General features: G+C 29.8%; 1 protein-coding gene across 3 annotated transcripts; it reads left to right on the forward strand.

The window, feature by feature from the left end:
- The first annotated feature begins 8,262 nt into the window (after window positions 1–8,262).
- Window positions 8,263–33,774, forward strand: LOC134718903 (uncharacterized). Of its 3 annotated transcripts, XM_063581754.1 has the most exons (3): window positions 8,263–8,458; window positions 29,337–29,671; window positions 33,295–33,774. In XM_063581754.1, exons 2-3 carry the CDS (start codon window positions 29,344–29,346, stop codon window positions 33,312–33,314), a joined length of 348 nt encoding a protein of 115 aa, XP_063437824.1. In that variant the 5' UTR covers window positions 8,263–8,458; window positions 29,337–29,343; the 3' UTR covers window positions 33,315–33,774. The 3 variants fall into 3 exon arrangements, with proteins under 3 accessions (XP_063437824.1, XP_063437822.1, XP_063437823.1); XM_063581752.1 differs by lacking the exon at window positions 33,295–33,774 and having other exon boundaries at window positions 29,337–30,459; XM_063581753.1 differs by lacking the exon at window positions 33,295–33,774 and having other exon boundaries at window positions 29,343–30,459.
- The last annotated feature ends 38,315 nt before the right edge of the window (window positions 33,775–72,089 follow it).

Consider the following 72,089-nt stretch of genomic DNA (forward strand, 5'->3'; position numbering starts at 1 on the left):
TTTGGAATTAAAAATTAAATGTCTCTTTGCGGATCAAATAGAACATCACCAATTCAATTGGTGGAATAGCCGGGATAACTACATGGCAAAATTAAGAGATGATAATCAATTTATGAAAATTGAAATCATACAAAAGGCAGTTTTGTATTTGGATTAATTACCGTAAATAAGAGTGACACCAGACTGTTTGGATGATAACAACCCAACACAGGAAATAGAGAAATGAACAAAATTAGTGTTTTTCAAACTACTATATACATGGCAAAATTAAGAGATATAACCAGTGTAATTTTTCTGATAACTGGTTGGTTCAAATTTTTTGTTTAAGGGTGGAAGCCAATACTTTTTCAAAATTTTAAGAAAATCAAACGAGCCAAATTAATTTTACTGAAAGTTTTGGGTAACACATTAAATGACTTACTAATAACATAAAAAACACAAACAGAATTTAAAAAAAATGTTTTTTTGGGTTTTTTTTTTTAATTAGTGCACGTCTTTTAACCTCATTCCTAGATTTTACTGCATATTTTTGTAATTTCATTTGTTTATATTTACATTTTTCAGCTATAGAGAGTAAAGAGGAGGAGTGAAAACCAGGCGAGAGGAGAAAATATGAAAATAAACACCAGGAAAAAATGTAAAATAAATGCACTTCAAAAATCAAAAAGCAGTATCGTGAAAAATTTACCGAAATTTGCCACTAAATCAATTACAAAAAGAACAAATATATGAGCCAGGGGACACCCCGTCCTTATAAGAAGGAATGGGAGTACAGTTATCTAACTGTGGCTATGGATATATGATGAAACGTTTCTATGAAGACCTCCCAATCACATCTGCACCACCATACAGCTATAGGAGGAGGCTGCCTACAATGCATGAGGTTACACCAGAACCGGAAGTTATTCTGCTGACACAAGAGAAGGATACTTTCAACTTTGAAGTCGGTAGCGGCAGAAATTTGGCAAGAGAGCAAAAGGAAATGTTTGAGCAAATGCAGATAAATTTTACACCAGCAGATGTGAATGTGTAAATAGTAATTATCCACATTTTACGTTATCAATATAAATAGAATAAGAAATTTGAAGGGAAAGACGGCCCTTGTTTTGATTTCATTTCTTCCTTTTTTTTGGGGGGGGGAGGGGTTATCTTCAATATTTTTAAAATCTTATTAGTGTACGACTGAAATGCAGGCTAGGGCTTTAAAAAAAACGCAAGCTGATCCGGTAAACCCTTGATAAACTGAGAGGGAATTTCATGGTCCTGTATTACCTCAGGGTCATCGGTGGTGCTCCACTGATGGAGAGGCAGATCCGGAAGACGAGAGAGCTTCGTTTCGGATCTACCGGCAGTCGAAACCTAGAGCCAGAAGCCAAAGCCAGCACGCTGATTCTAGCCGATTACAATCCGGAAAGTACAAAAATATTAATGAAAAAAAAGAAATATTGTCACTTTTAATCATTATTGACATGATGCTAACTCTAGACTTATACAGCTCTTTTTTTTTGTACATTCTCGGGGACAAAAAGAATCATTTAAACAATATTGTATAATTTACTAGCAGGATTTAAATTTCTTTTTTTTGGCAAGTTACTACAAATTGTAAACCTATATTTTTACGTATATTTTTAAAAATCATTTCTGTGAGAAAAAAAACAAACAAATATATAGTTATTTCATGAATATTAATAGATTAAAAAAGTTGTATCATAATTAATATAAATATATATGTAATTGTCCCCCAAAATATATTTTATATGCTTTGTTTTTCTATTTCAGACTTATATTTGTGTTACCTGTAAAAATGAATTTAAGTCTAGATCAGGTCAACGCATAAGAGATTTGTTCACATAGAAAACTAAATAGGGTGTGGAGTATGCACACAAAGACATACACGTTAAGAGATTCCCTGCGACGACGGTTCATCAGGTATATGGTACAAAATCTTTAAGTAGTATCAAACATGAGTCGATTTACATTATTGTAATTTGTGTCATACACATGTACCAGTGAAATGCAATTACATCATTTAATTGTTCCATACAAATGCAGAATAAGATTTCTAATTTTATTATCGACAATGTTAATGAGCGATATCGTTCTGAGTGCATCTGATATATCTGCACCTATCTTTATCAACTGTTAATTCAAGTTCAATCATTTATTAAATTTCAATAATGGTTTAAATTTTATTCAGTTGTTCAACTATGGATTTTACATTATTGTACAGAAACGAAAATACGCGATATACTATGTCATAAGTTAAAAAAAGTAGGGATCTGTGGACAATTTCATTGTTTTTGTTATAGGAAGACAGTCAGATGACAGACCGGAGAGTAGGAAAATTTCCATGTGATACATGCAAAAGAGTGCACCACAGAAATGAAGACTTGCAAATACATCATTCCAGAAACCATCCGGTATTATTATGTACCTAACATCACTTGATGACATACAGTTCAATACAGTTGACAACAAAAACCCGATACTTTAGGCAACACAGAATATGGCACTACATTTAAACATTTCAAAATCGTATGTACCGGCGTGTTGTTGAACATTTGTTTTCGCACTTGTTTACTAGAAATATTAATTGATTACCGATACAATAAATTTTAAGATAATATCTTATATTTCATTGGCAATTAAATACAGGCTGGACCACCATCACTAACTTCAGGTGCAGTTAAAGTATCAGATTTCCAAGACATGCTAGTCATTGACAACAAGCTAGACCCAATTTAAATGGAGCCAATCCGTTTTGAGGAAGATTTTTGCTCGATTTATAATAGTGTTGAACAAATTAAAGTCCAAATGATCAAGATGTATGACAAAATCACACTATGCATTCTTTTTTATTTTTTGTCAAAGAACACATCTCTCCTCCCCTTATAAAAGAAAGGATATATTTAATAGTAGCAACAGGAGAGAAATTACTAGTAATTCCGGTTCTTCATTTTACAGGTTTCATTTAAAGACAGAGGAAATAGGTAGAGGTAGATGAGTATGAAATATTGAACAGATATGTGATAGGACACTTTTTTTCTAGTGTTTTTGTTTATTTTAGTATATAGTATATAGAAAGCTCATCCATAGAAGAATGCGTAATTAGCTAAGACAGCACATTTAAGCATGCACAGTTCTATTTTTACATTAAAAAAAGCTTTAAAATTAATTATGGTATGTTAAAAATGTGCCTTTTTGTGCTTCTTCGTTGCATTTGTTGTTTTTGTAGTGATATTAAGATGATGACAAAATAATGACTGCTGTACCCCTAGTTGACATTTTTACTCTTTGAGTATGTTTATTCTGTTCATGCATCGTTGACAATGTAATGGAATTTGATGCGACTGTCATACAAGTGAGAGGTTTAGCTAGCTATAAAACCAGGTTCAATCCATAAATTTCTTCATTAGAAAATGCCTGAACCAAGTCAGAAATATGACAGTTGTTATCCATTTGTTTGATGTGTTTGGACTTTTGATTTTCCTTTTTGAATATTCCTCGGAGTTCAGTATTTTAGAGTTTATACTTTTTAATATATAAAAGGGTAAAACCAGATGCTCCGCAGGGCGTAGCTTTATACGACCGCAGAGGTTGAACCCTGAACAGTTGGGGCAAGTATGGACACAACATTCAAGCTGGATTCCGCTCTAAATTTGGATTGTGATTAAATAGTTGACACAGCATAGGTTTCTGACACAGAATGAATGTATTCAAATGAACTTAAAATTTTTGTTTTCTCTTAGAGCAATTCACTATGCTGTTGAATATTAATCCTCTCAAAAAAAATGTTTGAAGAAATTTTCTTTTTATTTATGAAATTTCAAATGAGAAAAATTGAACCCAATTTTTTAATCACATTCCCCTTTCCCCTATATAAAACTTATTTCAATTAAAATATTCTAATGGAGTTTGCAACAATTACTACTCATTTAAATACATCATAAAATATTAAGATGTAAAAAAACTGCTTGTTATCACTGAATGGTAAAGATTATTTAAATTTATCAGTTGGTAGTAAAAAGTGAATATACATTGTATATTGTATATAACAAAGATTTAAGTTGATTCTGGACAAAGAAAGATAACTCCAATTAAAAAAAATTCTTGCAGATATTTCTTGCTTACTTTACTGGACAAAGAAAGATAACTCTTAATTAAAAAAAAAATTGCTATTTCACAATATTGTGAAATTAGATATTTCTTGCCATTGCACAATACTGTGCAATTGAAAAGACTTGCTATTGCACAATACTTAATATAATAATTTTAGATCCTGATTTGGACCAACTTGAAAACTGGGCCCATAATCAAAAATATAAGTACATGTTTAGATTCAGCATATCAAAGAGGCCAAAGAATTTGATTTTTGTTAAAATCAAACTTAGTTTAATTTTGGACCCTTTGCACTTTAATTTAGACCAATTTTAAAACTGGACCAAAAAATAAGAATCTACATACACAGTTAGATTTGGCATATCAAAGAACCCCAATTATTCAATTTTTGATGAAATCAAACAATGTTTAAGTTTGGACCTTGATTTGGGCCAACTTGTAAACTGGGCCAATAATAAAAAATCTAAGAACATTTTAAGATTCAGCATATCAAAGAACCCCAAGGTTTCAATTTTTGTTAAAATCAAACCAAGTTTAATTTTGGACCCTTTGGACCTTAATGTAGACCAATTTGAAAACGGGACCAAAAATTAAGAATCTACATACACAGTAAGATTCGGCATATTAAAGAACCCCAATTATTTAATTTTGATGAAATCAAACAAAGTTTCATTTTGGACCCTTTGGGCCCCTTTTTCCTAAACTGTTGGGACCAAAACTCCCAAAATCAATACCAACCTTCCTTTTATAGTCATAAACCTTGTGTTTAAATTTCATAGATTTCTATTTACTTAAACTAACGATATGGTGCGAAAACCAAGAAAAATGCTTATTTGGGTCCCTTTTTGGCCCCTTATTCCTAAACTGTTGGGACCGAAACTCCCAAAATCAATACCAACCTTCCTTTTGTGGTCATAAACATTGTGTTTAAATTTCATTGATTTCTATTTACTTTAACTAAAGTTATTGTGCGAAAACCAAGAATAATGCTTATTTGGGCCCTTTTTTGGCCCCTAATTCCTAAACTGTTGAAACCAAAACTCCCAAAATCAATCCCAACCTTTCTTTTGTGGTCATAAACCTTGTGTCAAAATTTCATAGATTTCTATTAACTTAAACTAAAGTTATAGTGCGAAAACCAAGAAAATGCTTATTTGGGCCCTTTTTGGCCCCTAATTCCTAAACTGTTGGGACCGAAACTCCCAAAATCAATACCAACCTTCCTTTTGTGGTCATAAACATTGTGTTTAAATTTCATAGATTTCTATTCACTTTTACTAAAGTTAGAGTGCGAAAACTAAAAGTATTCGGACGACGACGACGACGACGACGCCAACGTGATAGCAATATACGACGAAATTTTTTTCAAAATTTGCGGTCGTATAATAAAAACTTACTTTACATTTTCAAGTTGGTACATGATTAAACTATTTTAACATATACAGTGTTATTTCAATCAGCGAGGCCAACTGTTATACTTCAATCTTTGTGCATGTTTGAAAATTCCTTCTGCTGATAAGAAAGTGCAAAGTGACGCATCACTCATTATTTATGACTTAACGAGAAAATACATATCGCTCTTTTATAAATGTAGTTATTGCACCGATTAAGAAATTGTTGTGAAGACAACAAAGGATAATGAATAGTACTTAATTAGATTCATGGTTCGATTGAACTCTGACGACCACGTGCGCTGCCTGTAAGAAATTAACCCTTATATTGAAGTCCACGTGACACAGGGAGATTGAAAATTAAATAGTTTTGTTGTTGTTATTATTGAACATAGGAGTTAAATAGATATAGGAAGATGTGGTGTGAGTGTTAATAAGACCACTCTCCAACCAAATAACAATCTTAAAATAAGTAAACCGTTATAAGTCAATAAACAGCCTTCAACACGGAGCCAAGCCTTGGCTCACACCAAACAACAAGCTAGAAAGGGCCCCAAAATTACTAGTGTAAAACCATTCAAACGGGAAAATCAACAGTTAAAAAAACGAGAAACACGTATATATTACATAAACACTCTACAACTACTGTACATCAGATTCCTGGCTTAGAACAGGTGCAAACATTTACAGCGGGATTAAACGTTTTAATGGATTCAAACCCTCTCCCTTTTTCTAAAACAATATCATAACATCAATACATAGAAAACCAGATGCTCTGCAGGGCGTAGCTTTATACGACCGCAGAGGTTGAACCCTGAACGGTTGGGGCAAGTATGGACACAACATTCAAGCTGGATTCACCTCTAAATTTGGATTGTGATTAAATAGTTGACACAGCATAGGTTTCTGACACAGAATGAATGTGTTCTAATGAACTTAAAATTTTTGTTTTCTCTTAGAGCAATTCACTATGCTGTTGAATATTAATCCTCTCAAAAAAATGTTTGAAGAAATTTTCATTTTATTTACGAAATTTCATTTCAAATGAGAAAATTGAACCCAATTTTTTTAATCACATCCCCCTTTCCCTTATTCCAAATTAATCTCACTTAAATTTCTAATGGAGTTTGCAACAATAACTACTCATTTAAATACATCATAAGATATTAAGATGTAAAAAAAATGCTTGTTATCACTGAATGGTAAAGATTACTTTAATTTATCAGTTGGTAGTAAAAAGTGAATATACATTGTATATAACAAAGATTTGAGTTGATTCTGGACAAAGAAAGATAACTCCAATTAAAAAAAAATATTGCTATTTCACAATATTGTGCAATTAGATATTTCTTGCTTACTATTCTGGACAAAGAAAGATAACTCTAATCAAAAAAAATATTGCTATTTCACAATATTGTGCAATTAGATATTTCTTGCCATTGTGCAATACTGTGCAAATGAACAGACTTGCTATTGCACAATACTTAATATAATATTTTAGATCCTGATTTGGACCAACTTGAAAACTGGGCCAATAATCAAAAATCTAAGTACATGTTTGGATTCAGCATATCAAAGAACCCCAAGATTTCAATTTTACTACGTTTAATTTTGGACCCTTTGGACTTTAATGTAGACCAATTTGAAAACAGGACCAAAAATGAAGAATCTACATACACAGTTAGATTTGGCATATCAAAGAACCCAATTTATTCATTTTTTAATGAAATCAAACAAAGTTTAATTTTGGACCCCGATTTGGACCAACTTGAAAACTGGGCCAATAATCAAGAATTTAAATACATTTTTAGATTCAGCATATCAAAGAACCCAACCGATTAATTTTTTGACAAAATCAAACTAATTTTAATTTTGGACCCTTTGGACCTTAATGTAGACCAATTTGAAAATGGGACCAAAAATTAAGAATCTACATACACAGTTAGATTCCGCATATCAAAGAACCCCAAATATTCAATTCTTGATGAAATCAAACAAAGTTTAATTTTGGACCCTTTGGGCCCCTTTTTCCTAAACTGTTAGGACCAAAACTCCCAAAATCAATACATTGTACCAACCTTCCTTTTATGGTCATAAACCTTGTGTTTAAATTTCATAGATTTCTATTTACTTATACTAACGTTATGGTGCGAAAACCAAGAAAAATGCTTATTTAAGTCCCTTTTTGGCCCCTAATTCCTAAACTGTTGGGACCTTAACTCCCAAAATCAATACCAATCTTCCTTTTTGTGGTCATAAACATTGTGTTTAAATTTCATTGATTTCTATTAACTTAAACTAAAGTTATTGTGCGAAAACCAAGAATAATGCTTATTTGGGCCCTTTTTTGGCCCCTTATTCCTAAACTGTTGAAACCAAAACTCCCAAAATCAATCCCAACCTTTCTTTTGTGGACATAAACCTTGTGTCAAAATTTCATAGATTTCTATTAACTTAAACTAAAGTTATAGTGCGAAAACCAAGAAAATGCTTATTTGGGCCCTTTCTGGCCCCTTATTCCTAAAATGTTGGGACCAAAACTCCCAAAATCAATACCAACCTTCCTTTTGTGGTCACCTTGTGTTAAAATTTCATAGATTTCTATTCACTTTTACTAAAGTTAGAGTGCGAAAACTAAAAGTATTTGGACGACGACGACGACGACGCCAACGTGATAGCAATATACGACGAAAATTTTTTCAAAATTTGCGGTCGTATAAAAACACGATAACATATCAATAGACCTCTTTCGAGTTCATCCGTCACCGAAAAAAACTCGTCAATTATACGCGCCTTTATCACCGTCATTTGTGCGTTTAGGGGCGTCGTCACTTCCTTCCAATGTTGAGCGAGTGGTTGGAAAACTATAATTCTATATTGTACGAATTATTCGGCAAATTGAATTCTCAAAATTGACAATCAACACTGCTGTCATTAGGGAATTGTCAGTAAGTACCTACAGAGCAACCATCATTTCTAGTTTATCCTGCACAAAGACGATCACCAAGACGCTTGATGAACGTAAATAGTGCAGGGATACAGGCGAGCCCCTCTATCTGGTAAATGACGTCATAAAGGCGTGCATAATTGACGAGTTTTTGCCGGTGACGGATGAACTCGAAAGTGGTCTATTGACAGATTCAACTCGGTCAAAAACATAAATTATTAAAAATTGTAAATAAAGCCCATCTTTACACAGGTAATTTGAAAATAGCTTTGTCGTTGTTATTCTTTCTTTCTTTTCTTCGTATGAGCTTCCTATTATAAGGAACACCCCTTAACGGTTAATATTAAAATATCAAAGTATTTAAAAAGGGGGAAGAAACAAGGATAAAATATATTACATCAGGGTAAAATCCAGAGGTGGTGCACTATACATAGACAGTGATTTGCAGAATTATTATTGAACAATGGAATATAAGCCCACGTGACACAGGTAGATTGAAAATGATTTTGACGTTGTAGGTGTAACAGTAATGTCGGGTGGCTTTGCGTCACCAAATCTTGCGGTATGATAATGCCATTAGACTAACGACAGACAACCCCAATGGTGACTGGGGTTTAGAAATATGGTCACTTGGTCTTCTCCCGACCGGCAGCAAAACGCTTGCCGAAATGGGGCGTCCGTTTGGCTGTGCGGGATGTATCAAGTTCGCAATCACGTCCTTTCATAATAAATACTTATTTGGTGTCAGCTGTTCAACTTTTTTGTCTACTTCGTCTGTTTTGGGAAAATAACATTTTCCGGAAAAGGATATTTTCGGAAGACTGAAACATATTTAAGCTATACTCCAAAACCCCCATATTTACACCTGTTTGCAGCTTTGTTCTTAATAATGAAAAGACACTCCACAAGTTCTTTAACATGTTTGTAAATTTCCATCAATTTTAATGGGCTCTGATCAGTCTAGTCTTCTTCGTTCTCTGTGTTTTTATTAATCTGTCTGTATTTGCTGAAAGTCCCAGGTGTGAGTTTTTTATAGGCCATAGCCTCTACTATGTCCTTCCGAAGCTTTACGAAGCTTTTTAAAAAACTTTGAATTTTTCGAAAAACTAAGGATTTTCTTACCCCAGAAGTAGATTACCTTAGCCGTATTTGGCACAACTTTTTGGAATTTTAGGTCCCCTATGCTCTTCAACTTTGTATTTATTTGGCTTTTTTAACTATTTTGATATGAGCGTCACTGATGAGTCTTATGTAGACGAAACGCGCGTCTGGCGTATAAAATTATAATCCTGGTACTTTTGATAACTATTTACTCCAAACCTGTCTTCTTCGTTCCCCGAGCTGCAGCTACTTCGACGGTCTCCTTCTCCTTCTATCAATTATCGTTGTTGTTGTTTGTCCTGAAATTAACCCAAACATTAAAACTATTGTAACATGTGTAATGATAACTTAGTCACCTGCTATGTTTTGCATGATTATTTTTAATGTTTCTACCCTCAGGGATTTTACATGTTTTATACATCATGAAAACATAGTACACAGACATCATCTTTTGGACAAACAGTGCATTTCTATTTCAAGTTGCTCATTTTTAAGTTGCATGAATTTGATTATTTATAAAATCTTGGATCTTAGAAAAAAAACACCAAACTAACATTATTTTCCGTTTAAAAAAAAAACCTTTTACTTATTAAAGTCCGAAGTATTGAGAAATAACTTGGGAATGTAAACAGTATGTATACACACAGTCATAGGGTCATTTTAATTCTGATGGTCACCAAAAGTGAAGGGAGGGGTAGTACAGAATTGAAGTAACGTTTAAACTCGAGAAGTTTGAACCATTTTGATACTGAATATATGCAGAATAGTCCCGTGTTGACCTTAGAATAAAATAGTACTGCATAGTTTTTGACATTAAGGGAGTTCCTACGGGAAATTTCAAGGGTTATACCTCTAATTATAGAAATCTCAACAACAATGCTTTTTATACGACCGCAAATTTTGAAAAAAAATTCGTCGTATATTGCTATCACGTTGGCGTCGTCGTCGTCGTCGTCGTCGTCGTCGTCGTCGTCGTCCGAATACTTTTAGTTTTCGCACTCTAACTTTAGTAAAAGTGAATAGAAATCTATGAAATTTTAACACGAGGTTTATGACCATAAAAGGAAGGCTGGTATTGATGTTGGGAGTTTTGGTCCCAACATTTTAGGAATTAGGGGCCAAAAAGGGCCCAAATAAGCATTTTCTTGGTTTTCGCACTATAACTTTAGTTTAAGTTAATAGAAATCTATGAAATTTTGACACAAGGTTTATGACCACAAAAGAAAGGTTGGGATTGATTTTGGGAGTTTTGGTTTCAACAGTTTAGGAATTAGGGGCCAAAAAAAGGGCCCAAATAAGCATTATTCTTGGTTTTCGCACAATAACTTTAGTTAAAGTAAATAGAAATCAATGAAATTTAAACACAATGTTTATGACCACAAAAGGAAGGTTGGTATTGATTTTGGGAGTTTCGGTCCCAACAGTTTAGGAATTAGGGGCCAAAAAGGGACCCAAATAAGCATTTTTCTTGGTTTTCCCACCATAGCGTTAGTATAAGTAAATAGAAATCTATGAAATTTAAACACAAGGTTTATGACTATAAAAGGAAGGTTGGTATTGATTTTGGGAGTTTTGGTCCCAACAGTTAAGGAAAAAGGGGCCCAAAGGGTCCAAAATTAAACTTTGTTTGATTTCTTCAAAATTGAATAATTGGGGTTCTTTAATATGCCGTATCTAACTGTGTATGTAGATTCTTAATTTTTGGTCCCGTTTTCAAATTGGTCTACATTAAGGTCCAAAGGGTCCAAAATTAAATTTAGTTTGATTTTAACAAAAATTGAAACCTTGGGGTTCTTTGATATGCCGAATCTAAAAATGTACTTAGATTTTTGATTATTGGCCCAGTTTTAAGTTGGCCCAAATCGAGGTCCAAAATTAAACATTGTTTGATTTCATCAAAAATTGAATAATTGGGGTTCTTTGATATGCCAAATCTAACTGTGTATGTAGATTCTTAATTTTTGGTCCAGTTTTAAAATTGGTCTAAATTAAAGTGCAAAGGGTCCAAAATTAAACTAAGTTTGATTTTAACAAAAATTAAATTCTTGGGCCTCTTTGATATGCTGAATCTAAACATGTACTTAGATTTTTGATTATGCGCCCAGTTTTCAAGTTGGTCCAAATCAGGATCTAAAATTATTATATTAAGTATTGTGCAATAGCAAGTCTTTTCAATTGCACAGTATTGTGCAATGGCAAGAAATATCTAATTTCACAATATTGTGAAATAGCAAATTTTTTTTAATTGGAGTTATCTTTCTTTGTCCAGAATCAACTTAAATCTTTGTTATTTACAATATACAATGTATATTCACTTTTTACTACCAGCTGATAAATTTAAATAATCTTTACAATTCAATGATAACAAGCAGTTTTTTTACATCTTAATATTTTATGATGTATTTAAATGAGTAGTAATTGTTGCAAACTCCATTAGAATATTTTAATTGAAATTAGTTTTGGAATAAGGGAAAGGGGGATGTGATTAAAAAATTGGGTATAATTTATCTCATTTGAAATTTCTTCCAACATTTTTTTGAGAGGATTAATATTCAACAGCATAGTGAATTGCTCTAAGAGAAAACAAAAATTTTAAGTTCATTTGAATACATTCATTCTGTGTCAGAAACCTATGCTGTGTCAACTATTTAATCACAATCCAAATTTAGAGCGGAATCCAGCTTGAATGTAGTGTCCATACTTGCCCCAACCGTTCAGGGTTCAACCTCTGCGGTCGTATAAAGCTACGCCCTGCGAAGCATCTGGTTACCATATTAAGTACTGAATACAGATCAGGTTGAACATGGGTTGCATGATGACTTTGACTGTTCTAGAATTATGCCTCATTATAAAAATCTATGCAATCAGGTACATTACATGTATCCCATTCTCCATTTATCATGTTTACTAAGTATTATCTTTCACAAGCATATGCATGCAGACAAGAACCAATAATTATCAATCTACACCCATACATGACAGGAGTAATAAGTGGTGCATCGCATGCATTCAAATAATATGATAATATACCTCATCAGCATCTTCAGCAAGACCACTTTTTATGACATCTCTTATCTAAGCTAAAAAGGACAAATACCTTAGTCTTTTTTCCAGCTTTAACTTTCTTAAAGCATATTGCAAAGTAATCATGTGTTTCTCCTTCTGGTAAAATTTCCACACAATAACTTATCTCTTTTGCAATTTAAGAAACAATTCCTTCATGGCATGCTCTATGCTCATTTTAACATGGGTAGGCATTATATTTGTCGGTATTTTACACTGAACGGTAGCGAGGTGAAAAATGTGGTCAAAAATAATGCCTACCCATGTTAAATTGAGCATGGAGCATGACACGAAGGAATTATTTCGATTCTAATAGGACAAATACAGTATTTGTATAGGTCGAAGCGTATGAAAATACCGTAAAAATGTTAAGCTGTTCCCGTTTCCTCGTCGACGAGTCTGTACATAACACTTCATATCAGTTTAAAAAATACGAGCAGGATAAATATATGTTGTTCGATATAACATATATTGTAAAAGTTTATGTAAGCTACTTGAATGTATATATTTTATAGGATAACGGTGGAAATAACTTAATACAAACAGTAAATCTGTTCGCATGTGTCAAACATATTTTGTGCTCATTAGAACAAGGCTTTGTTTACAATGCGTAATACGGACGTCATACTAGAATTGGGATTTTGTTTGATTGATGTCTTCAAATTTGTCTCTCTCTTGAGGGAAACATGAATTTGGTAGCTCATATTAGGAATATGTATGTCGTCATTTAAGTACTGTGTCTTTTGAGGGAACACTCTTTTTTCTGATGCTCTTTCTATTAAATTAACTAAGACATAATCCAAAATATGTGTATCTATAGCAAAATGTTCATCTTTATGTTCCCAAAGGTAGTTTTTCTCCCTAATAATCAATCTAAATGCATATATTGCTGGATCTATGTCAAGACCCCTTAAAGATGTATCTGCTGGCAAATTACCTTACAGTGAATACCGGTTGACTTTTAAAGTCTGTAGTACAGATAACTCGGTTCTGTTGGTAGGACAATAATGTATTTAATTAACCTTCTTTTTCTTTTCTTTGTCAATCAAGAAATATCAATGGGATGTTTTCATAAAGTAATTCCATGTCGCCCTGATTGGACAACAACCATGGCCACCTTGTGTAGTTCTTGTTTCTGATTTGCTAAAATAAAAATTTTATCCTCTAGAATTGCTTGAACAAATCTGGAACCCACACCCAACAAGCTCTGAATAGCCCGGATATAAATATATAATCAATCAAGCTGCATATACGTTGAGATTGTAAATTTTATTTTTTTCCCACTTTTAAAAAAAATGTTTAAAATACAATATTGTTGTAAGTGGAAGTTGGAGATGTTCACTTCTTTAATTTTGATGCTATTTTCACATTCCTCTAATTTTGAATTTGAAAATTTAACTGTCTCGAGACTATTCAAATAATGGGGATTGTTTTATTCTAAGCAGGGGAAAAAATTATATTTTTGTTAATTTTTTTTTGGGGGAAAATTTACCTACCCACTGTTAATTTAGAATAGTCAAGATTCTAAATTAAGCTGCAGTTTTTAGAAAAAATGTATTCTACCATACACTTCATACATGTTAATTGTTTAATATTGCATGTATCATTTATTATAATCAATAACATATTGTCATCTGTTTGGGCTCCTGTGTTGGCAATAACATTGTTTTGTTTACTTTATAATAGCAAAATAGATACAGTTCACACATAGCATTATTTTTCAGCTATCCAAATACATTGTAGCATGAAATGTATCCACAACTTTGATCATGTTTTTGTGCTTTTACATGGGACACACACTTTTTTACTAGATAAAGTGCATGGGACAAGCATATTTTTATTCTGCCAGTAACCATGGGATCAAGAGAATTATTTCAGACAATTTTCTTTTTGCACCGGTCCCATGCATCAAGAAATTTTGACCGGTCCCTAACATTAAACAGTTTTCTAATTCAGAATTGACACTACTTCAATCTCCTCTATACCAGATAATCAATCTGCACTTTCATAATCTGTAATAAAAATATAAAACATATTTTAGTTTTATTTATTAATAAAAATTGGGATTTAAATTTTTTTTTTAATAACAATTTACAGATAAATTTCCAATTCTGTTTTGGTCTGGTGATTTTTGAATGATCGAGTTTTGGTTCTTGGACTTAGGATATTAAAACACGTTTTCCTAAGCCGTCTTCGGCACATTTTTTATCATGTTTGAAGATTATGATTTTATATTTGGTATAAACCTAAACTTAGAAAAACAATTACCTTCTAAACTATTGGTGGCGCCTGTACTTAACTTATTAGTAATAGTAGTACTTATTCTATCACCAATAGTTTCAACACATAGTCTGCTAAAGTCTTGATTAGTAAGGTGCTGAAAAGTGTCATCATCTATCCTCTCATCTTTAAACTTTTGAAAGATTTGCAAATTAAGTTCTGCAAGAGCACTTTGTATAGCAGACGACATGTTGACAGTATGAAAATAACCCGAAAAATTCCACGGCTTCGTATGTTTTCGGAAGTCTACCACCACCACAGAATAAAAAAAAGTACTGAATATAATTGATATACCACCTAGTATAATATTTTTTGAACCAAACAAAAAACATTTTGACCACTGACCATAAAGTTGTTTGCACTAAACAATATTTATTTTACAGAACATAATGATCAGTCTACAAAACATAATATTCATTTCAGTGGTTAAGATTACTGTATATTAAAAAAGCTTTCGGCAAATCATAAAAATAAAAACATTTATAGTATTGATTGATGAACAGATAGTTAATTTGTGTCTAGAGGCGAGACCGATGCAAGACAAGAAAATGATAAATGTGTCCTGATCCTCCTTTTTACTAGACCGACATACCGATTCGAATTTTGCACGTGCAAGAACACAAGGAAACAGTTCGTCTTACAAACACATTAATCTAGGCAAACAAATCTAGTCTATAGCATTATGCCCTTTATATAAACAGAAAAAAGTCCTATAAAATCTAACTTCAGGAAAACTCAATATCAGCATTTTTAATTTCCTATGGAAATTAACATTGGAAGGTAAGACAACTCTTGCCCAAAAAGAGACCTTTTTTGTCAGTTTTTGGTTGTTTTCCTTGAAATTTATGTGTAGTATGATACTTTGATGGGGTTATAAGTTTGTTTTTGACTAAATCATATAAGCTTCTGCTCATGAAATGTACAAAACCGAAGTCTTATTGGTATTTTTTTTTCGTGCATTTTCATGAAAGAAATTGCAAATTTGAAGCTTTGTAATTATTTTTAAAAAATATTGTGAAACTTTGGTATTGTTTATATCTGTATATGATATTTTTTCAGAAACTTACTTTTCTAAAGAAACTCTAAACCACAAAAAGAAGAATACATGCCGAGTTATTTTTATTAAATTTGAGATTCTTTACCTTGACTTGTTGAAGAATTCAATAAATGGTCAACTAATGAATTACGAAATCTAGATTATAGCTTGATAACATATATGAAAACACCTTTAGAGTTGTTTAATATACTTTAAAGACCGCTAAAAAATCAAGATTTAATACATTCTGATGAATAGAAGCGGTAAAGTTATAATTTAGTATCAATTGTTAATGATATTTCTGCCTTTTTTGCAAGAGTTATCTCCCTTTTCAATGCAAATCTCCATAGTCAACCTCAAGTTAGATTTAATGGGACTTTTTTGTGTATATTTGGGGTATAATGCTTGGTAATTTTGATAACTATTCACACCACTGGGTCGATGCCACTGCTGTGGACGTTTCGTCCCCGAGGGCATCACCAGCCCAGTAGTCAGCACTTCGGTGTTGACATGAATATCAATTATATGGTCATATTATAAATTTTTTCGTTTATAAAACTTTGAATATTTTGAAAACCTAAGGATTTTTTTACCCCAGGAGTAGATTACCTTAGCCGTATTTGGCACAACTTTTAGGAATGTTTGGTCCTCAATGCTCTTCAACTTTGTATTTGTTTGGCCTTTTAACTATTTGGATCTGAGCGTCACTGATGAGTCTTATGTAGACGAAACGCGCGTCTGGCGTATATAATTATAATCCTGGTACTTTTGATAACTATGCTAAAGATTAAAACATGAAAAATCTTCTGTTGCAATTACTTTCAGGTTAGGGTCAAATTTATGCTAGATTGAGTTGACTATACCCACCTAATAGCCTAAAGGTCGCATGCGATTGTAAAACAGAAGACGTGTTTGTATCATCAATACTGTCTGTCTAAATTTGTTTCAATCAGCAGTAGCAGGATCAATGTCTAGTGATTGACACTTATTGATTAGAAGAGATGCAAACTTTGCAATGTCTTTCGGGAGCTCTTTTTTCTTGTTGAATTGTCTCTCTGATAAAATTGCAATTGGTCTTGCAAGTTTATCGACTCTAATGCTCCATTCCATTTTCGCAAGAAAAAGAAAGTATGATGCCTCTTTTTCATTGTTTCATCTCTTTCCTCAATTGAAACGGCAAGTTAAGATGAAACCATTCTCATTTTATCAAAACCCGACTTTCCTTCGCCGTTCCTGAATTTCTTCAACCCTTTGAATTGACAACAGTTAACTGTTTATGTTAATGTTTAAAGCTGGGTTGGCAAGTATTACTCGGGCAGGAAAACCGTAAGCAAGGGCAATTATAATATACATGTACATCTTTCAGCGAAATAACTTTCAGACGTAGAAGTTTATTAAAGGTGACATACAGCCACAATTTAAAGCCTTGTGATAAACTGTAAACAGCAATAATGTAGTAAGACCTACAAACAAGTCAACATGACCAAAATGGTTAATTGACCCCCTAAGGAGTTATTGTCCTTTATAGTCAATTTTTAACAATTTTCATAAAATTTGTAAATTTTTACTAAATTTTCCACGGAAATTACTGGGCATAGTTTATTATCTACATAAATATTTGTAAGCAGCAAGAATATTCAGTAAAGTAAGATGTAAAAACACATCACCATAACCAAAACACAATTGTGTCATGAATCCATCTGCATCCTTTGTTTAATATTCACATACACCAAGGTGAGCGACACAGGCTCTTTAGAGCCTCTAGTTTTGTTACCCTGTCAAGATCAAACATCCACTGAAATAGATCAGAGAAAAGCTATATTTTTTTCCATTTGTGTAAGGTGACATTTAAAATAAGTCAGACATTTGGGAAATTTACTTGTTTACACGCTATGATTGCACCAACAAATGCTGTTTTCCACTGAAATTATAGGTACAAAACATTGATTCAGGATAAATAATGTTTACCATACAACGGTTTTTGAATATAGTATGATTTTTGAAAAGTCAAATTGAAGTAACATTTATGCAGCAAATGCTCTTTTACAACAAACACGAATTCATCCCTGTTACTATTTTCTAATTGTTTTTGGGGTCGATTACGGGTGAAAACACTTTTCTCTAATTTTTGTGCTTTTTTCACATTTCCTGACCGGTGTGAGAAAAATAGTTCTCCTCACTAGTGAAAAATCTGTTCTCGGCAAATGATAAGTCGAAATTTGATTATGACGTCAAAATGTTATGTTTTCTTCTCAATTTTCCTATTGTGACGTCATGAAAAAAGACAACCTTGCCTGATGACGTCGCATATAAAGAGCACAATTTTCTGAAAATCTTTGAAAAAGAACGATAAAAAGCATTAGAGAAACAGATTCCGACACTATAACTCGTGTATTACAATATTTCTCCACTCTCGACAGTTAAATTTTATTATTTAAAGGGCTCGGCAAGCCTCGCGCTTTTAATAATAAAATTTAACTGTCTCGAGTGGAGAAATATCGTAATACACTTGTTGTAGTGTAAGAATCTATATATAACTTTCAATAGGTGAAATTAACGTTGTGCCTCCTATTTTAATTTCATCATCTCTGGTGACAGAAAGCTTTTTTATCACTAATTCACGTGCAGGTCAAATTAAAAAAAAATGTAAAAAGTTTGCAAGATTTAAACATGCCATGATATTTTTTTAGTGATTAAGAATTGATTAATATTGACTGCTTTGTTTTACAATATAGCGAAAACATCAGAAAGTGTAAATAATTTTCAATTATTATTTCAGGAAATAACCAACTCAAAAGCTTTATGTTTTACATAATGTGTGTGATGTTGTGCTTTGATTTTACTTAAAAATTAATGTCTTTTTATTTTTTCTGTCTTTTGCCTTTTCTCGTCTGAAAGTTAAATATGAAGTTTAGTTGTTTTGCAATGGTCTTATATGTTATCAACCAGTAAGTGTGCAAAACCCTTTAATCAAGGTATAATTTGCATTATTCATTAACATATAACCTGTTCCATAAGCGGAAAACAAATTTGTTATGGGATTTCCTTGATACTGATTGTGTTGCAAACGAACTTTCTTTTGAAAGTTCATCATTGTTTTTAGTTGCTCAACATTTTTTACCAGACCAATTTTTATTCCGTTTGAATTAAACCAATGATTTATTCTGTTAAGTAATGACAGTATTCTAATAAAAGAAATGCAAACTACATTGCTAACTGTTCAATTTAATTTTTTCTTCGTCGATAACCACCATACTAAAAAAATAAACAAAATCAAGGTTTCTGCAAAAGTGAAGTGTTTCCTTGAATCTACTCAATTAAACAAACGGTAAGAAATCAATGCCGTTAAGAATAAAATCTAACACGTCTACATCATCGTTTTGGCAAACAAATTAGACAAAATGAACTCGGGATGAAGCCAATAAAACCGTAGGAATAAACCATGCATAAATGCGAGTCAAACTAATTTAATTTCGACCAAACAAAGCATGGTTCCTTACTCTATCCAACTGTTTGCAGTATCTGAAAAAAGAAATAACATTTATTTCAGTTTATACAGTTTTTTTAGGACTGATAAACGAGGTAAACACATCATCGGTTTATCATATCAAAGGATATAATAATAGAGGTATAAACCGACGAAACTAGATACTAATAATATATTAAAATATTGACAAGGTACAAAATGACCTAATCCATGGTGCCTGATCATAGTGACAGTCTTTCATTGTCCTGAGCAATATACGGGTAATACTAATATATTAAAATATTTACAATTTACGAAATTGCCTAATCCATGGTGCCTTATCATTGTGACAGTCTTTCATTGTCCTGAGTAATATATAGGTGTTAGGTAGCGGCAGTTGTGAAAGGTATGCTAAACGAGTGGTAGTAGATAATGATTAACAAGCTAGTGGTTAGTCAGAACCGATATACGAAGTAATCGGTAAAGCAACGGAATACATTACCTAGAATACCGATATCCATTCACTATTGCCCCCAAGGGTGACTGGGGTATAGAAATATGGTAACCTGGTCTTCTCCCGACCGGCAGTAAAACGCTTGCCGAAGTGGGGCGTCCGTTTGGCTGTGCTGGATGTACCAAGTTCGCAGTCACGTCCGGTCAGAAGGAGGACGTTAAATCCGATCCCTCGTGTAAAGAGAGTGCCACGCTCTTTGTACGTTAAGAACCCTTGCAACAACTCTTTTGAGGGGTCCGTAGGTGGCCTGTTGCGTAGCAAAATTTCAGTCCCTATCCAAACTACCCTCTTTTTCCAGGGGCAGTCCAACTTTCCCCGACCATCATCCTAGATGGCCTCTATTGTAGTAACCTACCAATTGTATTTATTGTGAACTTGTTCTCGTCCTGAATATGCATGAGATATTTGCCACTGGACGTTTAGCAACCTACAATCAATCAATCCTTCGATTCACCATTTGGTATAAAATTAAAGAGGTGTTGTAAATCATGCAACAAGTGATAGGCATTCGATATAAATATTTCAGTATTAAAGTAAGAAGGACTAGTTGTGTTAATTGGGTATTTTGATATGGGATGTGGTTAATACCTTCATTCCAGTATACCGTAATCCATTACACAGTATTCTGTTTGTCCATTTCCCATTGCCTAGTTTATCAATTAGCCATTGCCTTGTATACCGTTATTATTTACATACTATACCAGAACCTATTGCCCATTATCCAGTATACATTTATCGACCACTTTACCTTTGCCAATGTCCCAGTATATCATTACCCATAACCAAGTCCCTCCGGTGGATCGCTATCCATGCCGTGGTCGGAGGGCTTGCGTGTCTCAGTGACCCCAAGAGCTATGCCAGCTGGAGCTCCGTCTCCTGAAAGGGTTACCCATGCTGGACAGGTCGAAGGGTAAAGACTAAAGTGATCCTAACATCGTTAGAAGCCCGATGTTTTGAATAAAATAGGCTCTCCAACCTGTTTGCCGTGGGTTGCTACCCGTGTCGGTGGTTGACGAGATCCTTGTGGATGAGGACTATAGCCAGACTCCTTACGGTCAGAAAATACCCGGACGGACGAGACTATAGTTCAATAAGCTGCTTTGGCTTCGAAATCATCTAAACGTGAGGTCGGATGGACCCGGTTCGATCAATCGGCTGGTCATGTCGAGCCCTTCAGTTAATCCTCAACAATAAGCTTTCTTGTAACAATTTTCATAATACACACAAGTATTTTAAATTAAGCTATTTATATTTCGGATAACTGAAGAAGGCGATGGCTCATGGGTCAATCAAGTGGTACGCTTTCTTTTTCGCTTGATGGATACGCTCTGCTGGAGTATACTATTCTTGGAACATCTGGTGCCTTCCGCAGTGGATCTTGGGTGTTAATTTTGAGGACCAGCTACATTATATTTGAAGCTCGTTTTCAGCATTAGCATTTGATCCCGGTTCGCCGGTTCGCCACGGAAACACAGCATCGCCCATGTAGGCATTCCGAGGTGGGTGGATGACAAGAATGGTGAATCTTTCTCCTCTCATATGGCACAACAAAACAAACCCTCTAAATCAGCTTTAATACATACAAAAAGAAAATGTGATGATTCAGAGCCCTGTCGGGAAGATGACAGTTGGCCCAGATTTATTGTAATAAAAGAAACAACCAATTTCAAAAATATCGCCCTTTGTGATTCACAAACAAATTCAAAGCGTTGCTGGTACTGTTAAAATTCCTCGCTAGAAGCTCTCTTGCAGCTCATGAATAACATCTGGGAATCTGGTGATTTACCATCAATCTGGAAGCTTGCAACCGTCGTGCCTATTCCAAAACCAAGTAAAGATCATACGGATCCTATTAATTATCGACCAATTGCTCTTACCAGTCGTGTCTGTAAAACACTCGAACGGATGGTCAATGATCGCCTAGTTTGGTTCCTGGAATCCAATGGGCTATTAGCCAATATCCAGTGTGGATTCCGACAGGGTCGCAGTACTCTTGATCATCTTGTTCGATTCGAATCATTTGTCCGTAATGGTTTTGCGAAAAATGAACATGTGGTGTCGGTCTTTTTCGACCTCGAGAAAGCCTATGATACTGCATGGAAATATAGTATTTTAAAAGATCTATTTGATATGGGGTTGAAAGGCAATATGCCTAATTTTATTTCTAATTTTCTCTCTAACAGACAATTTAATGTTAGAGTTAATTCGACCATGTCTGGTCTGTATGATCAAGAGATGGGTGTCCCTCAGGGCAGTATTTTATCTGTTACATTATTTAGTCTTAAAATCAACAGCATTGTTGAAGTTTTAAAAAGTAATATTGAAGGTTCATTGTACGTAGATGATTTTTTAATATGTTACAGAGGCAAAAATATGAATAACATTGAAAAACAATTACAATTATGGGCCTCGGAAAATGGTTTTAAATTTTCCACTTCAAAAACAGTCGGGATGCATTTTTGTAACAAAAGAAAATTGCATCTTGATCCAGAACTAACGTTGTACGGCAACCCAATTAAAATGGTTGATGAAACCAAATTTCTTGGTTTACTTTTCGAAAAAAAGTTAACCTTTCTACCCCATATCAAAATGTTAAAAGCGAGATGTTTAAAAGCTTTAGATATTTTAAAAGTTGTAGGCAGCACTGACTGGGGTGCTGATCGCAACATATTACTCAATTTATATAGATCTCTTGTTAGATCTAAACTAGATTATGGCTATAGTGTATGGCTCTGCAAGGAAGTCCTACATACAGATTCTCGATGCTGTGCATCACCAAGGTTTGCGTCTCTGTCTTGGCGCATTTAAAACCTCACCAGTTGAGAGTCTGTATGTTGAGGCTGATGAGTACTCACTCTCTGACAGACGTTTGAAGCTTGGACTTCAATATGCTGTCAAACTAAAACCCCATTCAGATAATCCTGCCAACAGCTGTGTTTTAATCCGATTTATGAAGATATTTTTGCAAAACATGAAAATAAAATTCCTCCGTTAAGTATACGTTTAAAACCACATTTGGCTTCTTTTGATTTAAAATCTGTTAATCAAGTTAAAACTTGCAAATGCCCTCCATGGGAACTTCCCAAACCAAAATGATATTTGATCTCCGTGAACACAAAAAAAATAAAACAAATCCTCTTTTAATTCAGCAACACTATGCTGAAATTAAAGCCGATTATCTAGATTTTTCAACTGTCTATACTGATGGATCAAAAGATGGTGATAGAGTTGCATCTGCTGCTGTCTTCAGGGACAGAGCTGCAACCCTCCGTTTGCCATCTGATGCATCCATCTTTACTGCTGAAGCAGAAGCAATAATTTTGGCTTTGAAATTTATTGCTTCTTCAGATAAATCCAAATTTATTATATGTTCGGATTCACTTTCATGCTTACAAGCTATACGAAATACTAAAATTAATCAAAGCGCGAAAGCGCTGTAAAGGCAGTTAATTACAGGTTGTGTGTATTTCTAGTCCAGTTATACCATTATCTTCCATAGAACAGAGGTGGTTTGTAGAATTTAAGATTCAGAGTTCTTTTGTACCTAGTTCACCTATATCTATAGTCTATGTTTACAGTATATTTTATGTGCCTCCCATGAAATGCATTTTTAGCCATGGCCTTGTCAGTTTGCTTTAAATTTATGAGTTTGACTGTCCCTTTGGTGTCTTTCGTCCCTCTTCTTTAGACATATAAGAACTTTTCCTTTTCAATATAAATCGACTATTCTTAATTATTGATTGTATACACATATTCTATGACTCTCATAGATAATAGTTCACAAAGATTGACTAGTCTCTGTACTGTGTTTATAGCAAGAACATCAAGTAACATAATGGTAAATGTACATAGTAACATGTCAACTTTTTTGATGACCATACCTGGCAACTGTCAGTATTTGCAGAGTATTTCCCCCATCGAGCTCAAGGCTCCCAAATGGAAATTTTGTAAGAGCAATTTTGTCGACTATTTTAAAGAAAACAATTAATTCAACAATGGCTATGAGCTTGTTAATGCACGAAGAAGCCAAAAACCACATTAGAATATATTTGAAAGGAATCCATGACAAATCGTCCCACTTTAAAAACAAGAGTGCACACACTGAAATGTCTCGCCTTCTTTACTAATCATTGATATTATGTTGATAATCCTAATAATAAAGCTTTATTACAACTGTCACATAATCTTAACATAAACCAAGAAAACTAAACATTGACAATTGAACCATGAAAATGAGGTCAAGGTTAGATAAACCATGCCAGGTAGGCAAGTACAGCTAACAATTCTTCCATACAACAAATAAAATTGACTTATTGCTTATAGTTTAAGAAAAACAGACCAAAACACAAAAGCTTAACACTGAGCAATGAATTGTAAAAAATGAGATCAAGGTCAAATAAAACCTGCGCGACTGACATGTAGATCATGAAATATTTCCATACACCAAATATAGTTGACCTATTGCATATAGTATTAGAAAAAAAGGCCAAAACTCAAAAACTTAACTTTGACCACTGAACCATGAAAATGAGGTCAAGGTCATATGAAACCTGCCAGGTAGACCTGTACACCTTACAACCAATCTATACACAAAATATAGAAGACCTATTGCAAACAGTATAAGAAAAACAGACCAAAACACAAAACTTAACTATAACCACTAAACCATGAAAATGAGGTCAAGGTCAGATGACACCTGCCAGTTGGACATGTACACCTTACAGTGCTTCCATACACCGAATTTACTAGACCTATTGCTTATAGTATCTCAGATATGGACTTGACCACCAAAACTTAACCTTGTTCGCTGATCCATGAAATGAGGTCGAGGTCAAGTGAAAACTGTCTGACGGGTAAGAGGACCTTGCAAGCTACGTACATACCAAATATAGTTATCCTATTACTTATAATAAGAGAGAATTTAACATTACAAAAAATTTAACTTTTTTTTTCAAGTAGTCACTGAACCATGAAAATGAGGTCAAGGACATTGGACATGTGACTGACGGAAACTTCATAACATGAGGCAACCATATACAAAGTATGAAGCATCCAGGTCTCCCACCTTCTAAAATATAAAGCTTTTAAGAACTGAGCTAACATCGCTGCCGCCCCCGGATCACTATCCCTATGTCGAGCTTTCTGCGACAAAAGTTGCAGGCTCGACAAAAAAACTGCCCCAACCTGGATTACCAAATCGCCCCCCACTTGTGAACCGTGTTAAATCCCGTTAATATTACCCCTGCCAACTGGTCCCACCTAATGGAAATCGGTGAAATCTAGATAAATATATTAATAACCAGGATGAATTTAGTAATGCCAACTCACCCCACTTATGGAAAAAGATGTCATCCCATGGAATATAAGTTCAATTCCATATATTGCATTATGATACATTTAACAGGTTACTTTTCAATTGTTATGCAAATAACTTAGAGCTTCAAAACTTAGTTATTCTTTAACAATCAGGGTTTTTTTAGAATTATAATTTCAGTATATATCAATAATAGTAAGTAAATTAATTTTCGGTTTGTTTGTATTCTGTGTACATTAGTTTTCATTAAAGTGGTGCGAGTTTTTATTTTTAATTATATATATATTATTAATCTAAATATTACCGTTTTTTTATAAGTAGGGCAAGTTGGCAGGAGTAATATTAAACATGATTTAACCAATTTCACATGTGGGGCGATTTGATAAATCAGTTTGTGGCGTTTTTTTAAAAAGTGGGGCGATTAGCCAGTGGGGCGACTTGTCCTGCTTCCATTTGAAGGCCCCCTTGGAGGTTTTGTATGACTATATGAACCATCTTTCATGTAAAACCCCCATGTGCATTTTGAAAAGTTGGCAGATATGTTTCTAACTCCAGGCAAAATCTACTGGTATGAATGAAAAAGAAGTTTTCAATTAAGGCTCTGTGGCCATAACAGCTGTCTCATTAGCATTTTAACCACTTCCAATATTTGCAATTAAAACAATAGAAGAAAATTATTCAACGCAAAAACAAAACTTACTTGTAAGTAAATATGAAATTCTCTTTACGGTATGAGTTTTTCTCATTGTTTGAGATTGTACAGTAGTACATGTACCTGTAACTGCTTATACCAATTTCTTATTCACTTTTGCTTGATTAACTCACTAAATATCATATACATTGTACCACATCTCCTTATGTTTATAAGCATTCCAATAACATGAACAATTGTAATTCAATTCTATATACCAAAGCAAAATGATCTGCACCACTTTCATTCACTAGTATGCATCTTTTGGCAAAATACAAGTTCTTAAATGACACAATATATATTTATTGATAAAAAAAATAAAATTTAGTATACAACTCTATAAACAGGTATAAAAAAACACAGCTGTGTCATAACTTGTGAAATCTGTGCTGAAAACACAAACGTTGATGGTATTTGATTAATTCCATATGTGAAGCTCCATATTAGCTCGTCAGTTGGTGGTGGACAGTTATAGTTCCTTTCTGCAGGCTAGGATGAATGGCTTTTCAGGAAAACCAATTTCACAAATCAAAACTTTCCTCTAGATTTCTCCTACAATATTCATCCAGTTTAGTTCTTTTGTTTTAATTGGACACCGTCCTGATTTTTAATTTTGCAAACCATTCAGTCTCTTGCTTGCAAATGGTGCATGAAATTAGGATGGGTATGGCAGTAGACAAGTGTCTTTAAAGTGGGTTTGTGCCCTGAAAAAAAGTTTTATAACTTAATTTTTTTTAAACTTGTGCAACACACATACCTAAATAACTATAACATAGAAGAGAGCAGCATTCGTGTCAATGTTTTGTTCCTGTTTACATTGTCATTGATATATTTTTCAGAAAGCCTGAGCTCATGAATTCCTGTCATTACATCCTAAATTAACATAATTACTGCTAGCTAGCTAGAATAATTATCAGTATGCAATACGTACACTATCACTGTACAGCCCAAGTCTTCAGTATATATAATTGTTGCATTCATTCACTCCTGTGTTCAGTCGTTCAAAAATATTTAAACATCAACAAATGAACTTTAATAAGGACAAGAAAACACTAGAAAAGATACGTACATACAACCCGTGTTTAAGTGTATTTGAGAGAAATATATCGGGTTAAACGATTTATAAAGGAGAAATATATCTGGTTAAACGATGTATAAAGGAGGAAAAATTGTAGATATTGCATTACGATGCTTTCTACCTAATAGCACGTGGATATGTTTACATATTTAGACTTGACCCAGTATGACCCGTACCTTGTAGGTCACCGCCGTCGACTAGACTACAGTCGTGTATAAGACAACAAAAAGCTTAAGCCTGTACTTTTTGTGTGAAGTAAATGTGTTTGTTCTGTACATTTAAATTGTTTTACCTGATAGCAAGGACGTAAATCTATCCGTTTCCTTCTCAATTCACTTTGTCAAATTCTTCGAGCTTCTTCGAAACATACGTATTACTGCGCCGGAAGTGAGAAAAATATGAGAAATCCTCGTAAAATAATGCTATTTTCAATTTTGTGGAATCCATTTTGTTATATTTATTATACAAAGATAAAAAAAAGTTACGATTAATTATGAATTTGATATCATTATACGGAACGTTTGTGGACTATTTTTTCCATAGCTGTAAAACGGTCATTTTGGCGGGAAATCATGTACACATACACACGTAGATTGGCTGGTACCCGATCGTAATGTTACACATCACATACACAAAAAGCTAATACCCGGAACGTAGTACCGGGAACCAGGATAATACGTAGACAACATACATAACTAATACCGAAATTGAAAACGCTTTACAGTTCCTCGTTCATAAACCGAATTCCGCTTTGAATTATAGAAGATGCAATATTAATCATGTTCAGTCGACTTTTCATTGTTATATCAACGTCTGAACTAATTAAAGAATCTTTAGATGTCAGATAACACTCGAAATTGACCCGACCTCTTTCCGCACGGAATACACATAATGATAGTTTGTAGTCAGGTTGACTGCTTATAATGCAAAATACACACTCATAACAAGTTCTATAAAACAAACAAAACACACTGATCGTTTCTTTAGTCCCCAATGTAAATGAAAGAAATAAAAACCATATCATACCATAAAAAGAAGAGGAGAAATTCGAACATTTCCGGATCTATTTCTGGCCAAAAGACCCCCTGCAAAGATTGCGTATGAAAAGATGAACCTCATGACTTAAAAGTCAGGCCTTAAAGCACTGCCTTTAAAAACCCAACATTCCTGAAAATTTTATATGTAATGAGGAATTTAAAAATTCTTCTGAAAGAAATAATATTTCTATGGGTTCCGAGTCATGTTGGAATCCTTGGAAACACAGCTGTAGACCTTGAGGCAAAGAATGCCCTAGGTGATCCTCTATCTAACTGTGATATACCATAAACTGATTTTAAATCTAATATTAGAGAATATGTTTTTAATATATTGAAAAATAAATGGAGTAAAAAGATGATATTAAATTGCATGAAATTAAACCTAATTTAGGCAAACCTTTTAATAATATTATGTGCAGAAAAGATCAGTGTGTTATTACTAGATGTCGTATTGGTCATACTAGAATAACACACGAGTATCTTTTAAAAAATGAAGATGAACCACAATGTGTTCCTTGCAACTGCAAGTATACTATTAAACATGTTTTAATTAATTGTATTGACTTTGCTGATATTCGTAAGAAGCATTTCAATAGCAATAATATGTATGATTTATTTAATAATAGAATTTATGTAATATACATAAATTCGGTTATTCTAGTGGAAAGTTATAATCTCGTCCGTTGCAGTGCTTTCCTTTATAAATTCATATGCAGCGATAGGATGTATAGTGGTGACGTCAATTTGACGTTAGCATTCTTTCTAACTTTGAGCCGCAAGTGAACATACGTGTATTTACAATACAGAGAGAAGTATTTGGAAAAATATCAAGTTGAATTAATATAGTGGATATTAAAGTTGGTATTTTATATATGAATAATAGGCAAAGAGATATGTGGATGATACAAAAAATTGTTTTAATAAAAAAATTGTAAATAGTTAGAAATTGTTGAATTTCGAAACGGCGTGGCCGCCACGTGGTGTCGCATATGAAATAAAAGAAAAACTATTTAATCACAATACGACTTAAGTTAAAGAAATTATATTTTTGTGGTGACTTTATATTTGGTGAATAATTCACCCAGTGATTCTGCTGCGGAAGTAATTACTTCGTAGAACACGACATACTATCAATTCAACAAAAACGATAATACATCGTTTCAACGGCTACAGCTTTAAGATATATTGTCATTGATTAAAGACTTTTGGTTACACACACAAACAAAATGAATAAATTTGAAATAAGTAAATAAATAAATTTAATAAGAAAATAAATGAATAAATAAATTTAATTGTGAGTTTCAGTATGTTGAAAAGAGGTACCAGGAAGCGTACAGCATCAGCGAGAGCTGGAGTAAGAAGGACCCCGGTGGTGTCGAAGGGAGTTTCGTCACGGGCGTCAGTACAATCATCTATGACGGTTACAAGGCCTGAGGCTATCTATACAACTTCTGGACATGACGGCGCTGCCATACCCACAACTGCAACAGTATCAACGACAAGAATGTTGATGCCAACATTTTCTAGCAATCAGGACAACTCCGTCCACATTCCGGACATGTTACCATGGCAACCAAGACGAGCAATAGACCCCCAGGCAACTGTTGATAACACACAGTTTGTGTCACAAACAGGTAATGTGACCAATAATGAGTATGTACAAATTCCCAATAGAATTGGAAGTGTTAATGTGAATCTAGGCATAAATGTAACACAGTCAATTAAAGAAAAAATATTGAAAGGGGAATTCATAGATTTAGCTTGTCTATTAAATAATTCAGTCAACACGGGTTCTGACAAACAAAAGTTGACATGGGCTCAAGGGGAATTCATTTTACAACCCATTTCTCAACAATCAAAAATTACAAATATTGAAAAGTGGACAGATGCTTTCATCATTTTTATTTATATTTATTGTGCTGTGCACGTAGACCGATTTAAGGAATTGTTAAAATACATGCACACAATACGCCTTGGGGCTCAAAGAAACCAAGGTATGGGTTGGAAAAATTACGATGAGCAATATAGACTAAGAAAAGCTCATGAACCATCCAGTTTATGGAGTAATATAGACAATGAGCTTTGGTTGTTATATATGCAACCAGTGAATGTTGAATAAAAAGATTACACACAAGGACTTAGAATCAGTAGTGGGTTTGATGGCTTTCTGTTCAAGGGCGATTACTTCATCTAGGGCTTTCCTTCGCAGGTTTCATGATGTCATAGGGTTATAAAAAATAAAAGCCTTTTTATTCAATTAGAATAATAATGATCTCAGAGAAGATGCAAAAATTTGGCTGATTTTTCTGGAACATTTTAACGGAGATTGTTATCTATCAGAATTAACACGTAGATAACAAATGAAACGTTGCATTTGTACACTGACAGCTGTGGTAACTCTGATTTAGGTTGTGGTGCATATTTTGATGGTAAACGGGCACAATATGAATGGCCGGAAGCATGGTCAAATGTGCCAATCATGAAGGACATTACTTTTTTAGAGTTAGTTCCGATTGTTTTAGCTATGTTTATCTAATTTCCAAAATCGAAAGATTTTATTTCGAATTGACAATATGGCATTAGTTAGTATTATCAATAAAAGAACTGCCAAGTCGAAGCGTGTGATGGCATTTATTCGCCCCCTTGTTCTTTTTACAATGCAAATGCAGTGGTTGTAAAAATGAAATTGCAGACTCGATTTCTCGTTTTTAGTTGAAGAGATTCCGGGAACTAGCACCCGGGGCCGAGTCGGTTCCAGAAAACAACCCAGAAGAGTTCAGAGATTGATATTGAGTTTGAAACAAACAGATTAATTAATTGTTCGCTTTCTCCTAATACAATTCAAGCTTATCAACGAGCTTTAAATGCTTTGGCTAAATTTATGAATAGTTTTGATATAGATCATAGTTTCCAATATCATTGAAACACATTACTCAGTTCATTGCATACATGTCTTGCTTGGACATGGCTCCATCTACGGTGAAATGTTATATTTCAGCTATCAGTTTTTATAATAAGATTAATAATTACGAAGATATGTCTCAATTATTTGTTGTAAGGAAAATGATTGATGGAATGCCAAGGTCAAAGTTAAAGAGACCTGACAGTAGATTACCTATTACTATAGATATGTTCAAAAATATTAAAGATTTTGCCCGCATTTTGTAGCATTTTGTAGCTCCAGATATGAAGCAGTCTTATTTTCTAGTTCTTTTTCAATGGGATTTTTTGCATTTCTGCGAGTTGGTGAAACGACAACTGCATGTGGCAAGGAAGGGTCCAATCATGCCATTAAAATTGAAAATGTGGAGGTTACTAATCATAATATTAAAATATACTTGGCGTCTTCAAAAACAGACCAGCTAGGTCGAGGGACTTTTTGTGACCTGACAATCAGATGTTGGAATTTGTCCGGTAAAATTACTGCAAGAATAATTAAAGATTCGACATCGAATTAGTGGTCAATTATATTGCCACTTTGATGGCTCTCCGGCGACTCGATATCAGTTTTCAGGAATTCTAAAACAAGCTCTGGGGTATATTGGTTTTGATCAATCAAAGTATGGGACGCACTCATTTAGAATCGGTAGTGCTACTTCAGCAACTAAGCTTGGTTTTACTGACGAGAAAATTAAAGTAAGGGGTCGTTGGAGTTCTGATACTTTTAAAGTTATATACGAATACCACAATTTTGAATAAATTTCGTTGAATTTTAAGGTCATGCAATTTAGTTTATTTCATGTCAATACATACATTTGAATGGTTTTACACTAGTTATTTTGGGGCCCTTTATAGCTTGTTGTTCGGTGTGAGCCAAGGCTCCGTGTTGAAGGCCGTACTTTAACCTATAATGGTTTAATTTTTGAATTGTTGTTTGGATGGAGAGTTGTCTCATTGGCACTCACACCACATCTTCCTATATCTAGGTATTAAATTGTAGGCCAAAATGTGTCTGTATGGATAGTAGGCTCATCTTTGATAAGAAATGCATTTGTTCACGCAAGAAGTAGAACAGGTGGTGTAAATTTAGGTCTCCATAGAATAGGAGTTAAAATTTGGTGGCAAGGGTATGGTGGCATGGGTTTAAAAGATTTTGAATCGACAATAAAAAGACTGATAAAATATGAAAAAGCGCCGAAATATCTTGTCCTTCATATTGCTGGAAATGATTTGGGGAAGACAAAATTGGGGTTTTTAAGGAATGAAATCAAGGCCACCTTGGAGAAGGTACAAAGTTATCTACCTAATAGTTCGATTGTCTGGTCTCAGATTTTACCCAGAACAAATTCGCGTCATTCTAAAAGTCAGGATAGCATGATGGCATGCAGAATTAGGATAAATAGTGTCATTGCATCATTCGTGTTAAAGAATGGGGGACATTATATAAAGTATTCAGATATATTCTTCCTAATAATACTTTTTTAAAGGAAGATGGTGTTCATTTGACTGATCTAGGAAATGACATATTTCTAAATAATTTGCAAGGTGCGCTTGAAATGTTTATTTGTTCTGGTTCCTATACATATATATCCAGATACATTTGGTACTAGTATGTGTATATCTTAGATAATTTTAAAACAGTATTGGCCACAGTCCTATCGCAGCTTCATCCCCACTTTAGTGGCGGTTGATCCGGTACGGTTGAGTTTGACATATACCGTACCTAATCAATTTGGCAACTTCGCTGCGTGTGATAAACTACAGTTACAGTTGTCTATATTTTAGTGATATTAAAAGTACATTTTGTGGATCGCTGTATCCCAGGATTATACATCTATCTATCTATATATATCTATCTAGTTATCTGTAGGTTGCCAGAGGTAACCAAAAAATGATCTATACATCTATGAATCTAGTTACCTATGAATCTATCTAGTTGAATCTATATGTGTACATATTTTAATTTGTGTAAATAATAAAAAGCTGTGGTCAATACTGCCAATAAATCTTAGTTTTATAAGCCATCTCGAATAATAGAATTTATGTAATATACATAAATTCGGTTATTCTAGTGGAAAGTTATAATCTCGTCCGTTGCAGTGCTTTCCTTTATAAATTCATATGCAGTCGATAGGATGTATAGTGGTGACGTCAATTTGACGTTAGCATTCTTTCTAACTTTGAGCCGCAAGTGAACAGACGTGTAATTACAATACAGAGAGAAGTATTTGGAAAAATACCCACCCTCCCTCCACTATATATAGTTAAACCATGTAGTTTTGTTTGGGTACTGCTCTTTTGTTCTTTTTATTTTCAGGTACATGTATATACGAGTAGCTAGAGTTCCAGTATGAAAAAATCTTCTCCATTGATGATTTGCCATGTGATGTCAAAAATTGCAGTATTCAGTTAGATGTTGGTTGTATAGAAACATTTGTTCGTTAAAAAGTGAAAAATGTGTTTGGCAACTTCGCTGCGTGTGATAAACTACAGTTACAGTTGTCTATATTTTAGTGATATTAAAAGTACATTTTGTGGATCGCTGTATCCCAGGACCCAACAGCTATGTTAGTTGATCGCTGTATCTCAGGATCATACATCTATCTATCTATATATATATCTATCTAGTTATCTGTAGGTTGCCAGAGGTAACCAAAAAATGATCTATACATCTATGAATCTAGTTATCTATGAATCTATCTAGTTGAACAATATATATCGTTGAATCTATATGTGTACATATTTTAATTTGTGTAAATAATAAAAAGCTGTGGTCAATACTGCCAATAAATCTTAGTTTTACAAGCCATCTCGAATAATGTTCCATTTACAAATATTGTTGCTTTTTTGGAATTGGAATTTATCATAGAATATAAAAATGTTATTATATTTAAATCGATTTTAATTTTTATCACGTTATTTTACTGTTGATTTTTATTTGTATATACTCAATTTGCTTTAGTCAAGAATTTTAGTATATAGAAGGACTTTTTGTCTTATTTTAAAAATATGCTTTAAATTATAAAAATATTCGAATTAGCTCTCGCCGCGATATAGCCTTTTTGTGCTAATGCGGCGTAAAGCAACCAACAATCAATCAATTATCTAATATATTTGTCAATACATATTGGAAAATTGTCTTGATCAAATGACCGATTTAAAGTAACATCGTATACAATTATCAAAAAAAGTCAAATGTTAAAACAGTAAAATGTTGAAAAATTACCAATAAAGGTCAAATCTAAATCATTATCAAAAAGTAAAAAAAAATTACTGAGAAATTGGTGTATTTTAAAAATAAAAATGTGGTTGTTTCAATTTTACTTCTAATACATTTGTCAATACATATACAAAAAAAATTGTCATCTTCAAATGACCGATTTAAGGTAACATCGTATACAATTATCCCAAAAAATGTCAAATTTACAGTAAAATGTTGAAAACATATCGTTTAAGGTAAAATCTGAATGAATATCAAAAAGTATAAAAAAATTAGTGGAAAAATGTTACTGAGAAAATGGTGCAACTTTTAAATAAACCAGTGGTTGTTTTAATTTTATTACTTAAACATTTGTCAATACATATCAGAAAATTGTCTTGATCAATTGGCCGATTTAAAGTATCATCGTATACAATTGTCCAAAAAAATGTCAAATTAACAGTGGAGTGGTAAAAAATTACCAATAAAGGTCAAATCTGAATCAATATCAAAAAGTAGAAATATTTACTGAGAAAATGTTACTGAGATAATGGTGTAATTTTTAAATAAAGCTGTGGCTGTTTCAATTTTACTTCTAATATACTTGTCAATACATATTGGAAAATTGTCTTGATCAAATGACCGATTTAGAGTAACATCGTATTCAATTATCCAAAAAATGTCAATTTAACAGTAAAATATTGAAAAATTACCAATAAAGGTCGAATCTGAATGAATATCCAAAAAGTAGTAAAATTTACTAAAAAAATGTTACTGAGAAAACGTTGCAATTTTTAAATAAACCTGTGGTTGATTCAATGTTTTATTTGTCAATACATATTAGAAAATTGTCATAATTGACCGATTTAAAGTAACATCGTATTAAGAATCCAAACAAATGACAAATCAACAGTAAAATGTTGAAAATTACCAATAAAGGTCAAATCTGAATGAATATCAAAAAGTAGGAAGAATTACTGAAAAAATGGTGTAATTTTTAAATAAAGCTGTGTACTTCTAATACATTTGTCAATACATATTGGAAAATCGTCTTGATCAAATGACCGATTTAAAGTATCATCGTAAACAATTATAAAAAAAAGTCAAATTACAGTAAAATGTTGAAACTTTCCATTAAAGGTCAAATCTGAAAGAATATCAAAAAGTAGGAAAAATTACTGGAAAATGTTACTAAGAAAATGTGTGAAATTTTTAAATAAAGCTGTGGTTGTTTCAATTTTACTTCTAATACATTTGTCAATACATATTTAAAAATTGTCTTGATCAAATGACCGATTTAAAGTATCATCGTATACAATTATCCAAAAAAAGGTCAAATAACAGTAAAATGTTGAAAAATACCAATAAAGGTCAAATCTGAATGAATATCCGAAAAGTAGTAAAATTTACTAAAAAAAAGTTACTGTGAAAACGTTGCAATTTTTAAATAAACCTGTGGTTGATTCAATGTTTTATTTGTCAATACATATTAGAAAATTGTCATAAATGACCGATTTAAAGTAACATCGTATTAAGTTTCCAAATAAATGTAAATCAACAGTAAAATGTTAAAAATTACCAATAAAGGTCAAATCTGAATGAATATCAAAAAGTAGGAAGAATTACTGAAAAAATGGTGTAATTTTTAAATGAAGCTGTGGCTGTTTCAATTTTACTTCTAATACATTTGTCAATACATATTGGAAAATCGTCTTGATCAAATGACCGATTTAAAGAAACATCGTATACAATTATAAAAAAAAATCAAATTACAGTAAAATGTTGAAACTTTCCATTAAAGGTCAAATCTGAAAGAATATCAAAAAGTAGGAAAAATTACTGGAAAATGTTACTGAGAAAACGATGTAATATTAAAATAAAGCTGTGGCTGTTTCAATTTTATTTTTAAAACATTTTTCAATACATATTAGAAAATTGTCATAAATGACCGATTTAAAGTAACATCGTATTATGTATCCAAACAAATGTTAAATCAACAGTAAAATGTTGAAAAATTACCAATAAAAGTCAAATCTGAATGAATATCAAAAAGTAGGAAAAATTACTGAAAAAATGTTACTGAGAAAATGGTGTCATTTTTAAATAAAGCTGTAGCTGTTTCAATTTTACTTCTAATACATTTGTCAATACATATTGGAAAATCGTCTTGATCAAATGACCAATTTAAAGAAACATTGTATACAATTATAAAAATAAAGTCAAATTACAGTAAAATGTTGAAATTTTCCATTAAAGGTCAAATCTGAATGAATATCCAAAGAGTATTAAAATTTACTAAAGAAATGTTACTGAGAAAACGTTGCAATTTTTAAATAAACCTGCAGTTGTTTCAATTTTATTTCTTAAACATTTGTCAATACATATTGGAAAATTGTCTTGATCAAATGAATGATTTAAAGTAACATCTTATTCAATTATCCAAAAAAAGTCAAATTAATAGTAAAATGTTGAAAAATTACCAATAAAGGTCAAATGTTAATGAATATCAAAAAGTAGGAAAAAATTTCTGAAAAAATGTTACAGAGAAAATGGTGTCATTTTTAAATAAAGCTGTGGCTGTTTCAATATTATTTTTTAATACATTTGTCAATACATATTGGAAAATTGTCTTGATCAAATGACCGATTTATAGTAACATCGTATTCAATTATCCAAAAAATGTCAATTTAACAGTAAAATGTTGAAAAATTACCAATTAAAGTCAAATCTGAATGAATATCAAAAAGTAAAAAAATTACTGAAAAAAGGTTACTGAGAAAATGGGTATAATTTTTAAATAAAGCTGTGGTTGTTTCAATTTTACTTCTAATACATTTGTCAATACATATTAAAAAAAATGTCTTGATTAAATGAGCGATTTAAAGTATCATCGTATACAATTATCCAAAAAAAGGTCAGATTACAGTAAAATGTTGAAAAATACCAATAAAGGTCAAATCTGAATGAATATCCAAAAAGTAGTAAAATTTACTAAAAAAATGTTACTGAGAAAACGTTGCAATTTTTAAATAAACCTGTGGTTGATTTAATGTTTTTTCTAAAATATTTGTCAAGACATATTAGAAAATTGTCATAAATGACCGATTTAAAGTAACATCGTATTAAATATCCAAAAAAAGGTCAAATTAACAGTAAAATGTTGAAAAATTACCAATAAAGGTCAAATCTTAATGAATATCAAAAAGCAGGAAAAATTTCTGAAAAAATGTTACAGAGAAAATGGTGTCATTTTTAAATAAAGCTGTGTCTGTTTTAATATTATTTTTTAATACATTTGTCACTACATATTGGAAAATTATCTTGATCAAATGACCGATTTAAAGTAACATCGTATTCAATTATCCAAAAAATGTCAATTTAATAGTAAAATGTTGAAAAATTACCAATAAAAGTCAAATCTGAATTATTATCAAAAAGTAAAAAAAATACTGAAAAAATGTTACTAAGAAAATGGGTGAAATTTTTAAATAAAGCTGTGGTTGTTTCAATTTTACTTCTAATACAATTGCCGATTTAAGGTAACTACAATTACAATTAATAATACATATTAGAAATTTGTCTTGGTCAAATGACCGATTTAAGGTATCATCAAATACAATTATCAATACATATAAGAAAGTTGTCCTGGACAAATGACCAATTTAAGGTAACTACAACTACAATTATCAATACATATTAAAAAGTTGGTTTGGTCAAATGACCGATTTAAGGTAACTACTAATAAAATTATCAATACATATCAAAAAGTAGTTTTGGTCAAATCACCGATTTAAGGTAGCATAAAAAAGTAGTTTTGGTCAAATCACCGATTTAAGGTAGCATAAAAAAAAATCATCATTACATATTAAAAAGTTGTCTTGGTCAAATGACCGATTTAAGTTAACATCAAATACAGTTATCAATATATATTAGAAAGTTGTCTTGGTCAAATGACCGATTAAAAGTAACTACAATTACAATTATCAATACATAATAGAAAGTTGCCTTGGTCAAATGACCGATTTAAGGCAACATCAAATACAATTCTCAATACATATCAGAAAATTGTCTGGGTCAAATAACCGATTTAAGGTAACATCAAATACAATTATCAATACATATAAGAAAAATGTCTTGGTCAAAAAAACGATTTAATGTAACATTGAATATAATTATCAAAAAAATATCAAATTTACTGTAAAATGTCGAGAAATAAACAATATACAAATAACAGGTTTGCTGTCCTATCATATACAATTATTTTAATAATATAATCAATTTAAGGTAATAAAATCAACGGTACCAATTTTGTTGCACCAGATGCGCATTTCGACAATACATGTCTCTTCAGTGATGCTCGTGGCCAAAATATTTGAAATCCAAAGCATATATAAAAGATGAAGAGCTATAATTCAAAAGGTCCAAAAAGTATAGCCAAATTCGTGAAAGGAATCAGAGCTTTGCATGAGGGAGATACATTCCTTAATTTATAATAATTTCTAATATTTTGTAACAGCAAATTTTAATAACACAAAAAAATCCGTATTTTCATGCCAGTACCGAAGTACTGGCTACTGGGCTGGTGATACCCTCGGGGACTTATAGTCCACCAGCAGAGGCATCGACCCAGTGGTAGTAATAAAATCAACGGTACCAATTTTGTTGCACCAGATGCGCATTTCGACAATACATGTCTCTTCAGTGATGCTCGTGGCCAAAATATTTGAAATCCAAAGCATATATAAAAGATGAAGAGCTATAATCCAAAAGGTCCAAAAAGTATAGCCAAATTCGTGAAAGGAATCAGAGCTTTGCATCAGGGAGATACATTCCTTAATTTATAATAATTTCTAATATTTTGTAACAGCAAATTTTAATAACACAAAAAAATCCGTATTTTCATGCCAGTACCGAAATACTGGCTACTGGGCTGGTGATACCCTCGGGGACTAATAGTCCACCAGCTGAGGCATCGACCCAGTGGTAGTAATGAAATCAACGGTACCAATTTTGTTGCACCAGATGCGCATTTCGACAATGCATGTCTCTTCAGTGATGGTTTGGTGGGTTCAAATTGACTTCAAATACAATTGTCAATACATATTAGAAAGTATCTCGGTCTAATGACTGATTTAAGGTAGCATCAACTACAATTATCAATACATATTAAAAACTTGTCTTGGTCAAATGACCGATTGAAGGTAACCACAAATACAATTATCAATACATATTAAAAAGTTGTCTTGGTCAGATGACCGATTTAAGGGAACATCAAATACAATTATCAATACATACTTAAAAGCTGTCTTCGTCAAATGACCGATTGAAGGTAACTACTTATACAATTATAAATACATATTAAAAAGATGTCTTGGTCAAATGACCGATTTAAGTTAACATAAAATTCAATTATCAATACATATTAAAAAGTTGTCTTGGTCAAATGACCGATTTAAGTTAACATCTAATACAATTATCAATACATATTAGAAAGTTGTCTTCAAATGACCGATTTAAGGTTACATCATATACATTTATCAATACATATTAAAAAGTTGTCTTGGTCAAATGACCGATTTAAGGTAACATCAAATACAATTATCAATACATATTAGAAAGGTGTCTTGGTCAAATGACCGATTTAAGGGAACATCAAATACAATTATCAATACATACTTAAAAGATGTCTTCGTTAAATGACCGATTTAAGGTAACTACTTATACAATTATCAATACATATTAAACAGATGTCTTGGTCAAATCACCGATTTAAGGTAACATTAAAAAATAACAACATATATTAAAAAGTTGTTTTGGTCAAATGACCGATTTAAGTTACCATCTAATACAATTGACAATACATATTAGAAAGTTGTTTTGGTCAAATGACCGATTTCAGTTAACATCTAATACAATTGACAATACATATTAGAAAGTTGTCTTGGTCAAATGACCGATTTAAGGTAACTAAATTTACAATTAATAATAAATATTAGAAAGTTGTCTTGGTCAAATGACCGATTTAAGGTATCATCAAATACAATTACCAATACATATAAGAAAGTTGTCTTGCACCAATGACCAATTTAAGGTAACTACAACTACAATTATCAATACATATTAGAAAGTTGTCTTGGTCAAATCACCGATTTAAGGTAGCATAAAAAAGTAGTTTTGGTCAAATCACCGATTTAAGGTAGCATAAAAAAAAATCATCATTACATATTAAAAAGTTGTCTTGGTCAAATGACCGATTTAAGTTAACATCTAATACAATTATCAATACATATTAGAAAGTTGTCTTCAAATGACCGATTTAAGGTAACATCAAATACATTTATCAATACATATTAAAAAGTTGTCTTGGTCAAATGACCGATTTAAGGTAACATAAAACACAATTATCAATACATATTAGAAAGTTGTCTTGGTAAAATGACCGATTTAAGGGAACATCAAATACAATTATCAATACATAATTAAAAGCTGTCTTCGTCAAATGACCGATTTAAGGTAACATAAAATACAATTATCAATACATACTAAAAAGTTGTCTTGGTCAAAAGACCGATTTAAGGTAACATCAAATACAATTATCAATACATGTTAGAAAGTTGTCTTGGTCAAATGACCGATTTAAGGGAACATCAAATACAATTATCAATACATAATTAAAAGCTGTCTTCGTCAAATGACCGATTTAAGGTAACTACTTATACAATTATCAATACATATAAAAAAGATGTCTCGGTCAAATCACCAATTTTAAGGTAACATCAAAAAATTATCAACATATATCAAAAAGTTGTTTTGGTCAAATGACCGATTTAAGTTAACATCTAATACAATTAATAATACATATTAGAAAGTTATCTTGGTCAAATAACCGATTTAAGGTAACTACAATTACAATTAATAATACATATTAGAAAGTTGTCTTGGTCAAATGACCGATTTAAGGTATCATCAAATACAATTATCAATACATATAAGAAAGTTGTCTTGGACAAATGACAAATTTAAGGTAACTACAACTACAATTATCAATACATATTAGAAAGTTGTCTTGGTCAAATGACCGATTTAAGGTAACTACTAATAAAATTATCAATACATATCAAAAAGTAGCTTTGGTCAAATCACCGATTTAAGGTAGCATAAAAAAAATCATCATTACATATTAAAAAGTTGTCTTGGTCAAATGACCGATTTAAGTTAACATCAAATACAGTTATCAATATATATTAGAAAGTTGTCTTGGTCAAATGACCGATTAAAGGTAACTACAATTACAATTATCAATACATATTAGAAAGTTGCCTTGGTCAAATGACCGATTTAAGGTAACATCAAATACAATTATCAATACATATCAGAAAATTGTCTGGGTCAAATAACCGATTTAAGGTAACATCAAATACAATTATAAAAAAATGTCAAATTTACAGTAAAATGTCGAGATATAAACAATACACAAATAACAGGTTTGCGGTTGTATTATATACCATTATTTTAAGAATATAATCAATTAAAGGTAACATCTAAATGAAATATCCAAAACGTGGTAAAATTTACTAAAAAAGTATAATAATTCTATAATAAAGGTTTGTTTGGTTCAAATTGACTTCAAATACAATTGTCAATACATATTAGAAATTATCTCGGTCTAATGACTGATTTAAGGTAGCATAAAATACAATTATTAATACATATTAAAAAGTTGTCTTGGTCAAATGACCGATTTAAGGAAACCACAAATACAATTATCAATACATATTAAAAAGTTGTCTTGGTCAAATGACCGATTTAAGTTAACATCTAATACAATTATCAATACATATTAAAAAGTTGTCTTCAAATGACCGATTTAAGGTAACATGAAATACATTTATCAATACATATTAAAAAGTTGTCTTAGTCAAATGACCGATTTAAGGTAACAAAAAATACAATTATCAATACATATTAGAAAGTTGTCTTGGTAAAATGACCGATTTAAGGGAACATCACATACAATTATCAATACATACTAAAAAGCTGTCTTCGTCAAATGACCGATTTAAGGTAACTACTTATACAATTATCAATAGATATTAAAAAGATGTCTTGGTCAAATGACCGATTTAAGGTAACATCAAAAAAATATCAACATATATTAAAAAGTTGTTTCGGTCAAATGACCGATTTAAGTTAACAACTTATACAATTATCAATACATATTAGAAAGTTGTCTTGGTTAAATGACCGATTTAAGGTAACTACAATTACAATTATCAATACATATTAGAAAGTTGCCTTGGTCAAATGACCGATTGAAGGCAACATCAAATACAATTTTAAAAAATGTCAAATTTACAGTAAAATGTCGAGAAATAAACAATACACAAATAACAGGTTTGCGGTTGTATTATATACCATTATTTTAAGAATATTATCAATTAAAGGTAACATCTACATGAAATATTCAAAACGTGGTAAAATTTACTAAAAAGGTATTATAATTCTATAATGAAGGTTTAGTTGGTTCAAATTGACTTCAAATACAATTCTCAATACATATTAGAAAGTATCTCGGTCTAACGATTGATTTAAGCTAACATCAACTACAATTATCAATACATATTAAAAACTTGTCTTGGTCAAATGACCGATTGAAGGTAACCACAAATACAATTATCATTACATATTAGAAAGTTGTCTTGGTCAAATGACCAATCTAAGGTCACTACAATTACAGTTATCAATACATATTAGAAAGTTGTCTTGGTCAAATGACCGATTTAAGGTAACATCAAATTCAATTATCAATACATACTAAAAAGTAGTCTTCGTCAAATCACCGATTTAAGGTAACTACTTATACAATTATCATTACGTATTAAAAAAATGTCTTGGTCAAATCACCGATTTAAAGTAATATAAAAAAATTATCAACATATATTAAAAAGTTGTTTTGGTCAAATGACCGATTTACGTTAAACATCTAATACAATTATCAATACATATTAGATAGTTGTCTTGGTCAAATGACCGATTTAAGGTAACTACAATTACAATTATTAATACATATAAGAATGTTGTCTTGGTCAAATGACCGATTTAAGGTAACATCAAATACAATTATCAATACATATAAGAAAGTTGTATTGGACAAATGACAAATTTAAGGTAACTAAAACTACATTTATCAATACATATTAGAAAGTTGTCTTGGTCAAATGACCGATTTAAGGTAACTACTAATAAAATTATCAATACATATCAAAAAGAAGTTTTGGTCAAATCAACGATTTAAGCTAGCATAAACAAAAATTATCATTCCATATTAAAAAGTTGTCTTTATCAAATGACCGATTTAAGTTAACATAAAATACAATTATCAATATATATTAGAAAGTTGTCTTGGTCAAATGACCGATTTAAGGTAACTACAATTACAATTATCAATACATATTGGAAAGTTGCCTTGGTCAAATGACCGATTTAAACTAACATCTAATACACTTATCAATACATATTAGAAAGTTGTCTTCAAATGACCGATTTAAGGTTACATCAAATACAGTTATCAATACATATTAAAAAGTTGTCTTTGTCAAATGACCGATTTAAGGTAACATCAAATACAATTATCAATACATATTAGAAAGTTGTCTTGGTCAAATGACCGATTTAAGGGAACATCAAATACAATTATCAATACATACTAAAAAGCTGTCTTGGTCAAATGACCGATTTAAGGTAACATCAAAAAAATATCAACATATATTAAAACGTTGTTTTGGTCAAATGACCGATTTAAGTTAACATCTAATACATTTATCAATACATATTAGAAAAATGTCTTGGTCAAATAACCGATTGAAGGCAACATCAAATACAATTAAAAAAAAATGTCAAATTTACAGTAAAATGTCGAGAAATAAACAATACACAAATAACAGCTTTGCGGTTGTATTATATACCATTATTTTAAGAATATTATCAATTAAAGGTAACATCTAAATGAAATATCCAAAACGTGGTAAAATTTACTAAAAATGTATTATAATTCTATAATGAAGGTTTTGTTGGTTCAAATTGACTTCACATACAATTGTCAATACATATTAGAAAGTATCTCGGTCTAATGACTGATTTAAGGTAGCATCAACTACAATTATCAATACATATTAAAAACTTGTCTTGGTCAAATGACCGATTGAAGGTAACCACAAATACAATTAACATTACATATTAAAAAGTTGTCTTGGTCAAATGACCGATTTAAGGGAACTACAATTACAATTATTAATACATATTAGAATGTTGTCTTGGTCAAATGACCGATTTAAGGTAACATCAAATACAATTATCAATACATATAAGAAAGTTGTCTTGGACAAATGACAAATTTAAGGTAACTACAACTACATTTATCAATACATAGTAGAAAGTTTTCTTGGTCAAATGACCGATTTGAGGTAACTACTAATAAAATTATCAATACATATCAAAAAGAAGTTTTGGTCAAATCAACGATTTAAGGAAGAATAAACAAAAATTATTATTCCATATTAAAAAGTTGTCTTTATCAAATGACCGATTTAAGTTAACATAAAATACAATTATCAATATATATTAGAAAGTTGTCTTGGTCAAATGACCGATTTAAGGTAACTACAATTACAATTATTAATACATATTAGAATGTTGTCTTGGTCAAATGACCGATTTAAGGTAACTACAATTACAATTATTAATACATATTAGAATGTTGTCTTGGTCAAATGACCGATTTAAGGTAACATCAAATACAATTATCAATACATATAAGAAAGTTGTCTTGGACAAATGACCGATTTAAGGTAACTACTAATAAAATTATCAATACATATCAAAAAGTAGCTTTGGTCAAATCACCGATTTAAGGTAGCATAAAAAAAATCATCATTACATATTAAAAAGTTGTCTTGGTCAAATGACCGATTTAAGTTAACATCAAATACAGTTATCAATATATATTAGAAAGTTGTCTTGGTCAAATGACCGATTAAAGGTAACTACAATTACAATTATCAATACATATTAGAAAGTTGCCTTGGTCAAATGACCGATTTAAGGTAACATCAAATACAATTATCAATACATATCAGAAAATTGTCTGGGTCAAATAACCGATTTAAGGTAACATCAAATACAATTATAAAAAAATGTCAAATTTACAGTAAAATGTCGAGATATAAACAATACACAAATAACAGGTTTGCGGTTGTATTATATACCATTATTTTAAGAATATAATCAATTAAAGGTAACATCTAAATGAAATATCCAAAACGTGGTAAAATTTACTAAAAAAGTATAATAATTCTATAATAAAGGTTTGTTTGGTTCAAATTGACTTCAAATACAATTGTCAATACATATTAGAAATTATCTCGGTCTAATGACTGATTTAAGGTAGCATAAAATACAATTATTAATACATATTAAAAAGTTGTCTTGGTCAAATGACCGATTTAAGTTAACATCTAATACAATTATCAATACATATTAAAAAGTTGTCTTCAAATGACCGATTTAAGGTAACATGAAATACATTTATCAATACATATTAAAAAGTTGTCTTAGTCAAATGACCGATTTAAGGTAACAAAAAATACAATTATCAATACATATTAGAAAGTTGTCTTGGTAAAATGACCGATTTAAGGGAACATCACATACAATTATCAATACATACTAAAAAGCTGTCTTCGTCAAATGACCGATTTAAGGTAACTACTTATACAATTATCAATAGATATTAAAAAGATGTCTTGGTCAAATGACCGATTTAAGGTAACATCAAAAAAATATCAACATATATTAAAAAGTTGTTTCGGTCAAATGACCGATTTAAGTTAACAACTTATACAATTATCAATACATATTAGAAAGTTGTCTTGGTTAAATGACCGATTTAAGGTAACTACAATTACAATTATCAATACATATTAGAAAGTTGCCTTGGTCAAATGACCGATTGAAGGCAACATCTAATACAATTTTAAAAAATGTCAAATTTACAGTAAAATGTCGAGAAATAAACAATACACAAATAACAGGTTTGCGGTTGTATTATATACCATTATTTTAAGAATATTATCAATTAAAGGTAACATCTACATGAAATATTCAAAACGTGGTAAAATTTACTAAAAAGGTATTATAATTCTATAATGAAGGTTTAGTTGGTTCAAATTGACTTCAAATACAATTCTCAATACATATTAGAAAGTATCTCGGTCTAACGATTGATTTAAGCTAACATCAACTACAATTATCAATACATATTAAAAACTTGTCTTGGTCAAATGACCGATTGAAGGTAACCACAAATACAATTATCATTACATATTAGAAAGTTGTCTTGGTCAAATGACCAATCTAAGGTCACTACAATTACAGTTATCAATACATATTAGAAAGTTGTCTTGGTCAAATGACCGATTTAAGGTAACATCAAATTCAATTATCAATACATACTAAAAAGTAGTCTTCGTCAAATCACCGATTTAAGGTAACTACTTATACAATTATCATTACGTATTAAAAAAATGTCTTGGTCAAATCACCGATATAAAGTAATATAAAAAAATTATCAACATATATTAAAAAGTTGTTTTGGTCAAATGACCGATTTACGTTAAACATCTAATACAATTATCAATACATATTAGATAGTTGTCTTGGTCAAATGACCGATTTAAGGTAACTACAATTACAATTATTAATACATATAAGAATGTTGTCTTGGTCAAATGACCGATTTAAGGTAACATCAAATACAATTATCAATACATATAAGAAAGTTGTATTGGACAAATGACAAATTTAAGGTAACTAAAACTACATTTATCAATACATATTAGAAAGTTGTCTTGGTCAAATGACCGATTTAAGGTAACTACTAATAAAATTATCAATACATATCAAAAAGAAGTTTTGGTCAAATCAACGATTTAAGGTAGCATAAACAAAAATTATCATTCCATATTAAAAAGTTGTCTTTATCAAATGACCGATTTAAGTTAACATAAAATACAATTATCAATATATATTAGAAAGTTGTCTTGGTCAAATGACCGATTTAAGGTAACTACAATTACAATTATCAATACATATTGGAAAGTTGCCTTGGTCAAATGACCGATTTAAACTAACATCTAATACACTTATCAATACATATTAGAAAGTTGTCTTCAAATGACCGATTTAAGGTTACATCAAATACAGTTATCAATACATATTAAAAAGTTGTCTTTGTCAAATGACCGATTTAAGGTAACATCAAATACAATTATCAATACATATTAGAAAGTTGTCTTGGTCAAATGACCGATTTAAGGGAACATCAAATACAATTATCAATACATACTAAAAAGCTGTCTTCGTCAAATGACCGATTTAAGGTAACTACTTATACAATTATCAATATATATATTAAAAAGATGTCTTGGTCAAATGACCGATTTAAGGTAACATCAAAAAAATATCAACATATATTAAAACGTTGTTTTGGTCAAATGACCGATTTAAGTTAACATCTAATACATTTATCAATACATATTAGAAAAATGTCTTGGTCAAATAACCGATTGAAGGCAACATCAAATACAATTAAAAAAAAATGTCAAATTTACAGTAAAATGTCGAGAAATAAACAATACACAAATAACAGCTTTGCGGTTGTATTATATACCATTATTTTAAGAATATTATCAATTAAAGGTAACATCTAAATGAAATATCCAAAACGTGGTAAAATTTACTAAAAATGTATTATAATTCTATAATGAAGGTTTTGTTGGTTCAAATTGACTTCACATACAATTGTCAATACATATTAGAAAGTATCTCGGTCTAATGACTGATTTAAGGTAGCATCAACTACAATTATCAATACATATTAAAAACTTGTCTTGGTCAAATGACCGATTGAAGGTAACCACAAATACAATTAACATTACATATTAAAAAGTTGTCTTGGTCAAATGACCGATTTAAGGGAACTACAATTACAATTATTAATACATATTAGAATGTTGTCTTGGTCAAATGACCGATTTAAGGTAACATCAAATACAATTATCAATACATATAAGAAAGTTGTCTTGGACAAATGACAAATTTAAGGTAACTACAACTACATTTATCAATACATAGTAGAAAGTTTTCTTGGTCAAATGACCGATTTGAGGTAACTACTAATAAAATTATCAATACATATCAAAAAGAAGTTTTGGTCAAATCAACGATTTAAGGAAGAATAAACAAAAATTATTATTCCATATTAAAAAGTTGTCTTTATCAAATGACCGATTTAAGTTAACATAAAATACAATTATCAATATATATTAGAAAGTTGTCTTGGTCAAATGACCGATTTAAGGTAACTACAATTACAATTATTAATACATATTAGAATGTTGTCTTGGTCAAATGACCGATTTAAGGTAACTACAATTACAATTATTAATACATATTAGAATGTTGTCTTGGTCAAATGACCGATTTAAGGTAACATCAAATACAATTATCAATACATATAAGAAAGTTGTCTTGGACAAATGACAAATTTAAGGTAACTACAACTACATTTATCAATGCATAGTAGAAAGTTTTCTTGGTCAAATGACCGATTTGAGGTAACTACTAATAAAATTATCAATACATATCAAAAAGAAGTTTTGGTCAAATCAACGATTTAAGGAAGAATAAACAAAAATTATTATTCCATATTAAAAAGTTGTCTTTATCAAATGACCGATTTAAGTTAACATAAAATACAATTATCAATATATATTAGAAAGTTGTCTTGGTCAAATGACCGATTTAAGGTAACTACAATTACAATTATGAATACATATTAGAAAGTTGCCTTGGTCAAATGACCGATTTAAGCTAACATCTAATACAATTATCAATACATATTAAAAAGTTGTCTTGGTCAAATGACCGATTTAAGTTAACATCAAATACAATTATCAATACATATTAGAAAGTTGTCTTGGTCAAATGACCGATCTAAGGTCACTACAATTACAGTTATCAATACATATTAGAAAGTTGTCTTGGTCAAATGACCGATTTAAGTTAACATAAAATTCAATTATCAATACATACTAAAAAGTAGTCTTCGTCAAATCATCGATTTAAGGTAACTACTTATACAATTATCATTTCGTATTAAAAAGATGTCTTGGTCAAATCACCGATTTAAAGTAATATAAAAAAATTATCAACATATATTAAAAAGTTGTTTTGGTCAAATGACCGATTTACGTTAAACATCTAATACAATTATCAATACATATTAGATAGTTGTCTTGGTCAAATGACCGATTTAAGGTAACTACAATTACAATTATTAATACATATTAGAATGTTGTCTTGGTCAAATGACCGATTTAAGGTAACATCACATACAATTATCAATACATATTAGAAAGTTGTATTGGACAAATGACAAATTTAAGGTAACTACAACTACATTTATCAATACATATTAGAAAGTTGTCTTGGTCAAATGACCGATTTAAGGTAACTACTAATAAAATTATCAATACATATCAAAAAGAAGTTTTGGTCAAATCAACGATTTAAGGTAGCATAAACGAAAATTATCATTCCATATTAAAAAGTTGTCTTTATCAAATGACCGATTTAAGTTAACATAAAATACAATTATCAATATATATTAGAAAGTTGTCTTGGTCAAATGACCGATTTAAGGTAACTACAATTACAATTATGAATACATATTAGAAAGTTGCCTTGGTCAAATGACCGATTTAAGCTAGCATCTAATACAATTATCAATACATATTAAAAGGTTGTCTTGGTCAAATGACCGATTTAAGTTAACATCAAATACAATTATCAATACATATTAGAAAGTTGTCTTGGTCAAATGACCGATCTAAGGTCACTACAATTACAGTTATCAATACATATTAGAAAGTTCTCTTGGTCAAATCAACGATTCAAGGAAGAATAAACAAAAATTATTATTCCATATTAAAAAGTTGTCTTTATCAAATGACCGATTTAAGTTAACATAAAATACGATTATCAATACATATTAGAAAGTTGTCTTGGTCAAATGACCGATTTAAGGGAACATCAAATACAATTATCAATACATACTAAAAAGCTGTCTTCGTCAAATGACCGATTGAAGGTAACTACTTATACAATTATCAATACGTATTAAAAAGATGTCTTGGTCAAATCACCGATTAAAGGTAACATCAAAAAATTATTAACATATATTAAAAAGTTGTTTTGGTCAAATGACCGATTTAAGTTAACATCTAATACAATTGTCAATACATATTAAAAAGTTATCTTGGTTAAATGACCGATTTAAGGTATATTCAATTACAATAAATAAAACATATTAGAAAGTTGTCTTTGTCAAATGACCGATTTAAGGTAACATCACATACAATTATCAATACATATAAGAAAAATGTCTTGGTCAAAAAACCGATTTAAGGTAACATTGAATATAATTATCAAAAAAATGTCAAATTTACTGTAAAATGTCGAAAAATAAACAATATACAAATAACAGGTTTGCTGTCCTATCATATACAATTATTTTAATAATATAATCAATTTAAGGTAATATCTAATTGAAATATCCAAAAAGTGGTAAAATTTACTAAAAAAGTAATGAAGGTTTGGTGGGTTCAAATTGACTTCAAATACAATTGTCAATACATATTAGAAAGTATCTCGGTCTTATGACTGATTTAAGGTAGCATCAAATACAATTATCAATACATATTAAAAACTTGTCTTGGTCAAATGACCGATTGAAGGTAACCACAAATACAATTATCAATACATATTAAAAAGTTGTCTTGGTCAAATGACCGATTTAAGTTAACATTTAATACAATTATCAATACATATTAGAAAGTTGTCTTCAAATAACCGATTTAAGGTAACATCAAATACATTGATCAATACATATTAAAAAGTTGTCTTGGTAAAATGACCGATTTGAAGGTAACATCAAATACAATTATCAATACATATTAGAAAGGTGTCTTGGTCAAATGCCCGATTTAAGGGAACATCAAATACAATTATCAATACATACTTAAAAGCTGACTTCGTCAAATGACCGATTTAAGGTAACTACTTATACAATTATCAATACATATTAAAAAGATGTCTCGGTCAAATCACCGATTTAAGGTAACATCAAAAAATTATCAACATATATTAAAAAGTTGTTTTGGTCAAATGACCGATTTAAGTTAACATCTAAAACAATTAACAATACATATTAGAAAGTTGTCTTGGTCAAGTGACCGATTTAAGGTAACTACAATTACAATTAATAATACATATTAGAAAGTTGTCTTGGTCAAATGACTGATTTAAGGTATCATCAAATACAATTATCAATACATATAAGAAAGTTGTCTTGGACAAATGACTAATTTAAGGTAACTACAACTACAATTATCAATACATATTAGAAAGTTGTCTTGGTCAAATGACCGATTTAAGGTAACTACTAATAAAATTATCAATACATATCAAAAAGTAGTTTTGGTCAAATCACCGATTTAAGGTAGCATAAAAAAGTAGTTTTGGTCAAATCACCGATTTAAGGTAGCATAAAAAAAATCATCATTACATATTAAAAAGTTGTCTTGGTCAAATGACCGATTTAAGTTAACATCAAAAACAGTTATCAATATATATTAGAAAGTTGTCTTGGTCAAATGACCGATTAAAGGTAACTACAATTACAATTATCAATACATATTAGAAAGTTGCCTTGGTCAAATGACCGATTTAAGGTAACATCAAATACAATTATCAATACATATCAGAAAATTGTCTTGGTCGAATAACCGATTTAAGGTATTATCAAATACAAGTATAAAAAAATGTCAAATTTACAGTAAAATGTCGAGAAATAAACAATATACAAATAACAGGTTTGCAGTTGTATTATATACAATTATTTTAAGAATAAAATCAATTTAAGGTTACATTTAAATGAAATATCCAAAACGTGGTAGAATTTACTAAAAAGGTATTATATTTCTATAATGAAGGTTTGGTTGGTTCAAATTGACTTCAAATACAATTGTCAATACATATTAGAACGTATCTCGGTCTAATGACTGATTTAAGGTAGCATCAACTACAATTATCAATACATATTAAAAACTTGTCTTGGTCAAATGACCGATTGAAGGTAACCACAAATACAATTATCATTAAATATTAGAAAGTTGTCTTGGTCAAATGACCTATTTAAGGGAACATCAAATATAATTATCAATACATATTAGAAAGTTGTCTTGGTCAAATGACCGATTTAAGGGAACATCAAATACAATTATCAAAAAAATGTCAAATTTACTGTAAAATGTCGACAAATAAACAATATACAAATAACAGGTTTGCTGTCCTATCATATACAATTATTTTAATAATATAATCAATTTAAGGTAATATCTAATTGAAATATCCAAAAAGTGGTAAAATTTACTAAAAAAGTAATGAAGGTTTGGTGGGTTCAAATTGACTTCAAATACAATTGTCAATACATATTAGAAAGTATCTCGGTCTAATGACTGATTTAAGGTAGCATCAGATACAATTATCAATACATATTAAAAACTTGTCTTGGTCAAATGGCCGATTGAAGGTAACCACAAATACAATTATCAATACATATTAAAAAGTTGTCTTGGTCAAATGACCGATTTAAGTTAACATCTAATACAATTATCAATACATATAAGAAAGTTGTCTTCAAATAACCGATTTAAGGTAACATCAAATACATTTATCAATACATATTAAAAAGTTGTCTTGGTAAAATGACCGATTTGAAGGTAACATCAAATACAATTATCAATACATATTAGAAAGGTGTCTTGGTCAAATGACCGATTTAAGGGAACATCAAATACAATTATCAATACATACTAAAAAGCTGTCTTCGTCAAATGACCGATTGAAGGTAACTATTTATACAATTATCAATACATATTAAAAAGATATCTTGGTCAAATCACCGATTAAAGGTAACATCAAAAAATTATCAACATATATTTAAAACTTGTCTTGGTCAAATGACCGATTGAAGGTAACCACAAATACAATTATCAATACATATTAAAAAGTTGTCTTGGTCGAATGACCGATTTAAGTTAACATCTAATACAATTATCAATACATATTAGAAAGTTGTCTTCAAATGACCGATTTAAGGTAACATCAAATATAATTATCAATACACACATACATATTAAAAAGTTGTCTTGGTCAAAAGACCGATTTAAGGTAACATCAAATACATTTATCAATACATATTAGAAAGTTGTCTTGGTCAAATGACTGATTTAAGGGAACATCAAATACAATTATCAATACATACTTAAAAGCTGACTTCGTCAAATGAACGATTTAAGGTAACTACTTATACAATTATCAATACATATTAAAAAGATGTCTCGGTCAAATCACCGATTTAAGGTAACATCAAAAAATTATCAACATATATTAAAAAAATGTTTTGGTCAAATGACCGATTTAAGTTAACATCTAATACAATTAACAATACATATTAGAAAGTTGTCTTGGTCAAGTGACCGATTTAAGGTAACTACAATTACAATTAATAATACATATTAGAAAGTTGTCCTGGTCAAATGACCGATTTAAGGTATCATCTTATACAATTATCAATACATATAACAAAGTTGTCTTGGACAAATGATTAATTTAAGGTAACTACAACTACAATTATCAATACATATTAGAAAGTTGTCTTGGTCAAATGACCGATTTAAGGTAACTACTAATAAAATTATCAATACATATCAAAAAGTAGTTTTGGTCAAATCACCGATTTAAGGTAGCATAAAAAAGTAGTTATGGTCAAATCACCGATTTAAGGTAGCATAAAAAAGTAGTTTTGGTCAAATCACCGATTTAAGGTAGCATAAAAAAAATCATCATTACATATTAAAAATTTGTCTTGGTCAAATGACCGATTTAAGTTAACATCAAATACAGTTATCAATATATATTAGAAAGTTGTCTTGGTCAAATGACCGATTAAAGGTTACTACAAATACAATTATCAATACATATGAGAAAGTTTCCTTGGTCAAATGACCGATTTAAGGTAACATCAAATACAATTATCAATACATATCAGAAAATTGTCTTGGTCGAATAACCGATTTAAGGTATTATCAAATACAAGTATAAAAAAATGTCAAATTTACAGTAAAATGTCGAGAAATAAACAATATACAAATAACAGGTTTGCAGTTGTATTATATACAATTATTTTAAGAATATAATCAATTTAAGGTTGCATCTAAATGAAATATTTAAAACGTGGTTAAATTTATTAAAAAGGTATTATATTTCTATAATGAAGGTTTGGTTGGTTCAAATTGACTTCAAATACAATTGTCAATACATATTAGAAAGTATCTCGGTCTAATGACTGATTTAACGTAGCATCAACTACAAGTATCAATACATATTAAAAAACTTGTCTTGGTCAAATGACCGATTGAAGGTAACCACAAATACAATTATAATTACATATTAAAAAGTTGTCTTGGTCAAATGAGCGATTTAAGGGAACGTCAAATACAATTATCAATACATATTAGAAAGTTGTCTTAGTCAAATGACCGATTTAAGGGAACATCAAATACAATTATCAATACATACTAAAAAGCTGTCTTCGTCAAATGACCGATTGAAGGTAACTACTTATACAATTATCAATACGTATTAAAAAGATGTCTTGGTCAAATGACCGATTAAAGGTAACATCAAAAAATTATTAACATATATTAAAAAGTTGTTTTGGTCAAATGACCGATTTAAGTTAACATCTAATACAATTATCAATACATATTAGAAAGTTGTCTTGGTTAAATGACCGATTTAAGGTATATTCAATTACAATTAATAAAACATATTAGAAAGTTGTCTTTGTCAAATGACCGATTTAAGGTAACATCACATACAATTATCAATACATATAAGAAAAATGTCTTGGTCAAAAAACCGATTTAAGGTAACATTGCATATAATTATCAAAAAAATGTCAAATTTACTGTAAAATGTCGACAAATAAACAATATACAAATAACAGATTTGCTGTCCTATCATATACAATTATTTTAATAATATAATCAATTTAAGGTAATATCTAATTGAAATATCCAAAAAGTGGTAAAATTTACTAAAAAAGTAATGAAGGTTTGGTGGGTTCAAATTGACTTCAAATACAATTGTCAATACATATAAGAAAGTATCTCGGTCTAATGACTGATTTAAGGTAGCATCAAATACAATTATCAATACATATTAAAAACTTGTCTTGGTCAAATGACCGATTGAAGGTAACCACAAATACAATTATCAATACATATTAAAAAATTGTCTTGGTCAAATGACCGATTTAAGTTAACATCTAATACAATTATCAATACATATTAGAAAGTTGTCTTCAAATAACCGATTTAAGGTAACATCAAATACATTTATCAATACATATTAAAAAGTTGTCTTAGTAAAATGACCGATTTGAAGGTAACATCAAATACAATTATCAATACATATTAGAAAGGTGTCTTGGTCAAATGACCGATTTAAGGGAACATCAAATACAATTATCAATACATACTTAAAAGCTGTCTTCGTCAAATGACCGATTGAAGGTTACTATTTATACAATTATCAATACATATTAAAAAGATGTCTTGGTCAAATCACCGATTTAAGGTAACATCAAAAAATTATCAACATATATTAAAAACTTGTCTTGGTCAAATGACCGATTGAAGGTAACCACAAATACAATTATCAATACATATTAAAAAGTTGTCTTGGTCAAATGACCGATTTAAGTTAACATCTAATACAATTATCAATACATATTAGAAAGTTGTCTTCAAATGACCGATTTAAGGTAACTACTAATAAAATTATCAATACATATCAAAAAGAAGTTTTGGTCAAATCAACGATTTAAGGTAGCATAAACAAAAATTATCATTCCATATTAAAAAGTTGTCTTTATCAAATGACCGATTTAAGTTAACATAAAATACAATTATCAATATATATTAGAAAGTTGTCTTGGTCAAATGACCGATTTAAGGTAACTACAATTACAATTATCAATACATATTAAAAACTTGTCTTGGTCAAATGACCGATTGAAGGTAACCACAAATACAATTATAATTACATATTAAAAAGTTGTCTTGGTCAAATGACCGATTTAAGGGAACATCAAATACAATTATCAATACATATTAAAAACTTGTCTTGGTCAAATGACCGATTGAAGGTAACCACAAATACAATTATAATTACATATTTAAAAGCTGTCTTCGTCAAATGACCGATTGGTGGTAACTACTTATACAATTACCAATACGTATTAAAAAGATGTCTTGGTCAAATCACCGATTAAAGGTAACATCAAAAAATTATCAACATATATTAAAAAGTTGTTTTGGTCAAATGACATATTTAAGTTAACATCACATACAATTATCAATACATATAAGAAAAATGTCTTGGTCAAAAAACCGATTTAAGGTAACATTGCATATAATTATCAAAAAAATGTCAAATTTACTGTAAAATGTCGACAAATAAACAATATACAAATAACAGATTTGCTGTCCTATCATATACAATTATTTTAATAATATAATCAATTTAAGGTAATATCTAATTGAAATATCCAAAAAGTGGTAAAATTTACTAAAAAAGTAATGAAGGTTTGGTGGGTTCAAATTGACTTCAAATACAATTGTCAATACATATTAGAAAGTATCTCGGTCTAATGACTGATTTAAGGTAGCATCAAATACAATTATCAATACATATTAAAAACTTGTCTTGGTCAAATGACCGATTGAAGGTAACCACAAATACAATTATCAATACATATTAAAAAATTGTCTTGGTCAAATGACCGATTTAAGTTAACATCTAATACAATTATCAATACATATTAGAAAGTTGTCTTCAAATAACCGATTTAAGGTAACATCAAATACATTTATCAATACATATTAAAAAGTTGTCTTGGTAAAATGACCGATTTGAAGGTAACATCAAATACAATTATCAATACATATTAAAAAGATATCTCGGTCAAATCACCGATTTAAGGTAACATCAAAAAATTATCAACATATATTAAAAAAATGTTTTGGTCAAATGACCGATTTAAGTTAACATCTAATACAATTAACAATACATATTAGAAAGTTGTCTTGGTCAAGTGACCGATTTAAGGTAACTACAATTACAATTAATAATACATATTAGAAAGTTGTCCTGGTCAAATGACCGATTTAAGGTATCATCTTATACAATTATCAATACATATAACAAAGTTGTCTTGGACAAATGATTAATTTAAGGTAACTACAACTACAATTATCAATACATATTAGAAAGTTGTCTTGGTCAAATGACCGATTTAAGGTAACTACTAATAAAATTATCAATACATATCAAAAAGTAGTTTTGGTCAAATCACCGATTTAAGGTAGCATAAAAAAGTAGTTATGGTCAAATCACCGATTTAAGGTAGCATAAAAAAGTAGTTTTGGTCAAATCACCGATTTAAGGTAGCATAAAAAAAATCATCATTACATATTAAAAATTTGTCTTGGTCAAATGACCGATTTAAGTTAACATCAAATACAGTTATCAATATATATTAGAAAGTTGTCTTGGTCAAATGACCGATTAAAGGTTACTACAAATACAATTATCAATACATATGAGAAAGTTTCCTTGGTCAAATGACCGATTTAAGGTAACATCAAATACAATTATCAATACATATCAGAAAATTGTCTTGGTCGAATAACCGATTTAAGGTATTATCAAATACAAGTATAAAAAAATGTCAAATTTACAGTAAAATGTCGAGAAATAAACAATATACAAATAACAGGTTTGCAGTTGTATTATATACAATTATTTTAAGAATATAATCAATTTAAGGTTGCATCTAAATGAAATATTTAAAACGTGGTTAAATTTATTAAAAAGGTATTATATTTCTATAATGAAGGTTTGGTTGGTTCAAATTGACTTCAAATACAATTGTCAATACATATTAGAAAGTATCTCGGTCTAATGACTGATTTAACGTAGCATCAACTACAAGTATCAATACATATTAAAAAACTTGTCTTGGTCAAATGACCGATTGAAGGTAACCACAAATACAATTATAATTACAGTACTTGCAACCTTAGGCGTTACTGTTTGACGTGAACTTGACTGATCGGTGAATGATCGGTGACGGATGTTTGACTGATCGATGACTGATCGGTGATCGGTGACCCATAGGATCCGTCAGATAAGTCAAATAACCTATATGGGAGTTACTGTGACAACGGTCATCGATCGATCAGTAAATCAAATTTATGCACGGATCGGACGGATACGTATATATTTCAAATTCTTATGTAAACCGAACTCAACAGTGTTTACGATCCATGAACGCGGACCTCGACGAAGACACCATAATTTACACGTTAATTTGGTTGCAATAAAAAAGTAAAAATAGTATAACAGTTATATTAGATGCTTAATTAAAGCGTTAAATTGTTTCTGTTGATTGACATATGTCTTGTATTAAATATTGTAAACATTAGAAACATATATAATACATAATTATGTCTCAGTTACATGAACTTCTACCTACGAAAATGCCGATAATCCGCCATTGAAGTTTTGAACTTTTTATAGTTTAGAAAAGGTCGCTTTTCAAAAAAATTAAAAGAATGTCAGATAAATCATATTTAAATTTTATCCGCATTGTTTAAAACTACCAAAACAAATCTATTTATTTAAAAAATAACACTGTTTCATTTGAAATCAGTTATTTCCAACAACTCGAGATAAATATTCTCATTAGAATTGAGATATCAAAAGAATTAAAATACTTAAACTATTATTTTGTGGATTAAGAATGCAGTTATTTAATATTTTGATAAAAATTATCAACCGCAATATGATTTCAGTACTTTTTGTTCTTCAGGATTGGTTGTTCTTCATAAATTGTGTTTACTGTAGGGAAACAGATATTAAATTTCTGGTCTCACTAATTAGCGACAACAAGCGTCAAGAAGCGACAACAAGCGTCAACAAGCGACAACAAGCGACAACAAGAAATATTTTAGCGACAACAAGCGACAAGAAGACTATTTAGCGACAACAAAACAGTTTTTTTTATTAGATATAAAGAAATTTGTATGTAATGGGTTTTTTTTATATTACGAACAGATATGTCTAATTAAAATGTTTTATTATATAGATAGACGAAGAAATGAAACATTTGTGAGGAAGAAAGAGATTATGAAGTATATTAGTATATTGGTAGATGAAGAAATTAAACATTTGTTAAGAAGAAAGAGATTGAGTTTCTTTTTTTTAATTTCTAAATATGAAGAATATGTATAAGATAATGGATGTATCTGTTTTCATCAAAGTCAAAGTATGAATGAGACAAGTTCTAGTCTATTGTGCTTAGATGAATCATAAATTAGCTTATTTGACACCATCTCTATAGAAGTCAAAAATCTCAGTCTTGTTGCAAGACTTTCATTGCCACACATTTCATTGACGTACAAAGTATTATGTAAATAATGTTTCATTTTTTTCTATAAATTTTAACTTTCTTGTCGCTGAAATTATTTTCTTTTGTATATTCTTTTAATATTTATTGCAATAATTAATTTTAATTAAAAAAAATATGTTTTCTTGTCGCTAAATAGTTTCTTGTCGCTTGTTGTCGCTAAAATAATTCTTGTTGTCGCTTCTTGTCGCTTGTTGACTCTTGTTGTCGCTAAAATTCTTATTGTCGCTAATTAGTGAGAACGTAAATTTCAATCTGTTGCTATAAATTCCTTTTATTGACAAATTTTGTATAAAATTTGAATATTTGAAGAAGAAGTATCTTTTCACTTTTAATTTTGTTGAACCAGAATGCAATCATTTCTTCATTTGAATGGAAATTATTGACCACAATTTGATGTTTTCACTGTATATAGTTTAAAATTAATGGTTTGTTTATCAATTCTAAAGAATGTCAGAGAAATTATACAAAATTTATTTGCATTGTTTAAAATATCCAAAATTGTTTTTCTTTTTATTGAATATGCCTATCTTCAGGAAAAAAAATATTAAATATTTGTACGCGTTGCCTAAAATGCAAATATTTCTTCATTTTACTAAAAATTATTGACCGCCATTTGATATTTGTACTTTTTATAGATTAAAATAGGTTTTTTTTCATGAAATTAAAAGAGTGTCAGAGAAATCATACTAAAATTTTATTCGCATTGTTTAAAATAACCAAATTAAGTCTTCTTTTTATTAAAAATGATGCTATTTTATTTCAAATCAGTCATTTTTACCATCTTGAGACAAGTCATCTAATCAGAATTGAGATATACTGAGAATTTAAATACTTAATCTTTTATTTTTGTGGAATAAGAATGAAGTTATTGATTTATTTTGATACACATTATTAACTGTCATATGATTTCAGTATTTTTTGTACATCATAATTGGCTGTTCTTCATAAAATATGCCTACGTTAAGGAAAAAAATATTTATTTTTGTACGCGTTGCCTAAAATGCAAATATTCCTTCATTTAACTAAAAGTTATTGACCGCCATTGGATTTTTGTACTTTTTATAGATTTGAATAGGTTTTATTTCATGAAATTAAAAGAGTGTCTGAGAAATCATACTAAAATTTTATTCGCATTGTTTAAAATAACCAAAATTAGTCTTCTTTTTATTAGAAATGATGCTATTTTATTTGAAATCAGTTATTTTTACCATCTTGAGACAAGTCTTCTAATCAGAATTGAGATATAATGAGATTTAAAATACTTAAACTTTTATTTTTGTGGAATAAGAATGCAGTTATTGATTTATTTTGATACACATTATTAACAGTCATATGATTTCAGTACTTTTTGTACATCAGAATTGGCTGTTTTTCATAAAATATGCCTATGTTAAGGAAAAAAATATTTAAATTTTGTACGCGTTGCCTTAAATGCAAATATTTCTTCATTTTACTAAAAGTTATTGACCGCCATTGGAATTTTGCACTTTTAATAGATTAGAATAGGTTTTATTTCATGAAATTAAAAGAGTGTCAGAGAAATCATACTAAAATTTTATTCGCATTGTTTAAAATAACCAAAATTAGTCTTCTTTTTATTAAAAATGATGCTATTTTATTTGAAATCAGTCATTTTTACCATCTTGAGACAAGTCATCTAATCAGAATTGAGATATACTGAGAATTTAAATACTTAAACTTTTATTTTTGTTGAAAAAGAATGCAGTTGTTGATTTATTTTGATACAAATTATCAGCAGTCATATGATTTGAGTACTTTTTGTACATCAAGATTGGCTGTTCTTCATAAAATATGCTTACTTTAAGAAAAAAGATATCTAATTTTTGTACGCGTTGCCTAAAATGCAAATATTTTACTAAAAATTATTGACCGCCATTGGATTTTTTGTACTTTTTATAGATTAGAATATTTTTTTTTCATGAAAATAAAAGAGTGTCAGAAAAGTCATACTAATATTTTATTTGCATTGTTAAAAATAACCAAAATAAATACTTTTTATTAGAAATGATGCTATTTTATTTGAAATCAGTTATTTTTACCATCTTGAGACAAGTCTTCTAATCAGAATTGAGATATAATGAGAATTAAAATACTTAATTTTTTATTTTTTGTGGAATGAGAATGCAGTTATTGATTTATTTTGATACACATTATTAACCGTCATATCATCTGAGTACTTTTTGTCCATCAGAATTGACTGTTCTTCATAAAATATGCCTACGTTTGGGAAAAAAATCTTTAATTTTTGTACACATTGCCTAAAATTCAAATATTTCTTCATTTTACTAAAAATTATTGACCGCCATTGGATTTTTGTACTTTTTATAGATTAGAATAGGTTTTATTTTATGAAATTAAAAGAGTGTCAGAGAAATTATACTAAAATTTTATTCGCATTGTTTAAAATAACCAAAATTAGTCTTCTTTTTTATTAAAAATGATGCTATTTTATTTGAAATCAGTCATTTTTACAATCTTGAGACCAGTCCTCTAATCAGAATTGAGATATACTGAGAATTTATATACTTAAATTTTTATTTTTGTTGTATAAGAATGCAGTTGTTGATTTATTTTGATACAAATTATTAACCGTCATATGATTTCAGTACTTTTTGTACATCAGAATTGGCTGTTCTTCATAAAATATGCCTACATTAAGGAAAAAAATATTTATTTTTGTACGCGTTTCCTAAAATACAAATATTTCTTCATTTTACTAAAAGTTATTGACCGCCATTGGATTTTTGTACTTTTTATAGATTAGAATAGGTTTTATTTCATGAAAATAAAAGAGTGTCAGAGAAATCATACTAAAATTTTCGCATTGTTTAAAATAACCAAAATTAGTCTTATTTTTATTAAAAATGATGCCATTTTATTTGAAATCAGTAATTTTTACCATCTTGAGACCAGTCATCTAATCAGAATTGAGATATACTGAGAATTTAAATACTTAAACTTTTATTTTTGTTGAATAAGAATGCAGTTGTTGATTTATTTTGATACAAATTATTAACCGTCGTATGATTTGAGTACTTTTTGTACATCAAGATTGGCTGTTTTTCAAAAAATATGCTTACTTTAAGAAAAAGATATTCAATTTTTGTACCTGTTGCCTAAAATGCAAATATTTTACTAAAAATTATTGACCGCCATTGAATTTTTTGTACTTTTTATAGATTAAATTTTATTTTTTTCATGAAATTAAAAGAGTTTCAGGGAAATCATACTAATATTTTATTCGCATTGTTAAAAATAACCAAAATTAGTCTTCTTTTTATTAGAAATGATGCTATTTTATTTGAAATCAGTTATTTTTACCATCTTGAGACAAGTCTTCTAATCAGAATTGAGATATAATGAGATTTAAAATACTTAAAATTTATATTTTTGTTGAATAAGAATGCAGTTATTGATTTATTTTGATACACATTATTAACCGTCATATGATTTCAGTACTTTTTGTACATCAGAATTGGCTGTTTTTCATAAAATATGCCTACGTTAAGGAAAAAATTATTTAAATTTAATTAAACTAAACGAAACTAAGATTCCGTAATTTGCATTATTTTATCATGTGACGTATTACAGGTCAATCCGTCATCAAGGTCGATCGGTGATATCAGTCCGATCAGTCCGATCATTTAATTACTTTTACTATAAGTCTGACGGATTGCTGACGTGAGTTTGACGCGAACTTGACTGATCGGTGACTGATCGATGACCGCTGATTGATCGCTGAAATAGTAACGCCTAAGGTTGCAAGTACTGTACATATTAAAAAGTTGTCTTGGTCAAATGAGCGATTTAAGGGAACATCAAATACAATTATCAATACATATTAGAAAGTTGTCTTCGTCAAATGACCGATTTAAGGGAACATCAAATACAATTATCAATACATACTAAAAAGCTGTCTTCGTCAAATGACCGATTGAAGGTAACTACTTATACAATTATCAATACGTATTAAAAAGATGTCTTGGTCAAATGACCGATTAAAGGTAACATCAAAAAATTATTAACATATATTAAAAAGTTGTTTTGGTCAAATGACCGATTTAAGTTAACATCTAATACAATTATCAATACATATTAGAAAGTTGTCTTGGTTAAATGACCGATTTAAGGTATATTCAATTACAATTAATAAAACATATTAGAAAGTTGTCTTTGTCAAATGACCGATTTAAGGTAACATCACATACAATTATCAATACATATAAGAAAAATGTCTTGGTCAAAAAACCGATTTAAGGTAACATTGCATATAATTATCAAAAAAATGTCAAATTTACTGTAAAATGTCGACAAATAAACAATATACAAATAACAGATTTGCTGTCCTATCATATACAATTATTTTAATAATATAATCAATTTAAGGTAATATCTAATTGAAATATCCAAAAAGTGGTAAAATTTACTAAAAAAGTAATGAAGGTTTGGTGGGTTCAAATTGACTTCAAATACAATTGTCAATACATATAAGAAAGTATCTCGGTCTAATGACTGATTTAAGGTAGCATCAAATACAATTATCAATACATATTAAAAACTTGTCTTGGTCAAATGACCGATTGAAGGTATCCACAAATACAATTATCAATACATATTAAAAAATTGTCTTGGTCAAATGACCGATTTAAGTTAACATCTAATACAATTATCAATACATATTAGAAAGTTGTCTTCAAATAACCGATTTAAGGTAACATCAAATACATTTATCAATACATATTAAAAAGTTGTCTTAGTAAAATGACCGATTTGAAGGTAACATCAAATACAATTATCAATACATATTAGAAAGGTGTCTTGGTCAAATGACCGATTTAAGGGAACATCAAATACAATTATCAATACATACTTAAAAGCTGTCTTCGTCAAATGACAGATTGAAGGTTACTATTTATACAATTATCAATACATATTAAAAAGATGTCTTGGTCAAATCACCGATTTAAGGTAACATCAAAAAATTATCAACATATATTAAAAACTTGTCTTGGTCAAATGACCGATTGAAGGTAACCACAAATACAATTATCAATACATATTAAAAAGTTGTCTTGGTCAAATGACCGATTTAAGTTAACATCTAATACAATTATCAATACATATTAGAAAGTTGTCTTCAAATGACCGATTTAAGGTAACTACTAATAAAATTATCAATACATATCAAAAAGAAGTTTTGGTCAAATCAACGATTTAAGGTAGCATAAACAAAAATTATCATTCCATATTAAAAAGTTGTCTTTATCAAATGACCGATTTAAGTTAACATAAAATACAATTATCAATATATATTAGAAAGTTGTCTTGGTCAAATGACCGATTTAAGGTAACTACAATTACAATTATCAATACATATTAAAAACTTGTCTTGGTCAAATGACCGATTGAAGGTAACCACAAATACAATTATAATTACATATTAAAAAGTTGTCTTGGTCAAATGACCGATTTAAGGGAACATCAAATACAATTATCAATACATATTAAAAACTTGTCTTGGTCAAATGACCGATTGAAGGTAACCACAAATACAATTATAATTACATATTTAAAAGCTGTCTTCGTCAAATGACCGATTGGTGGTAACTACTTATACAATTACCAATACGTATTAAAAAGATGTCTTGGTCAAATCACCGATTAAAGGTAACATCAAAAAATTATCAACATATATTAAAAAGTTGTTTTGGTCAAATGACATATTTAAGTTAACATCACATACAATATCAATACATATAAGAAAAATGTCTTGGTCAAAAAACCGATTTAAGGTAACATTGCATATAATTATCAAAAAAATGTCAAATTTACTGTAAAATGTCGACAAATAAACAATATACAAATAACAGATTTGCTGTCCTATCATATACAATTATTTTAATAATATAATCAATTTAAGGTAATATCTAATTGAAATATCCAAAAAGTGGTAAAATTTACTAAAAAAGTAATGAAGGTTTGGTGGGTTCAAATTGACTTCAAATACAATTGTCAATACATATTAGAAAGTATCTCGGTCTAATGACTGATTTAAGGTAGCATCAAATACAATTATCAATACATATTAAAAACTTGTCTTGGTCAAATGACCGATTGAAGGTAACCACAAATACAATTATCAATACATATTAAAAAATTGTCTTGGTCAAATGACCGATTTAAGTTAACATCTAATACAATTATCAATACATATTAGAAAGTTGTCTTCAAATAACCGATTTAAGGTAACATCAAATACATTTATCAATACATATTAAAAAGTTGTCTTGGTAAAATGACCGATTTGAAGGTAACATCAAATACAATTATCAATACATATTAGAAAGGTGTCTTGGTCAAATGACCGATTTAAGGGAACATCAAATACAATTATCAATACATACTTAAAAGCTGTCTTCGTCAAATGACCGATTGAAGGTAACTATTTATACAATTATCAATACATATTAAAAAGATGTCTTGGTCAAATCACCGATTTAAGGTAACATCAAATACAATTATCAATACATATTAAAAACTTGTCTTGGTCAAATGACCGATTGAAGGTAACCACAAATACAATTATCAATACATATTAAAAAATCGTTTTGGTCAAATGACCGATTTAAGTTAACATCTAATACAATTATCAATACATATTAGAAAGTTGTCTTCAAATAACCGATTTAAGGTAACATCAAATACATTTATCAATACATATTAAAAAGTTGTCTTGGTAAAATGACCGATTTGAAGGTAACATCAAATACAATTATCAATACATATTAGAAAGTTGTCTTGGTCAAATGACCGATTTAAGGGAACATCAAATACAATTATCAATACATACTTAAAAGCCGTCTTCGTCAAATGACCGATTTAAGGTAACTACTTATACAATTATCAATACATATTAAAAAGATGTCTCGGTCAAATCACCGCTTTAAGGTAACATCAAAAAATTATCAACTTATATTAAAAAGTTGTTTTGGTCAAATGACCGATTTAAGTTTACATCTAATACAATTAACAATACATATTAGAAAGTTGTCTTGGTCAAGTGACCGATTTAAGGTAACTACAATTACAATTAATAATACATATTAGAAAGTTGTCTTGGTCAAATGACCGATTTAAGGTATCATCAAATACAATTATCAATACATATAAGAAAGTTGTCTTGGACAAATGACAAATTTAAGGTAACTACAACTACAATTATCAATACATATTAGAAAGTTGTCTTGGTCAAATGACCGATTTAAGGTAACTACTAATAAAATTATCAATACATATCAAAAAGTAGTTTTGGTCAAATCACCGATTTAAGGTAGCATAAAAAAGTAGTTTTGGTCAAATCACCAATTTAAGGTAGCATAAAAAAAATCATCATTACATATTAAAAAGTTGTCTTGGTCAAATGACCGATTTAAGTTAACATCAAATACAGTTATCAATATATATTAGAAAGTTGTCTTGGTCAAATGACCGATTAAAGGTAACTACAATTACACTTATCAATACATATTAGAAAGTTGCCTTGAACAAATGACCGATTTAAGGTAACATCAAATACAATTATCAATACATATCAGAAAACTGTCTTGGTCGAATAACTGATTTAAGGTATTATAAAATACAAGTATAAAAAAAATGTCAAATTTACAGTAAAATGTCGAGAAATAAACAATATACAAATAACAGGTTTGCAGTTGTATTATATACAATTATTTTAAGAATATAATCATTTTAAGGTTACATCTAAATGATATATCCAAAAAGTGGTAAAATTTACTAAAAAAGTATTATAATTCTATAATAAAGGTTTGTTTGGTTCAAATTGACTTCAAATACAATTGTCAATACATAGAAAGTATCTAGGTCTAATGACTGATTTAAGGTAGCATCAAATACAATTATCAATACATATTAAAAAGTTGTCTTGGTCAAATGACCGATTTAAGGTAACCACAAATACAATTATCAATACATATTAAAAAGTTGTCTTGGTCAAATGACCGATTTAAGTTAACATCAAATACAATTATCAATATATATTAGAAAGTTGTCTTGGTCAAATGACCGATCTAAGGTCACTACAATTACAGTTATCAATACATATTAGAAAGTTGTCTTGGTCAAATGACCGATTTAAGGTAACATCAAATTCAATTATCAATACATACTAAAAAGTTGTCTTCTTCAAATCAACGATTTAAGGTAAGTACTTATACAATTATCAATACGTATTAAAAAGATGTCTTGGTCAAATCACCGATTAAAAGTCATATAAAAACATTATCAACATATATTAAAAAGTTGTTTTGGTCAAACGACCGATTTAAGTTAAACATCTAATACAATTATCAATACAAATTAGATAGTTTTCTTGGTCAAATGACCGATTTAAGGTAACTACAATTACAATTATTAATACATATTAGAATGTTGTCTTGGTCAAATGACCGATTTAAGGTAACATCAAATACAATTATCAATACATATAACAAAGTTGTCTTAGACAAATGACAAATTTAAGGTAACTACAACTACATTTATCAATACATATTAGAAAGTTGTCTTGGTCAAATGACCGATTTAAGTTAACATCAAATACAATTATCAATATATATTAGAAAGTTGTCTTGGTCAAATGACCGATTTAAGGTAACATCAAATACAAGTATAAAAAATGTCAAATTTACCGGAAAAAAGCGAGAAATAAACAATACACAAATAACAGGTTTGCAGTTGTATTATATACCATTACTTTAATAATATAATCAATTTAAGGTAACATATACATGAAATATCCAAAACGTGGTAAAATTTAATAAAAAAGTGTTATAATTCTATAATGAAGGTTTGTTTGGTTCAAATTGACTTCAAATACAATTGTCAATACATATTAGAAAGTATCTCGGTCTAATGACTTATTTAAGGTAGCATCAAATACAATTATCAATACATATTAAAATGTTGTCTTGGTCAAATGACCGATCTAAGTTAACATCAACTACAATTATCAATATATATTAGAAAGTTGTCTTGGTCAAATGACCGATTTAAGGTAACTACAATTACAATTATCAATATATATTAGAAAGTTGCCTTGGTCATATGACCGATTTGAGGTAACAGCAAATACAATTATCAATACATATTAGAAAATTGTCTGGGTCAAATAACCGATTGAAGGTAACATCAAATACAATTATAAAAAAATGTCAAATTTACAGTAAAATGTCGAGAAATAAACAATACACAAATAACAGGTTTGCGGTTGTATTATATACCATTATTTCAAGAATATAATCAATTAAAGGTAACATCTAAATGAAATATCCAAAACGTGGTAAAATTTACTAAAAAAGTATTATAATTCTATAATGAAGGTTTGTTTGGTTCAAATTGACTTCAAATACAATTGTCAATACATATTAGAAAGTATCTCGATCTAATGACTGATTTAAGGTAGCATCAACTACAATTATCAATACATATTAAAACTTGTCTTGGTCAAATGACCGATTTAAGGGAACAACAAATACAATTATCAATACATACTAAAAAGCTGTCTTCGTCAAATAACCGATTTAAGTTAACATCTAATACAATTATCAATACATATTAGAAAGTTGTCTTCAAATGACCGATTTAAGGTAACTACTTATACAATTATCAATATATATTGAAAAGATGTCTTGGTCTAATGACTGATTTAAGGTAGCATCAAATACAATTATTAATACATATTAAAAAGTTGTCTTGGTCAAATGACCTATTTAAGTTAACATAAAATACAATTATCATTATATATTAGAAAGTTGTCTTGGTCAAATAACCGACTTAAGGTAACATCAAATACAATTATAAAAAACTGTCAAATTTACAGTAAAATGTCGAGAAATAAACAATATACAAATAACAGGTTTGCAGTTGTATTATATACAATTGTTTTAAGAATATAATCAATTTAAGGTTACATCTAAATGATATATCCAAAAAGTGGTAAAATTTACTAAAAAAGTATTAAAATTCTATAATGAAGGTTTGTTTGGTTCAAATTGACTTCAAATACAATTGTCAATACATATTAGAAAGTATCTCGGTCTAATGACTGATTTAAGGTAGCATCAACTACAATTATCAATACATATTAAAAACTTGTCTTGGTCAAATGACCGATTGAAGGTAACATCAAATACAATTATCATTACATATTAAAAAGTTGTCTTGGTCAAATGACCGATTTAAGGGAACATCAAATACAATTATCAATACATATTAGATAGTTGTCTTGGTCAAATGACCGATTTAAGGTAACTACAATTACAATTATTAATACATATTAGAATGTTGTCTTAGACAAATGACCGATTTAAGGTAACATCAAATACAATTATCAATACATATAAGAAAGTTGTCTTGGACAAATGACAAATTTAAGGTAACTACAACTACATTTATCAATACATATTAGAAAGTTTTCTTGGTCAAATGACCGATTTAAGGTAACTACTAATAAAATTATCAATACATATCAAAAAGAAGTTTTGGTCAAATCAACGATTTAAGGTAGCATAAACAAAAATTATCATTCCATATTAAAAAGTAGTCTTTATCAAATGACCGATTTAAGTTAACATAAAATACAATTATCAATATATATTAGAAAGTTGTCTTGGTCAAATGACCGATTTAAGGTAACTACAATTACAATTATCAATACATATTAGAAAGTTGCCTTGGTCAAATGACCGATTTAAGCTAACATCTAATACAATTATCAATATTAAAAAGTTGTCTTGGTCAAATCACCGATTTAAGTTAACATCTAATACAATTATCAATACATATTAGAAAGTTGTCTTCAAATGACCGATTTAAGGTAACTACTTATACAATTATCAATATATATTAAAAAGATGTCTTGGTCTAATGATTGATTTAAGGTAGCATCAAATACAATTATTAATACATATTAAAAAGTTGGCTTGGTCAATGACCGATTTAAAGTAACCACAAATACTATTAGCAATACATATTAAAAAGTTGTCTTGGTCAAATGACCGATTTAAGTTAACATAAAATACAATTATCAATATATATTAGAAAGTTGTCTTGGTCAAATGACCGATTTAAGTTAACATCAAATACAATTATCAATATATATTAGAAAGTTGTCTTGGTCAAATGACCGATTTAAGGTAACTACAATTACAATTATTAATACATATTAGAATGTTGTCTTGGTCAAATGACCGATTTAAGGTAACATCAAATACAATTATCAATACATATAACAAAGTTGTCTTAGACAAATGACAAATTTAAGGTAACTACAACTACATTTATCAATACATATTAGAAAGTTGTCTTGGTCAAATGACCGATTTAAGTTAACATCAAATACAATTATCAATATATATTAGAAAGTTGTCTTGGTCAAATGACCGATTTAAGGTAACATCAAATACAAGTATAAAAAATGTCAAATTTACCGGAAAAAAGCGAGAAATAAACAATACACAAATAACAGGTTTGCAGTTGTATTATATACCATTACTTTAATAATATAATCAATTTAAGGTAACATATACATGAAATATCCAAAACGTGGTAAAATTTAATAAAAAAGTGTTATAATTCTATAATGAAGGTTTGTTTGGTTCAAATTGACTTCAAATACAATTGTCAATACATATTAGAAAGTATCTCGGTCTAATGACTTATTTAAGGTAGCATCAAATACAATTATCAATACATATTAAAATGTTGTCTTGGTCAAATGACCGATTTAAGTTAACATCAACTACAATTATCAATATATATTAGAAAGTTGTCTTGGTCAAATGACCGATTTAAGGTAACTACAATTACAATTATCAATATATATTAGAAAGTTGCCTTGGTCATATGACCGATTTGAGGTAACAGCAAATACAATTATCAATACATATTAGAAAATTGTCTGGGTCAAATAACCGATTGAAGGTAACATCAAATACAATTATAAAAAAATGTCAAATTTACAGTAAAATGTCGAGAAATAAACAATACACAAATAACAGGTTTGCGGTTGTATTATATACCATTATTTCAAGAATATAATCAATTAAAGGTAACATCTAAATGAAATATCCAAAACGTGGTAAAATTTACTAAAAAA

This window comes from Mytilus trossulus, chromosome 5 (assembly GCF_036588685.1).
Source record: "Mytilus trossulus isolate FHL-02 chromosome 5, PNRI_Mtr1.1.1.hap1, whole genome shotgun sequence".
In the NCBI taxonomy this organism is placed as follows: domain Eukaryota; kingdom Metazoa; phylum Mollusca; class Bivalvia; order Mytilida; family Mytilidae; genus Mytilus; species Mytilus trossulus.

Bases quoted from the DNA above. Each gene is read 5' to 3' on its own strand.
- LOC134718903 (XM_063581752.1), top strand. From the start codon at position 29,344: ATGTTGAAAAGAGGTACCAGGAAGCGTACAGCATCAGCGAGAGCTGGA.